Raw genomic sequence first — 72,089 nt, forward strand, 5'->3', positions numbered from 1 at the left:
CATGAAAAACATTCCTCTCTTAGGTCACCTCCAGCTACATTAAGGACCTCATTCTGGTTGATTCGGTCCTCTGATCATTCGCACGGAGGACCGATGTTTTGCATCTGCGCATGAACAGACGCATTTATGCATATGTGCAGACGCCCGGTGCGAAAGGGCACGGTGACCTGCAAGTTCGCAGTCCCATTTGCACCCAATAGTGCAGGTGGAGGGCGTGGGTCGACGGCAGTGGCGTAACTATAGCCCCGCAGCCCCCGCCATGGCGGGGAGGCGCTGTGTAACTGTGGGCGCCGGTCTCCGCTGCAGGGCTATGTTACGCTGTGTGTGGCTGGCCGGGACGTGTGGGCAGACAGCGCGGCCCCCTCCCCTTCCCCTCACCCTCCCATCCGCCCGCCCTCGTACAGTTAATAACCCCCCTTACCCCTCCTCGTGCCGCCGCCGCATTCCCGCAGCGCAGATCTCCTTCAGGCTCCTGACCGTCTCCTCCTGACTGACAGTGCTATTGAAAACTGCCCCTCAGAATATGGCTGCCCCCTAACAGCAGAAAGTTTTTGTAGGGATGCTAGAGGAGGCGGCAGCCTCCTCTAGCATCCTTAAAATCTGTCTGCTATTAGGGGGCAGCCATTTTGTGATGGTATTATTTCATTAGCACTGTACGTCAGGAGGAGACGTCCGGAGCCTGGAGGAGATCTGCGCTGCGGGAATGCGGCAACGGCGGCAGAGGGGTAAGGAGGGGGAATGGGGTGTTTAACTCTACGTGGGCGGTTGGAAGAACTAGGGGGGGGGGGCGGCGCCTCCTATAATGGCGGGGTGGGGGCGCAAAAATCCTAGCTACGCCGCTGGTCGACGGCAGATAGACGCGACCATGGGAATGCTGGGTGTTCCCATGGTAATGAGGCAGTGACGTAGCTGCTGGGAGTGGGCAGCTGACATCACCGGATGTGAGCTCCGCGCCCTGTCCTCACACTGAGTGCAGGCAAACCTAAGGCGTCTGAGAGTGTCTTAGATTTGCGTGATTGTTCCACAACATCCAATGGTCAGCAACCATCATTGATGTGGTCCCCCCCCCCAAAGGCCGCGAATGGATATTTATGCAAAACATCCTTTGGCAGCCGTGTGGGTATCGTGGCGTGTGAGGGGGGCACACATCCCTGCGGGCTGTGGGCGAGCTTAAAAAGACACACAGCGCTGCAAACTTCGCAGGGCAGCGTGTCAACCAGAGTAACAACCTTAAGTGTTTCACCTTGTGCCTAATTTATGGTCATAGCGAAGCCAACTGTTATCGGGAACTGGACTCATTTCAAATTAAATGGTAAATTTGAGGGAATCAGTGGGATTCTGGGTATTAAAACTTTCTCCAGTTCCACAGCCAGTAAGAATATTACCCTCAATAAGCCCAACCCCCCAACCCCCCCCCCCCCTCTCTCGGAATTCACTGCTGACCAGCACAGACACGTTTAATGATCAACTACAAGCTACCATTTCAGAAGGTGTACCTATACTATTATACTATAGCAATTATACTGTATGTCACACCAAATATATATGAATAAAATATATAAATACTACTACTACTCACCTTAGTATACAATTAATCAAATAAATAATGGGGTTTTAGTTCATGAATTGAACCTCATCTTTAAAAGCCATAAGGCACTTGGCAGGTGAGCTTTAAACCAGGAAAAAACACATGTCCACTTTAGCTATGATGTGTCAGCAGTTGGCAGGCTCTTGAGAGACAATTGTTAGTGTAGGACTTGCAGTGAAATGGGGTCCCTTGGCGATGGGCTGCAAGCTTAAATGCATTGATCAATTCATGAACTAAAACCCCATTATTTATTTGATTAATTGTATACTAAGGTGAGTTAGTTCATTATGGAGAGTGTTGAGTCCCTGTATTTGTATTTATTAGAGCATGTGGTCACAGGCCACTTCACCCCAACCTGGGAATAGAGAGTGCTGCTTGCACCCCATTCGCAGGGATGGCGAGTGTTGTGGTACTCTGTATGTGTGTATATATATATATATATATATATATATATATATATATATATATATATATATATATAGAACTTCCAATGCTCAATGCAGAACAATAACGGCACTCAGGAGACTGGTTTAAATGCAAAAGAAACGGTGTATTCAAGTGTACAGGGGAACGTTTCGGGGAGTGACCCCCTTCTTCAGCCCCAACCTACAGCACTGGATATCACATTACAAAAACAATTTATACTTACCTGGCTGCAGGACACCCCAGGACGCGCCGACAGCGTGTATCCAGCCGGCGGAAGTGAATCGCTGACAACTTCCGGTACGCGAAGCGCAGCCTCGGTTGCTAAGCAACACCTGGCTTGCGCTTCACAGAGCAGGAAGCACAGCGTTCCACCTTCACTGCCGAGTGGGACACGCTGCGAGCGCCTTCACTCAGGGCGCCTGCTGCCAGGGGTACAACAGAAATAAAGCAGGCAAGAAAAACGCATACCACTCTAGCTCCAGAGAGCCAACAGCGCGCGGCTGGAAAAGTGCAGACCTAAAACTGATATCATGATGGAATAGGTGTGTCTTACCGTGGAACTCCCACTCAGTAGACCCACCTCAGATACCAGGAATAGTCCACAAAAATACCTGCCGACACGATGACGGCCCCTGGGCATCTTGATTGATATTGCGTATAAGCCTGTAGCAAAATATAATATAAACTAGGTGATTCATCGCGCCCTACGGGCGCTCTTCACACCGTCGTAAGGGGCTGCGCCCCCTTAATTTGTGAACGTTTGTATATGAGAAATATGGTTAGAATTGTATGAAAGATGCCCTGTATTGCAACTTAGGTGTCCGCGAATCGCGGGAGGGGGGGTCGCGGAGGGTGCCGCGAATTGCAGGAGGGGGGGTTGCGGGGGGTGCCGCGAATTGCAGGAGGGGGGGTTGTGGGGGGGGTGGATGCTGCGAATCGCGGGAGGGGAGGGATTGCAGAGAATCGTGGGAGGGGGGTCGCGGGGTGGGTTGCCGAGAATCGCGGGGGGTGTGTGTGTGTGCCGTGAATCGCGGGAGTGGGGGTTGCGGGGGGGTGGCGGGGGTGTGACGCGAATCGCCACAAGAAAAAATCAACACAGAAAGGTCAACACATGTAAATGTTGACATAAGTGTGGCACTTCATTGGTGTCCATGTCGACACATGAGAATGAATATGAAAACATTCAAAAAAATGAAAAAAAAAACTTCAAAAACTCATGTCAACCTTTTTCATTGTCGACCATAGCCATGTCAGTGTTTTCCATGTGCAATTTAATTCTGGAGCTGCCGCGAATCGCGGGGGGGTGCCGCGAATTGCGGGAGGGGGGGTCGCGGGGGTGGGTGCCGCGAATCGCGGGAGGGGGGGGTTACGGGGCGGGGGTTGCGGCGAATCACGGGAGGGGGGTCACGGGGTGGGGTGCCGAGAATCGCGGGGGAGGTGTGTGTGTGTGTGCCGTGAATCGCGGGAGTGGGGGTTGTGGGGGGGGGGTGTGACGCAAATCGCCACAAGAAAAAATCAACACAGAAAGGTCAACACATGTAAATGTTGACATAAGTATGGCACTTCATTGGTGTCCATGTCGACACATGAGAATGAATATGAAAATATTCCAAAAATGAAAAAAAAAACTTCAAAAACTCATGTCAACCTTTTTCATTGTCGACCATAGCCATGTCAGTGTTTTCCATGTGCAATTTAATTCTGGAGCTGCCGCGAATCACGGGGGGTGCCGCGAATTGCTGGAGGGGGGGGTCGCGAAGTTGGGTGCCGCTAATCGCGGGAGGGCGGGGTTCACAGGGGTTCCGGTGGGGGGTTGCCGCGAATTGCGGGAGGTGGGGGGTCACGGGGGGTGCCGCGAATCGCGGGAGAGGGGGTTGCGGGGGGGTGTGAACCACAAGAAAAAATCAACACAGAAAGGTCAACACATGTAAATGTTGACATAAGTGTGCCACTTCATTGGTGTCCATGTTGACACATGACAATGAATATGAAAACATTCAAAAAATGAAATAAATCTTCAAAAACTCATGTCAACCTTTTTCATTGTCGACCATAGCCGTGCCAGTGTTTTGCATGTGCCATTTAATCCTGGGGCTGCCGCGAATCGCGGGGGGTGCTGCGATTTGCGGGAGGGGGGGGGGTTGCGGGGGGTGGGTGCCGCGAATTGCGGGAGGGGGGGGGGTCCCGGGGTGCCGCGAATCGCCGGAGGGGGGGTTGCGGGGGGTGTGACGCGAATCGCCACAAGAAAAAAATCAACACAGAAAGGTCAACACATGTAATTGTTGACATAAGTGTGGCACTTCATTGGTGTCCATGTCGACACATGAGAATGAATATGAAAATATTCAAAAAATGACAAAAAAACTTCAAAAACTCATGTCAACCTTTTTCATTGTCGACCATAGCCATCTCAGTGTTTTCCATGTGCAATTTAATTCTGGAGCTGCCGCGAATCACGGGGGGGTGCCGCGAATTGCGGGAGGGGGGGTCGCGGGGGTGGGTGCCGCGAATCGCGGGAGGGCGGGGTTCACAGGGGTTCCGGTGGGGGGTTGCCGCGAATTGCGGGAGGTGGGGGGTCACGGGGGGTGCCGCGAATCGCGGGAGAGGGGGTTGCGGGGGGGTGTGACGCGAATCGCCACAAGAAAAAATCAAACAGAAAGGTCAACACATGTAAATGTTGACATAAGTGTGCCACTTCATTGGTGTCCATGTCGCCACATGACAATGAATATGAAAAAATTAAAAATAAATCTTCAAAAACTCATGTCAACCTTTTTCATTGTCGACCATAGCCATGTCAGTGTTTTGCATATGCCATTTAATCCTGGGGCTGCTGCGAATTGCGGTGGGGGGGTGTGTGCCGCGAATCGCGGGAGGGGGGTCGCAGGGGGGGTGCCGCCAATCGTGCAAGGGGGGGTCGGGGGGGGGGTTCTTTTTGCCGCGAATCGCGGGGGGGTGTTTTTTCCGCGAATCGGGGGGGGGGTCACGGGGGAGGGTTTGCCGCGATTCGCGGGAGGGGGGGGTCGCGGGGTGGTGGTTATGCCGCGAATTGCGGGAGGGGTCGTGGGGGGGGTCTTTTTGCAGCGAATCGCGGGAGGGGGGGTCGTGGGGGTGTTTTTGCTGCGAATCGCGGTAGGGGGGGTCGCGGGGGAGCGGGTGTTTTTGCCGCGAATCGCGGGAGGGGGGGGCGCGCGGGGGGGGAGGTTTTGCCGCAAATCGCGGGAGGGGGGCGCTCACCTGGTGGCTGTGGAGTAGCAGTGCTGGGCAACATGGGAAGGCAGAGGGTGTCTGGCACTGTCTGTGGGCTCACTGGGCTGGTTCTCTGTCACATACCTCCCAACATGACCCTCTCCAGGAGGGACACAATGCTCTGTTTCTAGACTTCCCCTTAATGTATGATTGCCATCACCTGTTTTAAACAGGTTAATTTCTCAGAAAGGTGTTCAGCACAGATGAAGGCAATCACACATTAAGAGGAAAGTCCAGGAACAGAGCGTTATAGACACAGACACCCACTTTGAGTGACAGATGTAGCCAAATATATAGGAGATAAAAACATGTTAGCAAGGTGGAACATTGAAACATTACATGAACATAGCTTCAAAAATCAAAAATAAAATATATTAGTCACAGAAGAGATGATCAAGGACCAGAATAAAAAACAAAATTCAATACAAAGTGTTCCAATTAATCTTTTCGTTGAGACCATTGGGATGAATGGTACCCAACTTAAAGATCCATTCAGACTCTTTGATCAGGAGTTTTTTTGACCTATCACCTCCACGTGGTGTTTCAGCCACGTGGTCGATCATAAAGTACTTGAGGGAGGAGATAGTGGGAGACAGACTCTTGTTTCGCGCCACCAATTAGTTAAATGTTGTAACTAGGCTGCCGGACTCACAAGAACCCCTGTTGGATGGGGAAAAGAGGAATGTGGATAGCAGTTGTGAGTTGGCGCCCTTTCACAGACCTTTAGTGATTAGGTCTCTATTAGCCTTTAATAACCTTCAAATCAAATGATAGTAAAGTCCAAAAGAAAAGTCCAAAATTTCTCAATATTTATTTAAAAAGTCTCTGAGACCACACAGTAGTGGTAAATGTTCCAGACCATATAAAAGTTAATTTCAGATAAGCAAACAGACGTTCCCAACGCATTTCGTCCCCGCAAGGGACTTCATCAGGGGTTTGCGGACTGTATAATTTCCACGTTTCTTGTAGATGGGGTGATTCCCCAACCAGAAATGGATTTTTACAGGTTCTGGGATGCACTCTTAAAAACAACTTTCTCTCTGCAAGTAGAAGAATCTGTAACGCGGACTCTCGATTTTTTACGGACTATGCCGGTATGCATTTGGACAGATAGCTTTATGGGCTTAGAGGGTTTTGGGGAATTCCTCCCGTAAAATTTTCTCCAATACGGAATCAATAGCCCTTATAGAGGTGTTTTCATTGTGTGGCATCTATCTGCCTGGGTAGACATCAATACATACAAGTACAACGAGTACAGAATTGCAGTGTGTTCAACATGAGGTTCTCCCTGTCCTTTTGAAGGTGTATACCAGTGAAAGGCTCAGTGAGAATGTCACACCAAATATATATGAATAAAATATATAAATTAAGTTTAATTTCGATATATAATCCTCAGCTATCAAAAATCCTCTGAACTCTACTGGACTACATTCATTAAACTTGTGGGTTAGCTGGGAGGACTATCCCTGACATGCTTCGCATTCTTCCTCCAAGATTGTACAAGAAGTCCTAGCAGTTTGGCAGCATCCTCCGCTATGTGGTAGAGGGCCTTCCAATGAGCAGGCTCCAGAAATGTCAATGCAACGTAATCCAGTAGGAGGTATTAGATTGCTATATTGACAAATATATGCGTAAAAGCCTAACACTGTGTGTTCTGGGCAAGTATGCAGTGATTGGAATATCAACTGGAACTTTAACTCATGTGCTTTTAATGCAACAGTTCCAGCAGGTGTTTTCACATTGCCTACCAGTATATATATATTAATAGCATTGTAATTGGTTCCTTTGAGTTATGTGGAAAAATGCTTGCAAACAGGGGGGGAATCTAATGGATGGTGTGGCGATTGCGAATGGTTTTCCCCCTGTGTGTGCGGCTGCGAACGCATTTGCAGCTGTGCACATGGACGGGATTTCCCTAGAGTAGGGCAGCGTGGAGCTCCGAATACTCGCAGCCCAGCGAGCAGGTCTGAATTGGACACTAGGTGTTACCCAAGCACTAATAGCCGATCACAGAAAACAGCAAATCAATAACACCCATGTGGTGCTCCTGTGTATATACATCAGCCTGTTCCTGGCGGTTGGGTTATTAACTATTTCAGCAAATTGTCTCCATACACATGCATCTATGTAATCATAATCAGCTCCCACGGTATACTGATGCAAGGCAAGGTCTGGTAATTGTACAACTCCCAAGAAATTCCTCAGATTATTGTTGCCAGGCGTAAGAAGTAGAACAGATAAATACACAGTAATTCATACTGTGACTGTGTCAGATGACAGAGGCCGCGTGTAATTCTCCTCCGCAGGGCTCATGGAAAACCAAGCCCAATACCTCTTGTACAGTAGATAGGGGAAGGCATTATATAGGACGGTATATGGAAGAGGCCGGGGGAGCAGAAGGTACCTTCTAAAACAACGTTTGAGTTCTACCATTGGTGACATTAGGCTTGGACAGCATCGGGTGCATCCTGCTGGGATTTGTAGTTCTGTAAATCCTCAGGCCCTGGTTTTCCCAAACCTGAGCATGCCCGTCATCACCTTGCCCACTTTGCGCAGAGAAGGTGGGCTGGGGGGTAGCTGGCCAGTTCCGGGAGATTTGCCTTCTTTTTCTGGGTGAAAGGGAGTGCCACCCGGTCTTCGGGAGCCTCCCGGCCTTTCTGGGAGATTAGGGAAGTCTGTATTGCAGCGGCGATATGTCCATGTTTTTCTCTCATGACAATACCGGTGGCTTATTGTATCTCAGCAGCGATGTAATGGCTGCAAATATCGTCAATCCCCGCAATGAGAATAGTGGAACACATACACATACTTTGTATAAATGGATTATTCATTTGTTTACACACTTCTAGTTACCACTACTGCTGTACATCTGGGCAGCAGTGATAATCTGGGCGGTTGGGATGCCCACTGCCGGAATCCTGGCTTCTGACCAAAACACTAAATGGATCAGGGCTGACACCCTGGATCGACAGACATAAGTATGCCTGGGCGGATAGGGGTCAGGCTGGGGAGGGAGGTGGGGGGGGGGGGGTGGGTAGTTTTATGCACTGGGGGCTTAGGATTAGGCTGGAGAGAGGGGTTTAAGCACACACTGGGGGTTAGGGTTAATTGGGTAGGGGGAGAGGGTTAAGTCACTTATGAAGCCCCTGTTGGGATTCCCTGTACTGGGGGGGAGGGGGGGGGGGTAGTTTTATGCACTGGGGGGGCTTAGGTTTAGGCTAGGTTGAGGCGTTTAAGCACTTACAAGCAGGGGTTAGGGTAAATGGGGTAGGGGGAGAGGGTTAAGTCACTTATGAAGCCCCTATCGTGATTCTCCGTACTGGGATGCTGGGGTTGGTCTTTTGACTGTTTTTCATGTCAGACTTTTCTATGTCGACCTTTTGTTCATGTCAACCTAATGCATGTCTGCCTTTTTCATATGTTGACCTTCTGCCCGATCAACCTATTAATTGTCATCCTAGACACTGTCTACCAAATGATCCACACCCATCCCGTACATCTATGTACATGTGGCGTTACCAGAGGCATCAGCCGGCAGGATTCTCTGTAGTGCTTGGTGTGGTGCACAGGTGATCTAAGGCAGGGATCCAAGCTTCTGAGATGATACATTATCCCCCCGGCCACTTCATACCCTCATTATAGATGATCCGTTTGCAGTATGCTCATTACACAGTACAAATATGTCTCATCTTGTCCCGAGGAATTCAGTGTCATCAGTCTGTGGTGTGTGAGATGAATGGATGGAAGGGGCTTGGTACATGTCTGGTCAGCACATAAAGCTCAGCTATAATTATATGGTATTGGCCGGCTTTGTTAGTTCTTGTTTTGTGTGTGTGAGTATTTGTGGAACCGGTTAGCAGCCGCTGAGCCGCGCAGCACCTAGGCCCAGGAATGTGGTGGTGGTATCTCCCTTTGTTCACACAACTGTGGACTGCAAAGTGGGGGTAGTCCAGGTTTGACCGATGTTCCGGGTCTGCGCGTGCGTATCGCAGAAAATACACATGTGCAGACCTACTATGCTAATGTCTTTGGCAAGTATCACACCCGCCAAAACGTTCGCACGGGGGCGTGCCCACAAAGCGTTTGCATTTCCTGGACATGCCCACAATGCGAACGCGGGCTGGTGGAAGTCTGCACGGGGCGGGTGGCAGAGGTTGCATGTCCTTAGCATCCACCCTGAATTTGGACATCTCTGAGCCAAATAGAAGTTAGCCTAGACGGACCTTTATTTGCGAACAGGGAAAAAAAATTATTTGATGGTCGACGACCATTGAATGATTTTTTGCCCATACGCCGGCATGAGTCAGTGTACACATCCATTCGCATGTAGGCATGGACATTCTGTCTGTGGCGAGGGGTGGGCATTCCCTCCTCCGGTGGGCGACGTTTACTCGCTCATTAAGCAGTGAGAGAACGCTGCTTAGTAAGCTGGTCTGAATCAGGACCAATGACCACTGACTTCTCCTAGTACTGTACCTGCAGTGACATCACTCAGCTCAGATGACATCACCTGTCTGCAAGCTGGAGATCCTTAGGCCAGATGGTGGACTGAGGTCTTTCCTTCAACACCAATGCACAGAGCTGCAAAAATCACTGGTAAAATGGCTGTTGCTCCATGTTCCCGGAGACCTGCACATGTGCCGTAGACTATGCCAGAGCTGCGTCCACGGCATATACACTGAACGATAAACGATATCGTTCAGTGATGTCACCGGGAACTATGTAGCCAAATTGACCCGCATGTTCTGTCTACATCAATGACTGATAACATACCTCCCAACTTTGACACTTGAGCAGGCGGGAAGCTGCAGCTGCGCGCCGCAGGCGCATCAAATTTTACGGGGGCGTGGCCTAATTTGGGGCGTGGCCTATACTCGCGGCTCCCGTGAGGCCACGCCCCCATTTTGCCGCTATGGGGGCATGACCCAGAGGCTCTGTGAGCCTCTAGCCATGCCCCCAGCCCCCTGGCTGCGGGAATAGACGCTGTGCGCATGCGCACAGCGTTTATTCCCCGCTGCTTAGCAGCTGACAGGGGGGACTCCCAACAGCCCCCCCACACCGCGGGACACTGCCGCCCGCGGGTGGGACAGCGGGACAGGCCCTGACAATCGGGACTGTCCCGATAAAATCGGGACTGTTGGGAGGTATGCGATAACAATGTGCGGGAGCGAGCTTCGTTAGCGATATTGGGGCAGATGTATTAAGCCTTAACAAGGCTCCTCTGCGGTTTTCCTGGAGATGACTCTTACCAGCCCTGCCCACCTGCTTCTCCCCTCTGGGTTTTCCTGGAGATGACTCTTACCAGCCCCGCCCACCTGCTTCTCCCCTCCAGTTTTCTTGGGTAGTCAACAAGAATGCTCTACAATGAATGCATGGAATCCAGAATACTAAAATGTGGGCACAGCCAAGTAGTAGTTGGCTATACCCTGTGAGTCTGTGATATTAGTGCACATGACAAAGGTATTACTGAAATGACTATTACGTTAACATTTGACTGTCTGTAAATACCCAGTTTGTTGTAACACTGTCACCTATTGTAAACCGCAACGGAATATGCTGCGCTATATAAGACACTGTAACGGAATCTGCTGCGATATATAAGACACTGTAACTGAATCTGCTGTGCTATATAAGACACTGTAACGGAATCTGCTGCCCTATATAAGACACTGTAACAGAATCTGCTGCGATATATAAGACACTGTAACAAAATATGCTGCGCTATATAAGACGCTGTAACGGAATCTGCTGCACTATATAAGACACTGTAACGGAATCTGCTGCGCTATATAAGACGCTGTAACGGAATCTGCTGCGCTATATAAGACACTGTAACGGAATCTGCTGCGCTATATAAGACACTGTAACGGAACCTGCTGCGCTATATAACACACTGTAATGGAATCTACTGCGCTATATAAGACACTGTAACGGAATCTGCTGCCCTATATAAGAACCTGTAACGGAATCTGCTGCGATATATAAGACACTGTAACGGAATCTGCTGCGATATATAAGACACTGTAACTGAATCTGCTGTGCTATATAAGACACTGTAACGGAATCTGCTGCCCTATATAAGACACTGTAACAGAATCTGCTGCGATATATAAGACACTGTAACGGAATATGCTGCGCTATATAAGACGCTGTAACGGAATCTGCTGCACTATATAAGACACTGTAACGGAATCTGCTGCGCTATATAAGACGCTGTAACGGAATCTGCTGCGCTATATAAGACACTGTAACGGAATCTGCTGCGCTATATAAGACACTGTAACGGAACCTGCTGCGCTATATAACACACTGTAATGGAATCTACTGCGCTATATAAGACACTGTAACGGAATCTGCTGCCCTATATAAGAACCTGTAACGGAATCTGCTGCGATATATAAGACACTGTAACGGAATCTGCTGCGCTATATAAGACGCTGTAACGGAATCTGCTGCGCTATATAAGACACTATTGGAATCTGCTGCAGTATATAAGATACTGTAACGGAATCTGCTGCGCTATATAAGACACTGTAACGGAATCTGCTGCGCTATATAAGACACTATTGGAATCTGCTGCAGTATATAAGATACTGTAACGGAATCTGCTGCCCTATATAAGACACTGTAACAGAACCTGCTGCAGCTGCGCTATATAAGACACTGTAACGGAATCTACTGCGCTATATAAGACGCTGTAACGGAATCTGCTGCCCTATATAAGAACCTGTAATGGAATCTGCTGCGCTATATAAGACACTGTAACGGAATCTGCTGCGCTATATAAGACACTGTAACGGAATCTGCTGCGCTATATAAGACACTGTAAAGGAATCTGCTGCGCTATATAAGACACTGTAACGGAATCTGCTGCGCTATATAAGACGCTGTAACGGAATCTGCTGCGCTATATAAGACGCTGTAACGGAATCTGCTGTGCTATATAAGACGCTGTAACGGAATCTGCTGCGCTATATAAGACGCTGTAACGGAATCTGCTGCGCTATATAAGACGCTGTAACAGAATCTGCTGCGCTATATAAGACACTGTAACGTAATCTGCTGCGCTATATAAGACGCTGTAACGGAATCTGCTGCGCTATATAAGACGCTGTAACGGAATCTGCTGCGCTATATAAGACGCTGTAACGGAATCTGCTGCGCTATATAAGACGCTGTAACGGAATCTGCTGCGCTATATAAGACGCTGTAACGGAATCTGCTGCGCTATATAAGACACTGTAACGGAATCTGCTGTGCTATATAAGACGCTGTAACGGAATCTGCTGCGCTATATAAGACGCTGTAACGGAATCTGCTGCGCTATATAAGACACTGTAACGGAATCTGCTGCGCTATATAAGACACTGTAACGTAATCTGCTACGCTATATAAGACGCTGTAACGGAATCTGCTGCGCTATATAAGACGCTGTAACGGAATCTGCTGCGCTATATAAGACGCTGTAACGGAATCTGCTGCGCTATATAACACACTGTAACGGAATATGCTGCGCTATATAAGACACTGACGGAATCTGCTGCACTATATAAGACACTGTACCGGAATCTGCTGCGCTATATAAGACATTGTAACGGAATCTGCTGCGCTATATAAGACGCTGTAACGGAATCTGCTGCGCTATATAAGACACTGTACCGGAATCTGCTGCGCTATATAAGACACTGTAACGGAATCTGCTGCGCTATATAAGACACTGTAATGGAATCTGCTGCGCTATATAAGACGCTGTAACGGGATCTGCTGCGCTATATAAGACACTGTAATGGAATCTGCTGCGCTATATAAGACACTGTAACGGAATCTGCTGCGCTATATAAGACACTGTAACGGAATCTGCTGCGCTATATAAGACACTGTAACGAAATCTGCTGCGCTATATAAGACGCTGTAACGGAATCTGCTGCGCTATATAAGACACTGTAACGGAATCTGCTGCGCTATATAAGACACTGTAACGGAATCTGCTGCTCTATATAAGACGCTGTAACGGAATCTGCTGCGCTATATAAGACACTGTAACGGAATCTGCTGCGCTATATAAGACACTGTAACGGAATCTGCTGCGCTATATAAGACACTGTAACGAAATCTGCTGCGCTATATAAGACACTGTAACGGAATCTGCTGCGCTATATAAGAAACTGTTAATAAATAAATTTGAGCCCAGTTGTGATCAGAGAGCAGATGAGGCAGATCCTTCAGATACGAGTTTAGTGCATTCCTGCAAAACCAACTCCCATGAACCATCTGTGACTTCCCAGATGTCCTGAAGATCTCTGACATTTTTATACAAACATCCCCCAGTTCTGTGGATTCAGCTGCACCGACTTGTTTTGCAATAATCAATAATCAAAAGACAAAGCAATTCGGCCTCAGAGGTGGCGAAGTCGGACGCAGATGCTGATGTCAGACGCGGTGGACAATACAATAATTCACCCCATCAAATTGAATATATTTATTTTCATTCACTTAAGATCAGATCAGCTATTATTTCTGTTATAATAGTAATACCATACAGCAACATAGTATAAAATGTGTGTGTGCTTCCTACACACTAACAGTACAAAGATCTATAAATATAAGATTTAAATTATACACAAATATTATTCCTATAAAACGCGCGCAGATAGACGTCCTTATGTAACTGCTCCCGACGGAAGATAAGGCTCATTCTATGGCGAACGGCGCCACCAACGCTGCTGACGTCACCGAAAGGCACTAGCATCTAAATCAGGGGTCATCTCCCATCCATTCACTGAAAGGGGGAGCAGACATTTGCATGCAGAGCGTGTTATTAAAAGATAGATACTCACATTGTGGTTTGACAGTGGCCGGGTATGCCTTCCCAGCCCCTGCTTGCCATACGATGGATTTTATTTCCATCTTTTATTTGACTAACAGGACTGTGGGCCAATCAGCACCTGGGGGTGTGGCTTTACTGTGTCAGCGGTGGAGCTATGCTCCCTATCTCTTCCCCTTGGCTAAGAAAAAAGAAAACGTTTCGGTAATGCTTTGACATTGATGGAGTGAAACCATCTGTCTCTCCCAAAATCGATGGCAAAACTATTCTGCATCGGTCATAAACCATCAATGTTTTTGAATCATCGATGGTCACTGGCCATAAACTAGAGACTTATCCACCATTCCAGGGGGCTGGGAGGGGGACCCGATTTTCGGCATTAAAATGGGCTGGATTTCAGCTCTAGACGAAGTGCAATCTCCTTCTCGATACTAGTATTTTGTCAGTGGTTCTTTTCCTTGGGCTTATGGCTCGGTTCTGAATTGGAGGCGTCGCAATGCAGACGGATATGGCGGCACACTGCTCAATAGGCAGACGGAATACAGTGGGCAGTACAGGCTTTCCGCATAAAGATGGACGGATATTTGGCATAGCCGCGGACAGACGGAAAAGTGGGCGTATAAATAGAATGAGAGAAATTCAGAGGTGATGTTGTCCACATCAACCAATCAGATTATCTTTATAATTTCTCTATGGCATCCTAGAAAATGATAGACAGAATCTGATTGGTTGGTTGCTATGGGCAACCACATCTCTTTTCATTTTTAGAAGCTCAAGTAAATTTACCTCTTTGCTGTGGGGGGCACTCTTCATAAATGCTATTCAAATATAACTTTTATTAAGTATCTCAATTAGAAAACATCTCTGCGGTCAGGATGCCGGCATTAAGTAAACCACAGCGGTTCCGGAACTCATTGTATTGTGGAATACAGCATGGCCCCGATCAGTAAGTAGGCGGGGCGATCTAGCGGGTGCCTGGGAAGGAGGGGGGGGTGGTTAGTACTAGGTCTAGGGACCTACAATGAGACGGGCTAGGATTATGCAGCAGGGTGCAGGGGTTAGGCACTAATGTGGGGGGGGGGGGGATTTAGGGTTAGGCTGTTGGATGGCACAGTAAGGGGGAGGGGGGGTAGAGGAGAGGTTTAGTGCGCTTTCCGAGCCCCTTTCGGAATTTTCACTATCTGGATGCTGGGATCGATATTATTACTACCTGCATCCTAAAGGCAGGGATAGCGTATGTATCCCCTTATAACAAGTATTTGCTAATTCTGGGTATATATTTATTATACAGTCACATCCTGGGGTGTTTCCCACAGAAGTACTGAGCTGGGTACACACCAAACAATATATCTGCAGATCAATCCATCCTAGAAACATCTGGGCAACATCACCCCTTTTTATTTTTTGGAAGCCCTTGTAAATTTACCCCTCAGTCCTTATGACCTTATGATCTGTGACCTCTGCTGCTCATCTACAACAAAGTACTGTGCAAGGATGGCCATCAACCAGCGATGGTTTACAAACAATGGTCAATAGTTTGGCCATCATGGTGGAGACCTGATGATGTTTGTACACCATCCATGTCCGAGACAAGGGAATGGGTTTTGCTTCGTCTCCTAGTGGGGTGTGTGTGTGTGTGTGTGTGGGGGGGGGGGGGGGTGCTCTATTGTGCCACAGAGTCGCAGAGGGCACCATCAATGGTTCCCGGCCACAATTGGAAAATACCTATTGCGTTTTCCGTGGAGACCATTGACGGTGACCTCATTGATGGTGATCTCTTGGTGTAGGAAGAAAGGATTCAATGTATTGTGAAATGGCAATTGGCTCCTGATTGGACAGTATGTAGCCATCCAATCAAGAGCCACCTGCCATCACAATCTCAGGTGTTAGGCTCCTCCTCCTGTGCACATAGACCCTTCCTGCTAGCTAATCATAAAGGCGGTACTCAATAGGTACCATTATAGGAAAGAAGGACGGGATTAATACGGTAGACAAATATGGAAACCCCTTTTAAGGTGTATTGTTTATGTTATTACTGTTAGCAGCACTAATATATATATAAGGCAACACTTATATAAGGCTTTTGTTTGTATCAGCGGGCAGAAGTCAGGCTCCACAAAAGAGACCATCCCTAAAAAAGAGTTTTGTATATATGATAATTTGTGACCTGTAAAGAGCTTCTGGTGGTAGGTACACATAAAGTACCTTATGGTGGACCCACACAGGCTTTGTGATATCAGAGTCGAGATGCCTGGATTCTTGCACAAATGTGATTGGTTGTATCTGACGATAATGGGCCACTCGTCCGGTGGACAATGCAACCAGATCACATCTTGCCTGCTGCTAGGCACATGGCCTCATAGCTGTCATCTTCCAACATTTTCTTCCATAAATGATTACGACCTTACCAATTTCTATAGGATTGTTATCTGGAACTGCAGTCTTCTCTGGCTACCCATAACTGGAACATTTTCATTTACGGCAAATGTAATAAGAAAAACTCTATAACAATCAGTCTCAGACATATACTGATATTTTCAGTCTAGAGGTTATCATCACAGTCCATGTTATCATGTACCATATATGAGAACTGACCGGTAGCAGCACCTGCAATACTTGACCAATTGGCCATCAAAGAGTCGGCTTTCAGTTGTGTGTACAGTAAGTCCACGTGTACAACTTGAAAAGGCATCTAGTTGCATTGTGCATGCCTATCTTATACTTGTGTCCACTTGGTCTTGGAGAGGGGGTTATGGGAATTCCAGTCCAGTAGGTACCTAGATATGGAAGTCAGTCATGTCTCTTAGAGTTGTATCCGATTTTACACATCGATGTACACATATCCTGAAGATACACCTTTTAGAGGTCGTATTTGGGAGTACCATAGACTTGAAGCAAGTGTCCAAGGTGAGTATGTGATGATAATGATGATGATGATGATGATGATGATGATGATGATTAATTCACTTTTTTGATGAAGCACTACATTTTTAACATATTTTCAGCCCATAGCCACAGAAATAATATTCATATGTGAACGCAAACATCAGAATATTTCTGTAGGGTTGTGCGCCAGGCCCAGAGCGTCAGTCAGTGGATATAGTCTATTGATGAGTTTTCTACTCAACGTACCAGTATAACTTCTAGTTTTTTCAAGGTAATACAAGTAGGGAAGTCTTCTATGCTCACCACCGTCATTGTGATTACCAGTGCCTTCTCTACACTACAGCCATGTGCTATACTTTCTCTACGTCCTCCGAGATGTCGCTACAGTACATATCCACCTGAAAGGAGGCGGTGAAGGAAGTGATTAGCCAGCCTTTGTGATGATAAATTATTCAAAGTTGGCGTTTTTCCTAATAGACCACAGATTGACTTCAAAGTGGTCATATTTTCGTCTTGTGACTCAAGATTATGACATTTGCATAGGTCATCTGTGGTTCTCTCAGCCACCGATGGCCTTTGCAGGGGTCACAGCTAGGTCTGACACATTTTGCGACCCCGCTGGAAACTGATGTGCATCTAAAAGATCTTTGTACTGCAGCTCTGGAGTCACCATTTTCACACATCGTGACTGGACATTGGGTGGAAGATTTTTCCTTACCGCCCACCCTAGTATCTTCTCTTGTCCAAATTGGAAGGGCTTAATAGCTTCTTCTTTAATGTCTTCTGCTCCAACAGGCTCCAAGCCCTCAAGGCAAATTTCAGCCAACTGCTGTCTCCTTTCCCTTAACCTCCTGACCTCTTTGGTCATCTTTTCCCTCCCAAAATGTTCCACCTTCCCCCAGAACGTACGGTTGAAGTGGGAATAGAGGTACCAGTCTAGAGCGTTCCATGTCCTCAGTTGCTCCACTTCTCTTTGCTCAAGTGGCCTAGAGGCCCCTCGGATGTTGAGTTTAAAGGTCACCACATCATTGAGCTCCCAGCAGAGCTCCTCTTTCAAGAGGATCATGGATTCATCAAAGTATTCAGCTAGAAGGACCAAATTAAAAGTTCCCTCCACTGCCCGAGCTCCTGCTTTTGCCATAATTTCCGTAAACGGGGCATCGGGGTTAAACCCAAGATCAAACCACAATAGGTTTCGGGCATACTGGTTAGATCTCTCTCCCTGTTGATAGTAGTGTGATGGATGTGAAATAAAAGCTTTGAAATTAGGGGCCTTCTTGAAAGCGGTTGACACGGACCGATAATAGGAGAAGGAAGACTCGGCCATTGTGGCGGGATCCCGGAGAATTGTGAAGTAGAATGAGTCTGGAGGCATGACCTTCCGAACCTGGGGATGAAAAACATCTTTCTATTATACACATTCTGGTGTAATTATCTAATGGTATATACACACGAAAAGATTAGCATCAGGTAGATCAGTGGCATAACTATAAATTTTGCACCCCCATGCAAAATAAATTCTGGCTCCCCCCCTACCCCATAGTTCCTGCTCGTTGTCCACTTCTGCCCCTTCATACTAATGAAAATGTCCCTCCCAAAATGGCCACCTCATCCTATAACATCCTTAATAACTGTCTCCTCTGTGGCAACGGACATTTTGGGCGGGACATCTTTCCCATGTGCTACTCCTATGGACGGTGGCTCCTCTCTGCTGCACTGACAGCGCAATGGCGGTTTTCTTCATTTTGTGTTGGAAGCAAACTGTATACAGTGACAGTATAAGGTCGGTTTCCCCCAAATTTTTGGTCTCCAGCACTGCTGCCCGGAACCGCTGATTGGCGGCCAGCGATGATCGGCAATATTTTAACAAATTGGGGAAATTAAACTTTCTCATCTCCCCGAACGGACATGGGCATTAGTTCGATAACCAATTTGTTGTCATACACAATTGCCAACATGGTTAAAATGTCAACGTGTCTACATTAAACGTCAACACTATAATGTCAACATACTGTATCGATAATTTACTTGCCGACCGTATGTCCATGTCGACATTCTGTGGCAGATACAGCATATTTCCACGAGGATAATGTGGAAATCTAGAAAATTGGATCCAGTCCAGGTTTCCTGACTGATGTGATCAGGGTTCACCTGATTAACAGCACCTGTGGCTTTCTGATATAAGTGTTTCCAGGGCAGGAGGTGGTTGTTCCTGATGGTGGAATAGCTGCCCAGGTGATAGGCCGGGGGTGTGGGCTATGGTAGGGAGTTTGTCACACAGGGGGGGGGGGGGGTATTTTGGTTCACTCTTTCTGACAAATTCCTTCTTAGATGGACAAAACCATGTGCACTGCAGGTGGGGCAGATGTAACTTGTGCAGAGAGAGTTAGATTTGGGTGGGGTTTTCCTTCAAAGTGAGATCTATATTGCAGTGTAAAAATAAAGCAGTCCGTATTTTTCCTGCACAGAAACAAAATAACTCACCCAAATCTAACTCTCTCTGCACATGTTACATCTGCCCCACCTCCCTGCAGTGCACATGGTTCTGTCCATCTAAGAAGGAATTGCTCAGAAGGAGTGAACCAAAACAACCACCACAGTCTGTATACTGAAATCCTGATATTATGTAAGGGTTTTTCTGAGGAGGCGAGATCTTAGGTAGCGACTAAACATCCTGGCATTCCATAGAAGGGAACATTCTCAGGAGTAGTCTTTCTGCTGGGCATGAGAAGAGGTTATGAGAGAGGTTAATGTTTGAGGAATCGGATCACTGGGTATCGTTACAAATACAAATAGGAACTGTGGGATTTTTTTTACTGCTATTTAGGGTTACTTATGACTTGCTGAAATAATGTCATCTTGCTTATTTTACATGGGAGGGGGTGGTATTAACAACTGCAAATCATTACATGGCAACCGGCATCCACCTCATAGCATGGACAGACATATGAATCTATTGTAATACTATAGACTAAATACTGATTTGCACAGATATACAGCTCCTTACATGTCCTGGTTATACCTCTTTTACACCGCGGGTCATCGGCGGGTCAGACCCGTGTCAGCGGTGGTGTAAATGGGTCACGCCATGTCCCTTTACACTGGACTTCTACCCAGGTCCTGACCTGGGTAGAACACGGCTAGGACCTGGGTAGAGGGCTGTGTAAACGGGTACGCCGGGTCATTTACATGAATGGGGGACGTCCAACCTGCAGACCGGAGCGTCCGCAGGTTGGGCGGGGGGGGGGGGAGGGGGCACACAGCCTCCGCTGCTGTCTGATGTACTGTGCAGACAGCAGCAGAGGCAGCCAGGATGCCTGTGTGCTGCATCCATTCACCTCCTAGACAAGGGCTGTTGGGAGTGCACGGGGGCTGGGGGCACCCCATCAGATAACGTTAGTGCTCGGCTTACCCCCAGCGCAGCGGTCTTGGTCCCGGCGGCGGCAATCGGCGTGTGGAGATGACATCATCTCCAAGCGGCGGCTGGGGGATGCAGTGGTATAAAAGGTAGCAAATGCCGGGTTGCACCCGGCTTGAAGAGGGGATCAAACCCCCCCATCCCCCAATCCTGGTGCCCTAGGCTGCAGCCTAATCAGCTTGTTGCAGTAGTCAGGGAACAATGGTAAATTATCCTGGGGTTAAATGAGATTCCTGGCAGTAATGGATGGTCACGCTGGTGAGATACCCCCGGACATGCATATGAATCTATATTCATGCCTGGCTGTGTCTCGGCAGTGCAACCGTCCATTACCCCCAGGAATCTCATTTCATTGCATATAGAATCTATATGCATGACCGTCTGTGTTACAGTACTGTGGTGTACAAGGACCTGATGCAGTGCGGGCTGTGTGTGTTACAGTACTGTAGTGTACAAGGCCCTGATGCAGTGCAGTGTGGGCTGTGTGTGTTACAGTACTGCAGGGTCGCCAACCCTCCCGGAATGGCCGGGAGGATCCCGAAAATCGGGTACCCCTCCCGGTCCCCCGGAAAGGGGGGCAACCCTCCCGGATTCCAGCTGTCCCCTTCCCCCCTCATGTACCTTGTGGTGGCTGTAGCGTTAAATTGCCGCGATTCGCGGCATTTCGGCAGAAGGGGGTGGGGCTAAATATGCAAATTTGCATTGCTGGGGGCAGGGACTGATGATGTCTCCATCAGGCCCTGCCTCCAGAAGGGATGTAGACAGTCTCCTCTCCGGGGTTCTCCCGGAGAGGAGATTGTAAAAGTCGGCAACCCTGCAGTACTGTGGTGTACAAGGAAGCAGTGCAGTGCAGTGCGAGCTGTGTGTGTTACAGTACTGTAGTTTACAAGGCCCTGATGCAGTGCAGTGTGGGCTGTGTGTGTTACAGTACTGTGGTGTACAAGGATCTGGTGCAGTGCAGGCTGTATGTGTTACAGTACTGTAGTGTACAAGGCCCTGATGCAGTGCAGTGTGGGCTGTATGTGTTACAGTACTGTAGTGTACAAGGCCCTGATGCAGTGCAGTGCTGGCTGTGTGTTACAGTACTGTGTGTTACAGTACTGCAGTGCAGTGCGTCAGGCCCTTGTGTATAACACGCACCAGGCCCCCCCTCCAAGCCTGTCCTCTTCTTCAGAAGAGTTGACTAGTTGCGGGATGCGGTCATTTGGTCTACAGCATGATGGTAGACAGTCAGTAGGTCGACACCATTAGCTCGACATGGGAAAAGGTTGACATGGGTCTAGCTCGACATAGGAAAATGTCGACATGGTTCTAGGTCGACAGGTCATTAGTTCGACAGTGTCAAGGTCGACAGTCAAAAGGGCGACATTGGGTTTTTCACTGTTTTTTGAGCTGATATGTGCCGACAGGCGGTATTTCATGCCCTACCATCCACTAGGGCATGGTGGGAGAACAATATAGTGTGCCGAGCGTAGCGAGGCACCGTCCCCGACGCATAGCCAGCGCTGCGAGCATTGCGAGGGGATGCGGTGCACTTTAAACTGTGTCCATGTCGACTGTGTTGACATTCAGGTAATAAAACAGTGAAAAACCCTATGCCGACCTTTTCACTGTGGACCTAGACATTGTCGAACTTATGACCTGTCGAACTAATGACCTTTCGACCTAGAACCATGTCGAAATTTTCCCATGTCGACCTTTTCCCATGTCAACCTAATGGTGTCGACCTAATGACTGTCGACCATTATGCTGTACACCAAATGATCCCAAACCGTTGCTGCGCCAGGTACTTGTGTATTTTAGCGGCGCCCATCGCATCGCATACCAAAAGGCATGCGATTGTATGCGATGCGATATCGCGCGATGTTGTACAATGTCATACAATTTTAAAACTGTATGACATTGTATATGGCATACAATGCCATACAATGTAATGCGATGCGATTAAACATTGTATAAGCACCCTAATGGGTGCTTACAATGTTAAATGCACCCCCACGCCACCCCCCCCCCCCCACTATAAACGTGAACCCGAAGCGTGGCGAGCGCAGCGAGCCCGCGAGGGGCGGCGGTATGCGTCCTACGACCTTTTCATACCTCCACTATCCACGTCGGCGTGGAGTTGAGATCAGAAAGTGTGGCGAGCGCAGCGAGCCCGAAGCGTGGCGAGCGGACGCGGATACCTGTGAAGCCCGCGAGGGGACGCGGATACCTGTGAAGCCCGCGAGGGGACGCGGATACCTGTGAAGCCCGCGAGGGGACGCGGATACCTGTGAAGCCCGCGAGGGGACGCGGATACCTGTGAAGCCCGCGAGGGGACGCGGATACCTGTGAAGCCCGCGAGGGGACGCGGATACCTGTGAAGCCCGCGAGGGGACGCGGATACCTGTGAAGCCCGCGAGGGGACGCGGATACCTGTGAAGGTATCCGCGTCCCCTCGCGGGGCTCGCTGTGCTCACCACGCTTTCTATTCTCAACTCCACGCCGACGTGGATAGTGGGGGTATGAAAAGGCCGTAGGACGCGTACCGCCGACCCTCGCGGGCTCGCTGCGCTCGCCACGCTTTGGGTTCGCGTTTATAGTGGGGGGTTGGCATGGGGCTGCATTTAACATTGTAAGCACCCATTTGGATGCTTAAAAGCACCCTTTAGGGTGCTTATACAATTTTTAATCGTATAGGGGGCCAAAATCGCGTCGCATCGCATGCCATCGAGTACATGGCATGCGATGCAATGTGATTAAAACATTGCGCGACCAACATCGGGGGCGCCGCTAAAATACACAAGTACCCTGCGCCATCTTGGCAGCGCGCAGTCTGTTCTGCCGCTGCGGCGCAGAGTTTTTTTGCCTGATTATAGGCTCCTGTCAGTGTATACCCATCTCTAGTCTAGGGAAACATTGCACAGACTGTTACTATATCATCTTGTAATACTGACACTAATAGTTGCCTGGACGTCACATTATCAATGGCTACACCACACACAGCCTGGTAGCCATTGCTGCTGCTGATGATGATGATTACCATGTATGTACCACACACAGCCATAATCATCATCAATGGCTGCCAGGCTGTGTACCGCACTGGCAGGATATATCATCAATTTCTGGGGGTACACTGTGTATTATAATTATATGATTTCCTTCCTTTCAAATCATGGGGGTAACATCGGCGTATCTAAATATATGTTGGAGTAAAAGGTAAAAGTTCCCTGGCATATTGGTGAATCAGGCACTGATTACGTATGACATCTGCTTGTATACTTAGTCGTACATACCTGCCTATTTGGTTCCGGATTAAAGGGTTGACAGGGTCTAGCTAGACGGTGAATTGTTGACATGCATGTCGACATACACAAGATTGACATATTATAATAACTGTTTTATTATTTTTCGTATCCAATATACAGTATATGTATACAAGTTTTTAATTTAATGTGTAAGCCCCTTTTTATGGAACCTGGTTTAGGTGCGCCGTACCAACCAAATTATTTATGGTGACCCCTTAATACCTAGGTGCCCTTAGCTTGTGCTTATTTTGCCTAATGGTTAATCCAGCCCATTGTCAACATGGTGATGTCGACAAGGGTGGACTACTGACATGCAGCTCAATCTATCTGCAGTGTGTTTTACATACACTCAGCCTGATTCGTCAAAACTGACATCACAACTGTGCAGGCACTTACATTCTCCCAACCGCTCTATCTACACAAGTGTGTGTGGGGGGGGGTTTGGGGGATGGGGTTGCCGGGTATTCATTTGCCAGGGGAGGGGAGTATTTGTAACCCATTTCTTTCCACAGGTGTCACATTCATTATAATTATTTCTTTATTTAATGAATTCATTTATTTATTTGCATTTTGTAATAACCTTCAATCCATGCTCAATCCCAGTGTCTTCAATCCAAAAAATCCCATTTGTCCATTCATTTATTTTCTTTACCCCTAATACTCTTTTCAAGTCTGCACTTAATCATTCTTTTCTATACTTTATATCTTCTTTTATTCCCATTTCTAGTGCACTTATTTAAATCCACTACTAAACATATTGTAACAGAGCAGCTCCTAATGTATGGGGGCCTTTAGATCCCGTGTGCGTTCCCGTGGATCTTTTGTTAAATCTTCTGATCTTTCATGCAGCACGTAAGATCAGAAGATTTAGCAAAAGATCCGTGGGAGCACACATCGGACCGATATCGACCGATTTTCGACCGATTATCGAAAAACATCGGCCGATATATCGGCAGATTTATCAGAAATTGGATAATCGCCAAAAAAAATCGTTCTAGTGTGTAGGCACCTTAAGATTCGGGCCCATTACATTTAACATGCTTCACATGATGACAGAATTACAGCAGAACACAAGGCTGTGGCCTTACCTCCTGCAGGTTGAAGCGCATGTGGTGGCACAGGATGTCGTAGGTCGGCCTCGCTGGGGAGTTGAACCCCTTAACTCTGCGCGAGTGGAAGAGGTTGGGATAGTTGAATTGGTATTTGAAGGGCAAAGCGAAGATTAACCCCTTCCTGTCCCCATAGCGGTGCAGTAAGTTCAGAATGGTGCTCCCGGCTGTTTTGTGCGTCTTTAGAAACACGATGTGTCTTTTGGCCTGGCACGTCCGCGGGGAGGATGAAGGCTCGGCAAACACCAGGCGCAGCTCAGCTGTCTGCCGGTACCTGGCAATGGAGTACAGTCATTTACATCTCAGTATACAGCTCAACACATACATATATATATATATATATATATATATATATATATATATATATATATATATATATATATATATATATATATATTAAGGCAAAGAGAGGTGGAAATAGTACATTCTACTTGCTTTCCCAAAACAAGAGCTTCATAATGAAGATCAAGTGAACTCTCAAAATAAATAGATAACAAGGAGCTTGCAGGCAATAATGATTGAAAGTGACTTTCGGAAAATGGCCCCATAGGAAAACCTGTTTAAAAAAACTGTCTTTCGTATGTGGGCAGCCATTTTCCGAAAGTCACTTTTTTTTTATAAGCAGCAGGAGCCGGGATCCGCAACGCAGGAGGTACCGGCTACACGGGGGTTTCTTAAACACATTGGGGTGGGGGGGTGTTAGCCCTAGGTGAGGGGGGTGGTGTGGTGTGTTTAACCCTGGGGGGGGGGGGGGGGGGGGGCGCTGAAGACCGCACTAGCTTTGACCCTGTATTTGGAAAGTTTCCAAAATAAAGGGTCTGCCAGTGTAAAAAAAAACGGCACTTGAACTGTAATATACCGTTTATGAGATGCGGTGTGAAAGGGGTTTTACCTGGCAGACCCGTTTTTGGAAACGTTTTCAAATACAGGGTCAAAGCCAGTTATGCGGTCTGAAAGCAGTATTACTGTAACCCGGCTCCTGCTTCCCCATCTCCTCTTCCGTTGAGCTGCAGCCCGGAGGTCCCGGAGCGCAGGCTTTTATCACCTCAGGATGCCAGCAGTCAATTAAAATGCAGTACCGGCTGGTAAGCCAATCAGAGTTCGTGTACTGGTAGCCGCTCTGATTGGCTACCGGTACGCAAGCTCTGATTGGCTCAAAAGCCGGTGCAGCATTTTAATTGGCCACCGGCGTCCTGGGTTGAATAAGGCAGTCAGGGAGGTTGCGGTGGGCAAAATGAGCTTTCAGAGGCCAGGGCCCGGGACAGCTGTACCCACAGCACCCCCCTACTGACGGCCCTGGGCAATGGAAAAAAACAACAAAGAAGGGGATCAGCGCTATAAAACCAGTACAACTTGAGGTAAACTAGGAACAGTCTGCTTCCCGCATATTATTTCCGATATGGGGGTAGAATAGTTTCATTTTGTAATACATTTTGTGAGGATAATCCAATCTTTTTAATGGTTTTATAGCGCTGATCCCCTTCTTTGTTGTTTTTACTCTGCGCTGTCAAGGCCATGGGGCGAAGGAGACCGCTATGTCAGCGGTCCTCTCTCCCCACGCCAGGTAAACAGACCATAGGTTGGAACCTGAAATAGGTTGACATGACTAAGATGGGCAGGGTCGGATGGTCGACACAAGCATTAAGTTAGCAATGGGAAGGTCAACAGTCGACATGAGTTTTAGTGTGTTGAGCGCAGCGAGCCGTGCTAGGGGACGCGGTACACTTAGATGGTGTCCATGTCAACTGTGTCGACATTCAGGTAAAAAAAACATGAAAAACTTAAATCGACCTTTTGACTGTTGACCTTGCCATTGTCAACCTGATACTTGTGTCGACCTTCCGACCCTGTCAATCTTAGCCATGTCGACCTATTTTAGGTGTCGACATAAGGCCTGCCCAGGGGCGTAACTATAGCACCGCAGCCCCCGCCACCGCGGGGGGGGGGCGCTGTGTATGTGGGGGCGCCGGGGGCTGCGGTGCTATAGTTACCCCCCCCCCCCCAATCCCCCGCAGACTTACCTATCGTGCTGGTCCCGGCGGCTCCGTTCTTCTGCTGAGGACCACCACAAAATGGACGCCCCCATATAGCACCCAGTTCTCTGAAACTGTCTGCTGTATGGGGGCGGCCATTTTCTGGTGGTCCTCAGCAGAAGAACGGAGCCGCCGGGACCAGCGCGATAGGTAAGGCTGTGGGGGATTGAGGGGGGGTTTGCATGGGCGGCGGGGTAGGGGTGCTCGGCGGGGCGGCGACGGGGGGGGGGGGGGGGGCGCCCAAAACGTAGCTACGCCACTGGGCCTGCCAACCTTCAGTGGTCGACCCAATGCATGTCGACCTAAATTACCTATAACCCTGTGGAACTGTATAGTAGAAAGGTCCAATGACTTTCACTATTACCCTGAGAGCTTTCAGGAACCACATATACCAGGGATGGGAAACCTTCGGCCCTCCAGCTGTTGTTGAACTACACAACCCAGAATTCCCTGCTACATTTTTAGAATGGCTAAATAGCAAACCTGTAGCAGGGCATGCTGGGACGTGTAGTTCCACAACAGCTGGAGGGCCGAAGGTTCCTCATCCCTGTTTTAGTAGGTGCAAAATAAATAAGAAGTAGAACTCCCACCTTAGTAAATTCCCCCCTCAATGTTTGGTAATTATCGTTAGGCTGGGGTTAGTTAAGACCCCTTGTGGCAGGCATGTGCAAACTGTGGCCCTCCAGCTGTTGTCAAACTACACCTCCCAGCATGCCTTGCCATAGTTTTAGCATTCCCTAATAGCAAACCTGTGGCAAGGCATGATGGGACTTGTAGTTTCACAACAGCTGCAGGGCCATAGTTTGTACATGCCTGCCTTATGGGAAACTGCATGGTCAACATGAAGAATCTTGGCCTTCAATATAAATGACATTGTGTCAGTCACAACCTATGCATGTCGCCTTCCCGTCCATGTTGACATTGTGGTGTCGGCATTTTGCACAGGATGCAGGTATACCCAGTCACTGTACGCCTCTTACCCGCACTATACATCGCACAGCTATGGAAGATTTATTCATTGTGTGACATCATCCCATTATAGGAATTGGACTCGTCTCCTTCCTCGTGTCTCGCAGATGTTTGGGAAGGCTGCAGCAGCACATCTGCCGGGAACGCCCATAGATTAGGGAGATGCTCGCCCCAAGCACTATCACAATAGTGGAAATGGTTTGGGAATGTATTCAGTCTCATTAAGGGAAATGGCCAGAATTGGGCCCTTGTGTATGACTCGCAGGCCTCTACATTCGGGCCCTTGGGTTGCACAGCGGCCTTGCACTGATGATGTAACATTGATGGAACACAGACGTTTAGTTACTCACTCACCTCTTTGGAAGATGGATACCCAGCAGCTGTATAGCAAATCCAATGGTCAGAACAATAATGAGGCCAAATCCCATTATCCGTACCCTGTAGAACTGGCAAAGCTTCATTCTCCTGTGACAGGGAGAAGCAAATGTTACAGCATCACATATATAGATCGCATCAAATGTGGCCGCGCTAATGATATCCTGTCATCGGTAGGTGTTCACTAAGTCGGCATTCGCAATGCCCAATGTTATGATGTTGACTTCTAACATGTCGACATCTGGTAAATATCGTCGTAGATAAAATGTCAACATATAACAGGTTCAAATATAACATTAAGTTTGACTTTGTCAACATAGTGAGCATGCCGACATGTACTCTGTCGGCATTATGTAGACATGAGTTTGAAGAAACTCAGGAGCCTGAGGTGTGTTCCCTCCCTACTGTGCCTAAACACGTGCAAAGGGGGCCATGCGATCGAGTGGGCTTATCTCCCGAAGGAGACGGGCCCCGTTTTTCCCCTAACCCCTCTCAACCATAAGGCCGAAGAGGGGAAAATAGGGAACGGTGGGTCCTCTTCGCCGCAGCTTAGAGAGACCCTCATTCCAAAACCCCTGGAAGGGTTAGGACGGTGGGTCTTCCGCACCTGAAGGTTTGGAGAGACCCTCAGTGGACTTCCCTCCGCCTTGCGGCTTGGGGTCGTCCTCGGGGGGACCGCAGCTCTCCCCAAAAGGCGAGAGCTTTGGCACATTGGGGAAATGGAAGGCCCGAAAAACGTGACAAACTACAAAAAAACAGAAAACGTGAAAGTGACGAACGTGAGAGGGGGAAGAAATAAATAATAAAGAAGACCCTAGCCAGAAGGCCGGGGTGGGGGCGTGAAAAATTATCCTACCCCATCCAAAAGGACGAGGTAAGGACGTGAAGCGCATACCTAGAGGGAAAGTGCGCAGTGCTAGTGCTTACTAGTGCATGGTGATTTGGGGATCACCCGTGCATGTTCGGCACCCCCGAGTTTCCCCGGGGGCACAGTGCAGCCTCGGACTCCAGGCAGCCAGCCAGTCAGCGTCCGACCAAGTGTTTCTCCGCCTCACCAGCAGGCCCTTTCCGGACCCCCTGGCATGGGAATGGATACTCCACCGGGCTTTTCGATGAGTCTCCCCCGCAGTGGCCCAAATAGACCAACTGAGGAAGAAGAAACCACCTACTCAGTCCCGACGTTTCACCTCTCCCAGGGATTGAGTACTGGGCTGGGCTTTTCGCTGTCTCTCTGGCCGGGGTCCCTTGTAACCCCCGGACCAGAGAGCAATCTGCTCGGTCCCAGCTTTTCCCTTCTTCCTGGGAGTGGATACTAAAACGGGCTTTTCGAGTGATCCTCCCACAGAGGCAAAGACCCCTGAACAAGAGCCCCATCTCAAAGCCCGATGCTTCTCCCCTCCCTACCAGTGAAGAGAATGGTATTCCCTCCTCCAACAGGGCATCGATACTCAGCCTTCCCTAGCACTCGCCCAGAACATGAGGTGGGTTATCACCCCATGCTCAGTAGCAAGATACTACGGTCCAGCTTTTCTCTATTCTCTGCCAGGGGAGCGGTCCAGACCCAACTGATAAGAACAGATACTACACTTGATCTTAGCCAAAAGGCAGAGAAGCATATTGTATGTCAACATTCTAGTTAAGTGCTAGTTAAGATTAAGGTGGTGCAGGTGACTGCATTGGACGATGGGCAGGGTTAATACTGGGTCTGGGAGACTTTCCTACTCTGTGCACTCGGGCGTGCCACCCGATTTTCGTGAGTATTACAGCTGTTCAGGGGGTAGTAGGCAGGTATGACTACTGGCGATCTCTGTCACTTGGGGTAATTGCACTAATTTATGGATGAAGGTCCTGATTCAGAGATGTACGGAGTACGGACATGCTGTGGGTAATTGTGATTTATTCCACCACAGCTGTGCGAAAATCTGCGAATGTCACAGTGGGCAGGATTTATACTGAGACACCTATTGGAGGCATCTCCTATCAGCTGCTTGTATGCGAAGATGCAACCATCAGACGAATATTGTTTGATTATCGGCCTTCTGAGACATGCGCAAGTGTTCCACAGCACAGAATGGAGTTCTGCTCATAGGTTTGTGTGGAACTAAGTAAAAACCGGACCCGGACAAGACCCGGGAAAACTGGACCGGACATCAAACTCTGCATTCTGGAGCTTGTAGTGTCTGGTCCGGGGGCGTGCCTGTGATAGCTTTCACCAGGGACATGGGGAAGGGGAGATTACAGCCTCCCCGTGTGGTCCGGAGCGTTCCGGATTTGCTACATGTCCGGACCCTACAGGGAGGATTTATTCTCCCACTCCTCCTCTTCCTGGTGACAGGCAGCCCCCCAGGCCAGACCACCCCGGACAGGACACTCCCCAGACTGGACACTGCAAGCACTGGAATGCAAAGTTTGATGTCTGGTCCGGAATTCCGGGGTCTTGTCCGGGTCCGATTTTTACCCATATCCGGTTTATGATGCTGATCTGGAGAGTTGAGGGTTAAATTCACGCTGTCACCGATGTGTGATCCTGGGTATTTTCCTGAGGGATTACGTCCCAGCTGCTTCTTCCCATCGATAGAAGGATCCCCCCCCTGTCCCCTCTCCACCCTGGCATTACTGCTTTATAAATCCCTCATCACACTCGCCTGGCGCCCTCTCATCCTTCCTTTCACCTTTCCTCTCTACTGCTCCCCTCCACTCACTCCTCATCCTCCCACTCCTCGTCCCTGCCCCATCTCTCCAGCTGTATTTGTGTAGCGCAATAAAGTCACTTGGGAAAACACAGCTGTAAGTTCTGACTTATTAATTCTCTTCCCACAATGACATCACTAAAGCCGTGTGGATGGGACGGAACGTTGTCCCATGGCCCGCAGCAAAACACACATGTAGGAAATAGTCCTGGAAGGTGTTTAAATCTACGGTACAGATTCCCGAACAGTCGGTGACATGGTATAAGCGAGGGGGGGGGGGTCTGTGAGTGGCGAGTAGAGGGTTAAGGGAGGGCCACTTATGAGGTGACTAAGGAGGGAGCCGGTTACTCATTGACAAGTTTAATTACAGTGACATACAGTGTGCACTGTTATGTTTTATATTGAACGTCCCTTTCTAGGACATGGATCTCGCTAAAGACCGGCCTCTTATCCTGCTCTCGTGTCCGGCTCAAGTGCTCTCTTCATAGACAGCTATTGTGATATGAAGCTATATTTCCATACGAGGATAGCTCTTATAAGGCCGGTCTCCTTGGAAACCAGGCTGCTTTGTGAAACCGTATTCCCTGAGGATTAATCCCATTGGTTAACGTACTGGTGTAAGGCTTCTCTGAACCTTTTCGGCAAAACTTCAACCTAGTGCCCCCCTTCCCAACACTGCCACCAGTACCCACTTTCCAGCCCCTAAGTGCGGAATTGGCATCTTAGAAGGTCCACAGCAGCCCTCTGCATTAAGTATAACAAGGATGTCTTCATCTGTCATTCCCTCCATCATTCTACACCCCAACCCTGGCTCTCCAAACTGACCCGGGTTCTGTCAAAATACTCACGCACTGCTGAGCGCCTCCTCCTTCCGCCTGCCTCCTCCCTCAGTGTCACTGAATATGCCTCATTCTTTTCCTTCAAAATGGGAGGCCACCTGCTATTAAATATCCTCCCGCCTTCCCTTAGTAATTCTGACACCCACACCACCCTCTCCCTCCAGCCATCCCACCTTGTGCTACTTCAGTTCCACCTCACCACAGACAAGGAAGTCCACTGCCTCTCCCCCTTCCACCTGACCCCTCGCTTTTTTCCCCTCTCACCTCCTTTGCATCTTCTCCCCCACTGCATACTCTCACCTTGCTCACCACTTCCCCCTATCACTCTCTCTGTTACCTTTCCCTCACCATTTAAACATGCTCTTGTCTCACCTATTCTTAAAAACGCAACACTGACCCTTCCTCTAGCTACTGCCCAATCTCTCTTCTCCAGTTCGCCCTTGAGCATCACAGCCCTGTTTTCCCTTCCTTCAGTAAGCTTTCTCCTTCTGAGCGACTGCCTGTACCCGCGTCTCTTCTCACTCATAATCATTCATCTCTTTCGGTGACAACCAACTCCTTTGCTTCCCTACAGCCAAGCGGTATTGTGTACTGAAAACTGTGCTGCTAATTGCTACCTGTGCGCTCTTTTAGTTTTTTAGATATTGTTATGTCTAGTTCTGTGTACCCTGCTTTAATGTGTGCCATATGTACGGCGCTGCCCACCACTTGTGGCACCTTATAAATAAAATGTAATCTATATCTATATATCTATATATATATATATATATATATATATATATATATATATATATATAGATATAGATATATATATAAAAGACTAACTGCTACTCACCTCTATGAGGTGAAGTACCGCCAGTGACCACTAGAGGCAATTGAGTGCTTAAAGATCTCATAACAGAAAGTGAAAGCAATCTTTGCAGGGACACTGGTCTGTTTTAATCTTGCTGGATATGGGGAGAGGGATCTGTGAAGACAGAGATTGGAGGTAGGGGCAGATTTGCACTGGGGGTGGAAAGTTTTTGGGGCTAAAAATGAAAGTAAAAACGGTCACAGCTCAAAGTGAAAGTACATTGCAGAAGTAGGTATTGGGTTATGCGCTGCAGACTGCAGAGTCGGAGAAATGGTGAGTGAGTTGCATATGGATTTGCAGCTGACTGCCGATCAGGGTGATTTTATCAGGCCATTCGTAGCCTATCAGCGGGATTTCCCTCTAGCGGGACAGCAGATATCTGATTGCAGTGATCAGATCTGCATAACCCCTGGAATAGCACACTAGCGCGATCTGAGCCCTTTTCATCCGATGCATCAGGCCGAGAAAAGGGATAAAAGTGTCAAATCGCATGTGTTTCACCTCCAAGGGGCTGCATTATAGATTTATCGTATCCGCCAGCCTCCGCCAACTAGGACTGCATACAATACATCAGGCCGAGAAAAAGGATAAAAGTGTCAAATCGCATGTGTTTCACCTCCAATTCCTATCTGATGCACGGTCCCATGAGCATCGGATTGGACCCGTAGATCAAGGGGCTGCATTATAGATTTATCGTATCCGCCAGCCTCCGCCAACTAGGACTGCATACGATACATCATATGCAATAAGACGGTATACGGTGTATCGTATGCGCTCCTACTTGGAGAAGTCACATAAGTGTATGGGGGCCTTACGTTCTTGTAAGCAGGGCCCTCCCTCCTCGTGTTATCCTTCCCCCCTAATTCATATAACTATGTTACATATAGAGTAAATGTGCGTGCATGTACATGTGGTAGGGAATATAGATTGTAAGTTCCACTGGTGCAGGGACTGCATATCAAATATTCTTGGTAAAAGCATTGCGGAATATGTGTGCGCTATATAACTGGTAATTCATGCAAGTAAAAATAATTCATAGTATAGAACATGGATAGATAGATAGATAGATAGATAGATATGAGGTATACAATAATATAATAGCTAAATAGATATGAGATATACATAGATATAAGATAAATAGATATATTTTAGATATATAGATAAATAGATATGTGATAGATATATAGATACATTTATATACATGAGATCGATTGATAGATAGATAGGTATAAAGATACATAAATATGAGATAGATAGGTAGATAGATGATAGAAAAATAGATATGAGATAGATATATATGAGCTAGATAAATAAATTGATAGATGTATAGATATGAGATAGATAGATAGATAGATAGATAGATATGAGATAGATAGATAGATAGATAGATATGAGATAGATAGATAGATAGATACATAGATAGATATGAGATAGATAGATAAATAGATAGATAGATAGAGATATAAGATAGATACATAGATAGATAAAAGATAGATAGATAGATAGATAGATAGATAGATATGAGATAGATAAATAAATGGATACAGTAGATAGATAGCTATAAGATAGATAGATAGATAGATAGATAGATAGATAGATATGAGATAGATATTTGATACTGTAGATATAAGATATATAGATTACATACATAGATATAAGATAGATAGATAGATAGATAGATATAAGATAGATAGATATAAGATAGATAGATAGATATGAGATAGATAGATAAATAAATAAATAGATACAGTAGATAGATAGATATAAGATAGATAGATATGATATAGATAGATAGCTATGAGATAGATAAATAGATATGAGATAGATAGATAGATAGATAGATACATAGATAGATAGATAGATACATACATACATACATACATACATAGATAGATATAAGATAGATAGATAGATAGATAGATACATACATACATACATACAAACATAGATAGATAGATATAAGATAGATAGATAGATAGGTACTTGTTTGCATCGGGGTGGTCGTGTCGGAAAAATTGCGTCGTTCGCATCGCATGCGACCAAATCGCATGCGATGCGACCGACGCGATCGACCCGATTTTTACATTGAATCAAATGTGAATGGATCCCTGGGACCCTATTTTACATTGGATTCAATGTAAAATATTCCCCATACCCCCAGTTTTACCCTCTCAACGCCACCCCACGATTGACGCCAACCCGAAGCGTGGCGAGCGCAGCGAGCCCGCAAGGGGCGGCGGTGCACGTCCTCCGACCTTTTCATACCCCTACTATCCACGTCGGCGTGGAGTTGAGAATATAAAGTGTGGCGAGCGCAGCGAGCCACCGAGCCAGAGGCGTGGCGAGCGCAGCGAGCCCCGCGAGGGGACGCGTATAACTTCACAGGTATACGCGTCCCCTCGCGGGGCACGCTGCGCTCGCCACGCTTCGGGCTCGGTGGCTCGCTGCGCTCGCCACACTTTATATTCTCAACTCCACGCCGACGTGGATAGTAGGGGTATGAAAATGTCGGAGGACGCGCACCGCCGCCCCTCGCGGGCTCGCTGCGCTCGCCACGCTTCGGGTTGGCGTCAATCGTGGGGTGACGTTCACAATGGGGGGGGGGCATATTGGCCCATTTCACATTGTTTCCTATGTGAGATGGACTTAATCAAGTCCATCTCATCTTTTGCCATTATAATGGCACAAGACCAACGCGATGCTCCCGATTTCAATGTTAAAAATATTTTAACATTGAAGCCTATGGCAAAATCGCGGGCATCGCGTCGGTCGCCATGTTAATGCACGCGACCGACGCAATGCCCCCGATTTTGCCTTTGCCAGCAAAATGGACCTGATTTCAAAGGAAATCGGGTCCATCGCGGGCATCGTGTACCTTAACTTCAAGGTACACGATGCCCGCGATTGTGGCCGTTCTAGGAAACAAGTACCGATAGGTACATAGATAGATATAAGATAGATAGATACATAGATAGATAGGTATAAGATAGATAGATACATAGATAGATATAAGATAGATAGATAGATAGATACATAGATAGATATTAGATGGATAGATAGATACATAGATAGATAGATAGATAGATAGATAGATAGATAGATAGATGCATAGATAGATATAAGATAGATAGATACATAGATAGATAGATAGATAGATAGATAGATATAAGATAGATAGATACATAGATAGATAGATAGATAGAAGATAGATAGATAGATATAAGATAGATAGATAGATAGATATAAGATAGATAGATACATAGATATATAGATATAAGATAGATAGATAGATATAAGATAGATAGATAGATATAAGATAGATAGATAGATATAAGATAGATAGATAAATAGATAGATACATAGATAGATAGATAGATAGATATAAGATAGATAGATATAAGATAGATAGATAAATAGATAGATAGATAGATACATAGATAGATATAAGATAGATAGATAGATACATAGATAGATATAAGATAGATAGATAGATAGATATAAGATAGATAGATAGATACATAGATAGATATAAGATAGATAGATAGATAGATAGATACATAGATAGATATAAGATAGATAGATAGATAAATAGATAGATACATAGATAGATAGATAGATAGACCGGCAGATATGAGACAGCACAGATACGTGACAGATGTTACCTGAGCTGCACTCACCTGTCTGGAATAAGTGCTGCGGGTGTCTGGAGATGTCTCTCAGGTTATCCGTCTCTCGCTGTCACGTTCCCTCCTTCCCAGCTTGTACAAGTCACAACAGCTCTCATCCTGATGTCTCGCCCCTGACAGTGGATCAGGCCTGTCCCCTACTTCTACATTCCCTGTGTACTGCCGGTCCCCCCAGTGCTCACATCCACCTCACTGTGTAGCCCCATCAGTTTCAGAACTTTCCCTGGCTGCTGTGCTAGACGCCTGTCTCTCTTCCTCTCATCTGTCTCTCATTTCCCCTGGTGCTCTCTCTCTCCCCCTCTCTTCCCCTGCCTGCTGTCTCGGACCCTTCTCTCTTTCTCTCCTTCCCTGATTCCTTCCCTCGCTCCTTATTGCCCTTCCTGCCCCTGCTGTGTTGCCTGCCCCACTGTAAGCCCCCCTTGTGCCTCTGTCTGCCTCCTGTTACCCCAGACTCGCCCTCTCCCCCTTCTCGTCTCCCCCCTCCCTTCTCTCTTTGCCCCCTCCTTTCTCTCCTCTTTCTTCCTTCTCTTCTTACTTATCCATCTGTCCTCTGAATTCTTTCCTAACAAAAGTGCTATTTAGTGATCTGCTGCTGTTCTGGAGGAGCCAGGGGGAGGGAGCCAGGGTAGAGGAGAGGGGAATTCGGAGTCTGTATGGGGGGGGGGCGGGGGGGGGGATGTTCCAGGCTCCTGATACCACCTGAGGCTAAGGTCTGATTCATGGTGGGGGGGGGGGGGGGGAGCGATACAGCGTAGTTGGGGAGAGATAGAGTCTTCTCCCACTTCCATGTGAAGGCTTCACCCTTACCCAGCCCCTACTGCTGCTATTGCGCTATTAACTCTTCGTCTTACAGAAAGTTGGGTCTTGCCCTATCACGTCCTCTGTGGGAAACCTGTATCTCATATCTTTCTATGTATCTCATCCAGATTCTTGACCGTACCCAGGGCTGGTGCAAGGCACCGGAGCGCCCCAGGCGAGTCGGGATGGGGGCGCCCCGGTGCCGGGGGGGTGTACCTGTCCTGTGGCTGTGTATTTAAAGCTTGCGGCGGCGGCAGCGGGGGGTCCCTGCAGTCAAGAAATAACGAGCGCTATCCGCCTGGCTACGCGGAAGCGCTTCTGCTGTGAAAACACTGGCCGCACGGCGCACGCTGATTGGCTGAATCTCAGCCAATCAGCGTGCGCCCAGTGTTTCCACAACAGAAGCGCTTCCGCGTAGCCAGGCGGATAGCGCTCGTTATTTCTTGACTGCAGGGACCCCCTGCTGCCGCCGCAAGCTTTATATACACAGCTGCAGGACAGGTACCCCCGCGGCACGGGGGGGGGGGCCCGAAATGCCGCCCTCCGGTAGATTTGCCTAGTGGTGGCGCAGGCCCTGCCCGTACCCCTTTGCCAGCTAGAGACCTACAGTACAGTATATAGACAGTCGTACCTTTCACCCAACATTTCCCTGAAGCTCCTCGCTGTAAATCCTCATCCTGTAGATAATACATAGATTATAGATAATTTCTACCTACTCTTCCAGGAACTGATGCGCTATTGGCCGGGGTTAGAAACGGACATAGGGGAGTATTGAATCTGGGATTCAGACCATCGGAACGTCGCGACAGTCAGAATCCCAAACCTTTTTAGATGGCTTCCAACGGTAATTGGACTGTTGGTATTCAAAATAGTTGAGTTGGAAAGTCCTGAAATCGGCGAAAATGGGCCACACACCGCTACCGAAATTGGGAAGGGCGTCGGCCTCATTTTCTGGTAGTGGCCTCGGCTATGGAGCTGAGAGGGAGTAGGCTTTGGTTTACTCAGGCGGCCGGTGCCACGACCGGAGGTCGCAATGGTGATCCGATGTTGCATCTTTGTACGCTGCACTCGGACCTATGATGTCGGCAGTGGCCGCCTTGTGTCCACAGATGCCTCCTGCCGGTATTCAGATGATAGGTCAACAGAATCTAGGTCGACAGTCAACCATGACTTGTTGGCAGGACAAAAGCTTGACAAAAGGTCAACACAAGAAAAAGATTGACATGGCAATGGTCGACACATGGGAAGGCGACCGTTTTTCACAATTTTTTTCCTTTCTTTGGAATTTTCCATGTTTTACGATCCACATGGACAAAAATAAGGAACGGTGGAGTTTGCAGAGGTTAGTGTTAGTAGGTGAGGGTCCGCACAACAGTAATTGGGGGTCCTTGTAAAAAAAACTGAAATACTCATGTCGATATTTTCACGTGTCCAACTTTTCCATGTGAATCTATGGCTTGTGTTGACCTTTTGTCTATGTCGATCTGTTACATGTCGACTAATTTTCATGTCGCCCTAGTGCTTCTTGACCATACAAGACTACCTATTGACTGTTGACATAGACACGGTTGACGTTATGATCCACCCCTCTCCTGCCGACATTAGTATATTCTTGCTTTGCTACTGCGTTGCTACCCCCAGCAAGTGGCGCCCTCTGGTGGAAAATTCGCTGCTGCCTGATTTTTAGTGAGCACATGTCCAGAAATGGAGGGTTTCCGCAGTTATCAGCGGGCTGCAAGAACAAACCGCTGACTGTACTTGCGTTGTACCCATCCCAGGCACATCTCACTTGGCATTGGGGTGTTGGCATGTAGGATAAGTGCTCCGTGGGCATGTCATGGGCGCAGATGCGGCTATTCAGAGATTAGTGATTACACACTCATGACTTGCGTCATGAATAGGGCAGGCAACGATTGTGGTTATGTGTACAACAAGGGCAGATATCTGCTTTATTCCATACCCTCCAACTCTACCGATTTAGCCGGTACAGTTCCGTTTTTTAATGGTTTGTACCGGCTAAGAACCACTGTGTTTGATAGGTGGTTCCTCCAACTCTGGGAATTGTAGTTCAACTTCCCTACATCACCAGCTGCTCTTCTGGGAGCATGATGGGGGAGTGGCCAATACTACATCTCCTGGGGGGCCCGCCTCCACCTGCTCAGGGATTCCTCCCCGGAACACCTGCACCTCGTCTCCTTTCCCAGGGGAAGGCAAAGCAAGCGCACATCGCAGAGCACAGGCACTACAGGATTTGCGTTGATAGGTGGCTGAAGAGTCCCGGGTGGCGCAGGAAGCGGTTGGGTGATGCCACTAACTGGATACTCGGTCACCTGGGTATATGATATGAACTGACACCCCTGCTGGTGCCATTATTGAAACCCTTAACCCACCTCTTTTATGATGTGTAATATACACATTCAGAACGGTGTGTGACCACGCCTCTTTACCCTTGGTCATGCCCCTTTACCCTTGACCATGCCCCCTTACTGAATGTGTACCGATTTCTGCTTTTCAGATGTTGGAGGGTATGATATTCCCGATCGTTCTCAGCGTCTCCGAAGCAATACTTTTACGCTCTATTAGAGCGTCAGCTGTGTGGTACACCAGGTCTTACCGGAGGAACCATGTCGGCTGTGCCGGTATTTACTGAGGGAGCAGAAGTCCCCCAGAGGGGCCCAAATACCCATAAGATTGTGTCACATTACATGCATCGGGCTCTCGCCTCTGCAGTGCGCCATTCTCCCGGCAGAGCTGCTATTTTTGGCCCATATTTACAAAACATTTGTGGTTTAACTAATTTGTTGTACAGAGTCACAGTAAACAAACCATGGATGCCAAGGAGGAAAATAGGAACATTCCCTCATTGGCTTTTTTTTATGTTCCTCTGGCCAGAGCGACTGCAGCAGCAAATACTGGTAACTAACGCCACGCCCCCATTAACTCTGGACTCTGATGCGGACCTTCCAAAGAGGGGAGGTGGCCTCAGCAAAAGGTGTCATAATCCACATGCCACGCCTCCCATTTTCCATTAGCCTATGAAGGAGCTCGTACTGCAGACAGAGAGTTTTCAGGGGCAGCCCAGCATCTCAAGGACCCCCGGAGTGACAAAAAAGGGGTTCACACCCCGTACCCACAAAGTCACTTCCGTTCCCATGAAACCATGCCCATTTTTTAGCGAAGAGATCAGTCCGCACGATGAATAACTAATACCAGGTTGTGTTTTATTAACTAGCTAGAAGGATGTGCAGTAGAAATCTATCGATGGTATCTAACTATGCTATTGAAGTCATCTCCCTGTCTCCTTACCCCCACCCCTTCCGCCACTAATACGTATACAACATTTCTGTCAGAGCTCCCAGCTCATTGTTATTCAGTCACACTGTCCTTTATTACATTTTTAAGATGCTGACATAATCGTGATTCTAACCCACGGCCTGTGGTATTGCAGACAGCCACTCTATTTATGACCTACAGTTATCTACTCAGCATTGCAGCTGAGCAGATCTATGTGGGATTTGGATGTGTGGCTGCGCACTTCATAGATCAGCTTAATTACTGTACAAAGTAGCTTCATATAGTTAGAAATCTCTAACTATAGGAGTTTTTTTGTAACTATGTAGGATCAAATAGCTCTAGGGGTAGGGTGGTTAACTGGAATGCAACAGGTTATGGGTTTAAAACCTGAGCATGTGGCTTATGTCCACAGTGGAAAAATAAAGGGGGGGGGGGATTCTCTTTCTGGCACAGGGCACCAAAAAGTGTAGTTGTGGCTCTGCCAGCCACCAAAGAGGGACTTGTTCAGTTATTAGAGAAGACATGGTTCGTATGCAAAGAACAGACTGACGTGTGTCAGGACGGTACTTGTGAATTATCCAGGCGCCCGATTTTTGATGGGGTCCAAAAAATCGCGTTGCGTCGCATCGCGTGTAAACCAAATGGCATGCGATGTGACGCGACGAGAGCAGGACCCGATTTTAGTAGTGGACCCGATTTTAACATTGCAATCAATGTAAAATGGTCCCTGAGACCCGATTTTACAAAAAATGCCCAAAACCCCCAAAAAGTGACAAAAGTGAAATCCCACCCCCATTGTTAACGCCACCCCACTAATTACGCCAACCCGAAGCGTGGCGAGCGCAGCGAGCCCGCGAGGGGCGGCGGAACGCGTCCTCCGACCTTTTCATACCCCCACTATCCACGTCGGCGTGGAGTTGAGAATAGAATAGTGTGGCGAGCGCAGCGAGCCACCGAGCCCGAAGCATGGCGAGCGGACGCCGACACCTTCACAGCTATCCGCGTCCCCTCGAGGGCTTCACAGGTGTCCGCGTCCGCTCGCCACGCTTCGGGCTCGGTGGCTCGCTGCGCTCGCCACACTATTCTATTCTCAACTCCACGCCAACGTGGATAGTGGGGGTATGAAAAGGTCGGAGGACGCGTACCGCCGCCCCTCGCGGGCTTGCTGTGGTCGCCACGCTTCGGGTTCACGTTGATAGTGGCCTGGTTGTGAACATCCAATATCATTCAAAATCGCGTCGCATTGCATACCATACAATAGCATACAATGCGACGCGATTTTGTCTTCAAGGAAATTTCAAGGGAAATCGCGTCGCATCGCGTCGCATCGTATTCTTAATGTACTGTCATATAATTTCAACATCGGGCGCCCGGATAATTCACAAGTACCGTCAGGACCGCCCACTTTAATTAGTAAGAGGGCTGCTATTGGTGTAGTTTCCATAGTAATAAATCCATGGTCCAGCTCCACCAAGTTATGGTTCATTCAGAACTGGTCACAGTACAAATTTGTTTGGAAAATGGGCAAAACCATGTGCACTGCAGGTGGGGCAGATGTAACATGTGCAGAGAGAGTTAGATTTGTGAGAGTTATTTTGTTTCTGTGCAGGGTAAATACAGGCTGCATTATTTTACACTGCAATTTAGATTTCAGTTTCATCACACCCGACCCAAATTTAACTCTCTCTGCACATGGGGCCCACCAGGAGTTTTCCCTGTGTGCCAATGGGCCAGTCTGATCGTGCAAGCATTGGTGACAAGGTAGAGTGTGCAGGGTCTCTACTGTAGTGTCAGCAGTCTTTCTGACACCCAGTGGCGTAACTATAAATTTTGCTCCCCCCTGCCAAAAAGTTTGTGCCCCCCCCCCAGGCTCCAGTGTGTTTTCCCAGCGTGTGACGTGATGACGTCACACTCATAACGGAGAAGCTGAAGCAGGAGGGAGGAAGAGAGACCAGCAGACATTGCTGCTTCCCTTGGCTCCGATGCATCCCAGGCCGCCCTAGCACGCCCATCCGCCCGCCCATCCTGTACACAGTAGCCAATAGCCGCCTCTGTGTACAGTCAATTGAAGCAGTGGGGGGGATTTGTCGTCTCTGCCATGGCCGCACCCGTGCTGTGGCTTACTCGCCTCCGGTGCTCAGTCAGTTGGCAGCGGCAGGCAGCAGCATGTCAGTGCGTCGAGCAGGTGCCGGCGCCCACACAGACCCCGTTGCTGCTTGCTCCCCCAAGAGGCTGCTGGGGCTGCCTTACAGTAGTTATGGCACTGCTGACACCTACAAGTGCAGAGCATCGCTCCTTATCTTTACCGCGTCACCTCCCTGCCTCACCTCTGTATTAATAAGAGCCTTTGCTGAAGAGCAGATTAGAAGCCTCACCGGGGCCATCTGTGCGGGTGGTGATGTCACTGTGATGGGCTTAGATGACCTGCCAAGTAGCAGGCTAATACTGATGCTGAGCGCGACTTTCTCATCTCTGCTGCAGTGATTGCTGCTCGGCAGGTGCATTACCAGGTGCACGTCTTATAGGGGGAGAATGTAAATCTCATTAGGATGACAGGGCTGGATCACACTAATCTACTTTTGGGGATAACCCCGCTGGCCTGGTTGTACAGTAGTGAGTCCCACTTAACCCTTCCCCTGCCTGCTGTTGTACTGACCACACATCCGCAGCCCTGGGTATCACACCAGAAGTCCCGGGGAGCCACATTACGTGTCAGGCAGAATGTGAAATTGACCATAGGGCCCCTGACACAGTATGCCCTTAATGGCATCCAATCAGATGAGATCCAATTTATTATCTTATCCTATCTTTTTAATGGGCTAAGTCAGAGAATACATTAAAAAGATAGGATAAGATAAAAAAATCGTATGGCATACAATGAGATGGGATCCAATTTTTTTTATCTTATCCTATCTTTTTAACGGTGAAAGCGCCTAAATACATGTGAAAGATAGGATGCCCCCCACTATCCACGCCACCCCGTAGCGTGGCGAGCACGGTTGACGCCACCCCGCCATCAACGTGAACCCGAAGCGTGGCGAGCGCAGCGAGCCGGCGAGGGGCGGCGGTACGCGTCCTCCGACCTTTTCATGCCCTACTATCCACTAGGGCGTGGAGTGAGAATAGAATAGTGTGGCGAGCGCAGCGAGCCACCGAGCCCGAAGCGTGGCGAGCGCAGCGAGCCCCGCGAGGGGACGCGGATACCTTCACAGGTAAACGCGTCCCTTCGCGGGCTTCCCAGGTGTCCGCGTCGCCATGGACACCTGGGAAGCCCGCGAGGGGACGCGTATAACTGTGAAGGTATCCGCGTCCCCTCGCGGGGCTCGCTGCGCTCGCCACGCTTCGGGCTCGGTGGCTCGCTGCGCTCGCCACACTATTCTATTCTCACTCCACGCCCTAGTGGATAGTAGGGCATGAAAAGGTCGGAGGACGCGTACCGCCGCCCCTCGCGGGCTCGCTGCGCTCGCCACGCTTCGGGTTTACGTTGATGGCGGGGTGCCGTCAACCGTGCTCGCCACGCTACGGGGTGGCGTGGATAGTGGGGGGCATCCTATCTTTCACATGTATTTAGGCGCTTTCACCATTAAAAAGATAGGATAAGATAAAAAAAATTGGATCCCGTCTCATTGTATGCCATACGATTTTTTTATCTTATCCTATCTTTTTAATGTACTCTCTGACTTAGCCCATTAAAAAGATAGGATAAGATAATAAATTGGATCTCATATGATTGGATGCCATTAAGGGCATACGATGCGATGCGATCCGATTTCTATCTTTTTAATGTATTCTCTGACTTAGCCCATTAAAAAGATAGGATAAGATAATAAATTGGATCTCATCTGATTGGATGCCATTAAGGGCATACGATGCAATGCGATCCGATTTCACTACGGTGCCGTACGTAGAAAATCTGGGCGCCCTGCTAGGAAACAAGTACATAAATCTCAGATCTTATGCTTCTGGCGGGAGGTTGGGGCTCGTTTAGACTGTCCACACTGAGCCGTATTGTCAGAACGTTGGGTAAGTGATTTGTGTACATTTAGTAATGTTACATTGATGTGTTTCATATATTCTGTGGAAAAGCTAATAGCCACCCTAGGCTTAATAAGTGAAGCTCATTAGTGGAGGGGAAAGATTAACTATTCTGTAGCCGGATTAACTATACCATACAGCAGCCCCTCTGGAGAAAAATATGTTCCTGATCGAGATGTAAATACCATATTATATTACACAATACACTGGGAGCCAGAGATCAAAACATTCGGCTTATAAAGGTAATTACTGTCTGAGATGAGAATAACAGTAATGTAGGATCTGACCTGACCCTTTACCGGGAGGACGGAAATAAACAGCCAATCAGGGCCTCGCAGACAGCCGGTACGTTGTCATTTCTGTGACTTCAAAGACTTTTATTTATATAATTAGACCTTTGTTCCTAGATAAAATGGAGGCCTATATAATAGCACGGGGCAATCATATATTATCTGTCATTGCTAGACTGACAAACTAATAACTTATTGGCTTTTATGTGCTGAAGTGCCGGGACAACGACGTATTACATAAACCTCTCAATGCCCATTTACACTTAGTTACTGGCAGACTGCTGCGGTCGGAGCGAGGCCGAGGGAGCGAATAAACGATAACTGCTTACATGACCTGGACAGTGTAATCGTAAGGTCAGGGGCCCTGATTCACAACTGATCGCACAGCTGAGAATTTACATGGCGGCTGATTGGCGAGCCTTTTACGACGGGTTATTGAACCTATTCGCACGGCTGCAAATGGATGTGTAGCCAAACACATTGATTTGCACAGCATGCACACTGATCCGGGGGGTTTGTGTATGCGCTAGAGTGGCTATGCGCAAACATTCAAGGATGGGTCGTCTGAATGCGGACCTGTGCGAACTGGTCTGAATAGGCCCCACACACTGTCTTTTATACCATACTCTCTACCACTGCACCTAACTCTCATTTTTGAGAGAGGCTATGACCAACTGGCAGTGTTGGATTGGGCTTGGAGGACCCACCAGAGAGTGCAGGTTATGGGCTTGGAGGACCCACCAGAGAGTGCAGGTTATGGGCTTGGTCATTCCTCAGGGGAGTTGTTCAGCATAATGTAACATATGTGTAATGTATAATTAAAGTGAACAGCCTGGAAGCTGATCCCTAGAGGACAGGGTTGCCTGCCCTCCTGGATTGGCCGGGAGGGTCCTGGGAATCGCGTCCCCCTCCTGGCCCCCTGGAAAGGTGGGCAATCCTCCCAGGTTTCGTGCCCGAAGCGTGGCGAGCGAAGCGTTACACTGATACGGTGCCCATGTCGACTTATGTCGACAAAAACATTTTAAAAAATGACCATGAAAATAGCGGGCACGCTATTTTCTGACTCTCTCCCCCCCCCCCCCCCCCCTACCCACACACAGATCAGCGCCTGGACTGTCTGTCTGGGTGCTCCCCCCAGTGATTGACATTTTGGAACCCTGTAGATAAGATTGAAATTTGTCAGGCTTTTGGGGTCAATCTCATTAGAAGACTTTACTGTACTGTACATTCATTTCCAGCTGTCCCCCCGGCCAAATAGTACTGCTTCTTATACTATACTCTGTACTACTGTACAATGTAAATTTCCTCTTTTTATTTTAAATTGTATCTTTGCAAACCTACTTAGTTTTTTACCCTGCATGAAATGTAACAGGAGCGTTCCCTTCCTGCTGTGAGTAACACGTTCGCTTTTTATGAATGACCAGACGGATTGCTTAGGCCTTGTTAGCTATGGAATGCAAGTCTGCAAAATGTAACCGTTTCAGTGCTAGTGCAGGAATTGTTAACCCGTCCCATGAACTAAAAGTGGGCATTGGTGAGAAGGTTCTCCCTAAAGCTTGGAACCCTTCTAATTTTTGATCAAGAATAAAAATCTTGGTAATCAGAGTCAATGCTTTCTCCAATTGACTTTTATAGAATGACACCCATTTGTGTGCGCAGGAAATAAGTAAGGGGCGCGTGTAGACACCCCCCTACAAACAAGGGGCTGTCATCTCTGGAAACTGGACACCAAAGCTTCTAGCCATGGTTTATGACCGATGTTGAATAGTTTTGCCATCGATGTGGGAGAACCAGATGGTTTTCCTCCATCGATGTAAAAGCATAACCAAATCGTTTTTTTTTTTGTAGCCAAGGGGCCAGAACATGGAACAAAGTGTCTACCCCTGACACCTGTAAAGCCACGCCCCCATGTTCTGATTGGCCCACAGGGCCAATCATTAAAATAAAAGGAATGGACATACATAGTATGCTACCATCGATGGTCATTTGCGCTATCAACATCAATGGCAACCATCGATGGCAATAGCGTTGATGCCCATCCCTAGTGCAGACTCCGTCTAGGCCCCCTGCTCTCTAACCATCAGCTCTGCAGTCTCTGAGCACTAGGGTCAATAGGGGGCCTCCAGCACTGTCCTAGAGTCTACTGCCCATGCGCAGGTCTCTGGTAAAATGGCATGGCGGACATTTTCCCAATGATTTTGTTACAGTGAAATGCCTAGGAGATCACTAATGGCCATCAAGCCATTTTCTTAGTGATTTCTGCAGTGCTCCTGGAGGAAGCCGCCCTGCCCAATGCTTTACTGTCCACAGCCACCATAATTAATATTTGTACTAGTACAAGCCGAATGCTGGGTGAGCAATAGATCTGTCAGACACCGGCTTTCCTTCCCCGTGACTCCAAAACCTTCCCACAATGCATCTCGCTCCCATGGATACAGCCCAGTTGCCACCATGTTGAGGCTGTCTCATGCAAAAAGAAATCTGGCTAAGAGTTGCCTTAGTCCAAAATTGGCCAAATTCCCAGCTGCACATCCGCAGTATGCTAAAACTGGTTCTTAGCTCCCGGGCAGCACGGATGGTGTAGTGGTTAGCATTACTGCCTCACAGCTCTGACGTCAATTCGATTCCCTATGTTAACTGTGTGGAGTTTGAATAAATTATCCCAGATTTTGCATGGGTTTCCTCCGGGTACTCCGGTTTCCTTCCACAATCCAAAAATATGTCATATATACAATGTAAAATAACGTACTGTATAAAATCCGGAAAAATACTGAGAACATTTTTTTTTTTCTTTACGAGTTTTATTTTATTTATATACAGTAATACAATGAATGCTTTAAATTTAATAGTCAAACGGTCACAAACTACAGTACATCAAGACTACAAAAAATACGAATGGCTTAAGGTTATTTAAAAAAAAAATGATACAAACTTTTTTATTTAGTAAAAACCAAACTGTTTAGTCCCAACCAGACACATAAATCATCTCTATGTAGAGAGAGAGCAAAATAAAATAAAAATGTAAAATTTGAAATAAACAAAATAAAATAAAAACAAAAAAATGAAATAAACAAAATAAATTAAAACTAAAAAATGAAATAAAAAGAATAAAATATATTTTGTAAGGTATACATTTTAAAAGACAACCATCATTAAATCAGTAACTTAGTGAAAAAGAACTAAAAATAATAATAGTATAATAATAATTAATAAATTATATTTTTAGACATTTTAAGATGCAGCCATCGACAAATCAGCATAATAAAGAAAACACTAATAATAATATATATATATTTTTTTTCATTTCAAATCAGCAACATAAATAAAGAAAAACTGAAAATGTTCGGAATCGGCCCCATAGTATAAACAGCCCATATCATGCAGGGCCACCGACAGGGGGGGTCCTGTGGGTACAGCTGTCCCAGGCCCCGGCCTCTGGAAGGGCCCGGGCAGCTCATTTTGCCCACCACAAACTTCTGCTGTTCTGCCTGCGCTTCGCTCGGACCTCAGGACTCAGCAGGTCCTGAAGCACAGGCTTCTTCAATGCAGGACAACGGCGGCCAATTAAAATTCTGCACCAGATTTTGAGCCAATCAGAGCTCGTGTAGTTCAGAGTGGCTGCCGGTACACAAGCTCTGATTTGCACACCAGCTGGTGCTGCATTTTAATTGGCTGCCGGTGTCTTCATTGAAGAAGCATGTGCTTCGTAGGCAACTCCACAGTGCCCGTCATGGCTGCTTCTGTCCCGGGAAGGTCAGACTACTGCGCAAGCACAAAAAAAAGGGGGGCCCAGACTGGAAATCAGTCCTGGGCCCCAACATTCCTAGTGACAGCCCTGATATCATGATATAGAAACAGTGTATCTATACTCAGATAGCAACCAAGAGTAAAGGACTGTTTGATTCAGGCAGGAAATCTGTAGGAGATCTCCCGTTATTAGTACATCTGGTCCCAGGTGAAATGGATTTTGTAGGTTTCTCCATCTTTTATTGCGGTTCCATCAGAAGAGCATTTTATTGTCAATTCCATGGACGTTCATGTGAGTTATAATGAACCAGATTTAATTTACGTCGGCCCCCCCTATGGATCCATTCAGTCTCCATGTGGAACCGTTTAGAACTTAATTAAAAACACGATGGCTAGAATGGTAAAAAAGAAATACTTCTCGGGACTGAAACAATTAACCAGTTAAGTGAGAAATGTTTTCCCAAGACAACTTTTTAGTTTTTTTTTTATTTATTAAAGTTTAAAATGAATTTCTTACAAAAAATATACTTAGGGGTAAATTTACCAAGATGGGAGTTCTATTAGAAATAAGAAGTTCCCCATAGCAACCAATTAAAATTCCACTCGTAAGTATGCAAGGAAGGGTCACAGTTCAGGTGAAAAGTGATAACGATAAACATCCTCAGATGGCCCTTGTTCCGTATCACAGAGAGGTGGATGCTAATGGATACAGTTCTAGCTGCGTATGAACATTCATTTATTTATTTTTTTACTATTTTAACCACATGGAAAGAGTACAGCGGCTTTACTAGAAAATATTTCCACCGGGGGATAATGATTACCTCAAATGTTTCCATCCTCCTAACATACATTTATCTCACCCCCTAACCAGAGGCATTTACAGACACGTTTCCTTGGTTTTTAGTATGGCGTCATTAACTCTACTACAGACTTCTGAATACAAATGATACTGTAGGTTGGTTTCGTTAGATCCATCGGCATTTGTCTCTGCAGACTTTCCCCTACAGGTTGGCCAGAGATTCACATTGCTGTATTGTGGGTACATGGACGCAGAAAGGAGATGGCTATGCTGAAATACTCTGTACTGCTGACTGTTAACCGTCTAATGACCCTATTGGGTACAGGCTGTCTCAGCCGGTGTGGATCAGTTGGTCACCAGTCATTAGGTCGACAGTTGGGCTATATTAGTGGCGATTAGGGTCAGACACTAGGGAAAGGTTACACTATGGAAAGACCAATAGAAATGTCTTGTCAACTTGCTAATCATGACGGCATTTCATCGGTGTCGGCGTGTTGAATGTCAGTGTGGGCAATGTTGATATGCCAAGCGTGATGACAATAATTACAGCTGGGATAAGGAATCACATACACTGGATAAGATGAAGTCTTGGGGGGAGATTCTCTAAGAATCTCCGCCCCCCTTCGCCGCCCATCGCATTTATAATTATCGCATATGTTCTAACATATGCGATAATTAAGGCAAAGGACAGCTCTTGCGTTAAGAGCTGTCCTTTGCGGTGAGAGTCGCCGGGTCCCAGCAGGTCCCGGCGGCTCCCCCCTCCCTCACACACCCGGCACTGCTGCTGCTGCGCCGGGCTCTCCTCCTTCCTGCACCCGGAAGAGGATCAGTGCAGGTAGGAGGTCACAGGTCCGGGCAGCACAGCTCTGTGCTGCCCGGACACAGGTGCGGGGGGAGGGGCCGATGCGGGGCGGCGGGGGGTCGGTGCAGGGCGGCGGAGGGTTGCGGTAGAAGCCCATTGGCTTCTATGGGGCATCGTCAGATAACGGGGTTTTTACCGCATTTTTCGCTTAGAGAATCTCCCCCATGGTCTTTATTTTTTAGCAGGTAAATAGCTTACAAGGTAAACAGCATAGGCAAGGATGGTTCCAGCATTGCAGCATACAGGTGTCACAGCATAGTACAAAGTCCTCAGTAGGTTCCAGTGGTCCCTACCGTAGCCCACACACCCGGCCTATCACCTGGGCAGCTGTTCCACCATCAGGAACAATGACCTACTGCCCTGGAAACACTTATACCACAAAGCCACAGGTGCTGCCAATCAGCTCAACCCTGCTCACATCAGTTTTTCTGCGGCTCTAAACCCTGGACCGGATCATCCACATTACCTTCATGTGGGAGTTTGCTGTCCCCAGTACTATTTTTCTAGAAAAATAGGTCCAGGAACTCCGGGCCTGGGAGAGGGTCGCTGAAATAAAAATATAAATAGAGCCCTGGATTTAAAAACAAAACAATAATAAACTGTATTTAAAACTTACATTGAAATGTTGTATTTTGAATACACTTATCCATTGCATCGTGACTACAAGGCTCTTTGGAAACAGAGCTTTTGTTATAGACAACGGCTGCAGTTCAAGGGGTTCCGATTCAGACCTGGTCGCTGCTGAGTGAATTCGCACCGCGCACGATTATTGACAAACGACATATGCGTATGGGCGGCGTCTACCTGATCGCTGGACGCTATTAATTCGCTCAGTAGCGATCACGTCTGAATTGGTCCCAAGGTCTCTGTGCTCCCATAACTCCATGCCTATAGAATATAATGGAGAACGCACTACTTACTTCCATATGTTTCTGTGTGTTTCCAGGAAACCCCCAGGAGTTCCCTCTGCGGTACTGCGTCCTGCGTCGCCCGTCGTTGTCTCATTGCATCAACTCCATTTATGGAAATACTGCAAATACAGTAATACATATCCGTTGTGTGGCTCCAGAAGCTCCTATTGCTCCCTTGCGTCTTATTCTTTGGGCTTCGAAGCGAGCGCCCTCTGCTTTACATCATGCTGAATTCCTATATGCTTCATCTGCGTCTTCCTGCTTTTAAAAAAACAATTCACAGTTGGTTAAATTCAGGTATCGGCTGTCTGAACTGAACTCTAAATCTCAGTGTAAAATCAAAGCTGTCTAACATTTGTGAGTTACATGCAAAAGCAGCCGGTATCTACCCTGCACAGAAAACATATACATGTACTTGCTTCCCTTGCATGGCACCGTGGTTTGTTTCAAGTACATTTACTTAGATGGGAGTTCTATTGGAGAAGGGATGTTCCTACAGGGAACCAATCAGATTCTATTATCTTCTAGAAGGTGCTAATGGGCAACAGGGCCATATGTACAGAGGGTACCTGGCTTTGCAATGGGCACACAATCTTCTTTTTAACACAAAGCAGGTTTTCTGGTCTCATCCCTACACTCAGTAACTATGGGGGTAGCTATAAAGCCACGGCATATCCAGTGCAAGGTAGGCATGACCATCAACCATCGATAATTGATAATTATTTATAAGTTTATGGCCAATGTAGAACAGAATTGCCATCATTGGGGGAGAAGCAGATGGTGTGCCTCCATCGCTGGCACATCATAACCAGCATTTTTCATTTTCCTGCTGTCGTCTGGATACTGAGTACAGCTCCGCCCCCCGACACCCATGAAGACCCACACCAGGTTCTGATTGGCCCACAGGCCAGTCAGTCAAAGAAATTAGGTGACCATCGATAGCGAAATCCATGGATGGTCATCTATTGCTTATTCTGCTGCCATTGACCATTTGTACTATTGCTATCAATGGTGATTACAATAATGGGCATCCCTAGTGCAGAGAGGGAGCATGGCGGCACGATAATGGGGGTTGAGGTGCTAGGCCACTCCCACCCGCCCAGTAGCTCTGCCCTCTATTTGGACCGGCCCCACATTCGGCGCGGCAGGTCCTGCTTTTACAGAAAGTCCGGAGGCATTTATAACTAGGTGCGACAAATGAAACCATAAAGGAAGTTACTGTAAATTCCAGGACATAGAACAGAAGTGGTGTTCCATTCACATGGCACAAATCAGGATCTGAAGGTTACGGGTGGCTTGGTTTCTGGTTGGCAGCCAAGACTGGCGCTGGCAGAGTCCAGGCACATATTGTAATGGACCCGCTGGTATTCCCCGGGTCACCATGCAGAGAGGTTTGAGTTTCAGGACAGGACACAGATCCGTGCGGCCAGCTGGGAGCTGATGAGCGCGCGGTACTGAACAGCAATCCGGAGAAGTTTATCATATGTCATATGGCACAGAGTGGTCTGTACTGAACCTCAGAGAAAGAGGAAGTGAACGGAGATAAAGTACCAGCCAGTCGGCACGTAACTGCCATGTTTCCCAAATGGCAGTTATGGGCTAGAGCTGTATCTCTGTATACTTTATCTCTTTCCAAGGCTTCTATGTACTAAGAGTCTAGAACACTGAGACATATCGTCCCTGTGGTCGCAGCAGGGAACAACTCAGAATCAGGCAGGCTGTGAGGTACCGAATGCCAGGTAAGTGACAATCAGACATGGGGTTTGGGCTTGTGCCAGTATACACTCTCCCATTGGCGTATCTGGATCTCTGTAGGCCCCATAGCAAAAGTTTGTATAGCACATGTTACTTTGATAGGGAAGGTGGCCCCTCTTAGCTCTGGGCCCCATAGCAGCTGCACCCCTGTATATAACACATGTAACTGTGACAGAGAAGGTGGCCCCTCTCAGCTCTGGCCCCATAGCAGCTGCTCTCCCTGCACCTATGGTAGCTACACCCCTGTATATAACATGTAACTGTGACAGGGAAGGTGGCCCCTCTCAGCTCTGGGCCCCATAGCAGCTGCACTCCCTGCACCTATGGTATCTACACTCTGTATATAACACATGTAACTGTGACAGAGAAGGTGGCCCCTCTCAGCTCTGGCCCCATAGCAGCTGCTCTCCCTGCACCTATGGTAGCTACACCCCTGTATATAACATGTAACTGTGACAGGGAAGGTGGCCCCTCTCAGCTCTGGGCCCCATAGCAGCTGCACTCTCTGCACCTATGGTATCTACACTCTGTATATAACACATGTAACTGTGACAGGGAAGGTGGCCCCTCTCAGCTCTGGTCCCCTTAGCAGCTGCACTCCCTGCACCTATGGTAGCTACACCCCTGTATATAACATGTAACTGTGACAGGACAGGTGGCCCCTCTCAGCTCTGGGCCCCGTAGCAGCTGCACCCCTGTATATAACACATGTAACTGTGACAGGGAAGGTGGCCCCTCTCAGCTCTGGTCCCCTTAGCAGCTGCACTCCCTGCACCTATGGTAGCTACACCCCTGTATATAACATGTAACTGTGACAGGACAGGTGGCCCCTCTCAGCTCTGGGCCCCGTAGCAGCTGCACCCCCTGCACCTATGGTAGCTACACCCCTGTATATAACACATGTAACTGTGACAGGGAAGGTGGCCCCTCTCATCTCTGGGCCCCATAGCAGCTGCACGCCCTGCATGGGTCCGTATCCTCGGACACAAATGTCCTGTCCTCGACTGAGCTATTTTGGCGATCATACTGAGAAGCTTCGGTTTACTCAGGTGGCTGACGCTGCCATCATCGCAACTGATGGTGATCCGATGCTGAGTCTTCAGTCGCAGCTCTTGGGTCACAGATGCTGATAGGAGGTGTCCTGCGTGTAACTGAGTTCTCTGCATCACTAACCTCTTGTCCAACATTTACTGCCACACGATTAGTGTTGCCACCTCTCCCGTTTTTCCGGGAATCTCCCGGATCCGGTAGCAACCCTTAAGGAGGCTTTTTCAGTTTCCCGGATTCCGGGATTCTCCCGGAATTCAGGTGTTTGAAAAAGCCTCCATGCTCTTCTCTGCCGCCCGCCGCGTAGAGACAGTTGCTCGTAAGATGATGATGTCATCATCATCTCGCGAGCCTGTCTGCAGGCCCGCCGCCCGCCGCAATCCGCCCTCCGCTCACCGCTGGTGTCGCCTGCGGCTGCCAGCCCAGCCAGCCAGCCAACCCACAAGCCAGCCCAGCCAGCCTGCCAACCCACAAGCCAGCCCAGCCAGCCAGCCAACCCACAAGCCAGCCCAGCCAGCCAACCCGCAAGCCCAGCCAGCATGCCAGCCAGCCTTAGGTAAATTAATTAACAGCCAGCACATTTAATATATATATATATATATGTATGTATATATATATATATATACACATATGTGTATATATATATGTGTGTGTATATGTGTGTTTGTATATATATATATTTGTGTATATATATATATATATACATATGTATGTATATATATATATATATACATATGTATGTATATATATATATATATATATATACATATGTATATATATATATATATATATATATATATATGTATATATGTAGAGCAGAGTAGGATATGGTTAATCCAATAAGGGCACTCACCAAAGTCTCATCATGAAAGATTTATTCTTGGTACATTACCAGTCAAAAAAGTGTAGGGCTACGTTTCGGCCACCAGGTGGCCTTTCTCAAGACAGGTCAGCAGTAGACGTCTTCACAGCACAAGAGTCAGGATATATTTATATGTATGTATATGTATATATATATATATATATATATATATATATAGATATAGATATAATGGGCAAAAATCGGTTGTTTTTAGCTATTACAGGGGCCACTCCCACTGCATTGAATAGACCACGCCCCTTTTATTAGACCACGCCCCCAAATGAGGGTGAGGGAAAAGTCTCCAGGGATCCAAGATTAGTGAGGTGCCAACCCTACACACGATACACAGGACAAATTGTTCTACCTTGTTCCACGAAGAAACAGGAAGCTCTTCAGGCTGTAACTGGATAGATAACAAGGGAAGAGAAGAAAGACTGTTATGTACGTGACGCACTGTTAGGACAAGAAAAATTAATAAAATGTAACCTTTAATTGTTTATTTTAAGATTTGCGACATATAAAAACAATTGCCAAGGAGGCAAAGAGGAAGAAACAAAGTGTTTTTAAAAAAGGGGATATAGATCCTCTCAAATTGAACACCAATGTCCTGTTCCCAGTGTAATTGCTAGATTAGGTGCGTGTTGCTGTATATCTTACAGTGTGTACCCACTCATGAAATGAACAAATCTGTTACAATTTTCACTTAATTAAGTTACTTTTGTTTAATATTAGTTTATAACACAGATTGCTCCCAAGGACTGTGCAGATAAATTAGGACAGCAAAGTAAATGTCTGTTTGGTCCTTTTAAACATCAAAAAAAGGTGGTTGCCGCCTAGTATCTGCACAGATATTGCGCAGTGTGTAGCACAGTCTTAAATAATAACAGACTACGGTGCCGGCTGGTAGTACACGTGCCGTATTTCACATCTAAAGTGTACCCGTTAGATCTGATATTGGGAACACAAATCGGCTGTTAGTGTTCTCCGCCGTTTGTTTGGTTCCTCTCCGCAGGGAAAGTGGCTTGTACGTATGCCACTGTTCCCGGCTGTGCTGGTAGTGCGTCGGTGTCTGTGGGGAGATCACAGTCAGTGGTAAGGCTGTGATTCTCCAACTCGCAGACCCGCGTCGCGCTCCGTCACTTGACACTGCGCCTAACAGAGGGACGCACCGGCCGGGTGCTGGATCTGCACTGGCGTGCTGTAATCACATCTGAGTCTTGGGAGACCGTGGTTCCAATTTGTATGGTGAAAGTTCTCTTCACCTTCTTGAACTAATCAGCACGGCACAGGGTCTAAATAACACCAATTTAGACCATAAACAAAATATTTAACCAGGAGACCCGATTAAGTCCCTAACTGTCCGAAAGATTGCACAAATACAGTATGTCAATGTTCAATACATCAGTGCCGACACAAGCGCTCTTTACTACATCAGCACCGGCACCACAACCTTTCAGTTTGAGTCAGGAACTGAACCGCAGGCAAACGAATTTGAAAAAATGCATTGAGACCATGCTGGAAAGGGACATAACCCAGATAGATACGACTCAAGATGATTGGGTGAATGACATGTATGCTCTCAAAACAGCCCTGGCTAAACAAACTAAGACCTTTTGGAACAAGGCAACTTTTGAGAGCTTCATTAGACAACAGATAACCCCGAGAGGTCTCAGACCGAGGGTGTTTCCATCCTACGAGCTGGCAAATGAGACTCTAAAGAATGAATGGGAGAAGATACTGACCACCTGCTCCCATAGTTTAATAAATGTCCTCGTTAAACATGATGAAATCATGTTAGAGAGATATGCCCAGGAGATCACTATTTTGGGTGACAAACTGAAAAGTTTTGAAAACCTGGAAAAATTTCAAAAGACATACCAAAAAATTAAATCAGAACTTGAGGGCATAGAAAAAGAGCTCATTAGCCGCAAAAAAAAGTAAACTACAAAGGGACCTAAACGATTTCAAAACAAATAAAGTTTACAGGTGGAATTTTACCACCAATAGGAGGAGACCAACAAATGGGTCTACGGGATACACAACATCAGACGTAGATTCCTCAGAAGGAGAACAAACTGACACGTCCCAAAGCACAAGGGTTAGACGTGATTTTTTAGGGGTCAGCCCCAGGGATGCCAGAGGGATCCTAGAACGAGATGGTGGAGAACTAGGAGGGGGAAGAAGAGGAAAAAGAGGGCCAAGGGATTGGAGGGAGGACCGCAAAGAGACCAGGCGGTACAGGAGATAATTCCGACTGACTCCCTAAGGATAGTTAATCTCACTAACCATACCCTGACAGAATCCCAGACCTCCGTCCTTAATAAAGGCCTATCCTTTTCACCCACCAAATCCCTAAATAGATTTGAATTTCAGAAGGACCTACAATTATACGTAAGGAAGCTATTGCTGAAAAAGTTCTTTGTAAAACGCTCTGAACAGAATCTTGACAGACGTACAACCAGAAACAACCAACAATGACTCATCTCAATTACGAATTGACCAGTTGTGGGATAGCGATGACATACAAATGCTACAAATGTTACAAGAGCTATCTGACCTGGAAGAGACACCGGAGGTCCCCCTCACTACAACTGTAGGGACACATGGTGCACCTCTAAAGAAAAAATCTACCTTTTCACCCGATCCCTCAATCTGCCCGCAGGTTAAGGTATTTCTCGAGCTTGTAAGCAGAGAATTTGACCAAATCATGTCACACAAGGGGACACTTAACCCACATGACAATCTCACCAGAAGCGAAAGGAGTGCTCTAAAGGAGATTAAGGAGTGGAAGGACACTATTGTCAAACCCTCTGATAAAGGGGGGAACATAGTCCTGTGGTCCTTGGAGAAATACCAAAAGGAACTGAGGCGGCAACTAAGTGACACATCGTGTTATAAGAGGTTAATTTTTAACCCCACCAATGACTTCATGGCCATTTACCAGAGAATGATAGAACAGGCAGTTATAGACGGGGTCATCACAAAAACCCAGTTTGAATTTTTGACAGTGAAAAATGTAAGGATACCCACCCTGTACTTGTTACCTAAAATCCATAAGTGTGAGGACAATCCACCCGGCAGACCCATTGTGTCCGGCATAGGAGGACTCACAGAGAAGGCTAGCAAATTCGTAGATTACCACCTAAGGCGATTTGTTATCACACTACCCTCCTATGTCCGGGACACAATGGATGTTCTTAACAAGTTACAGGGCATTACCATCAATCAAAACTCGTGGCTCATCACTTGTGATGTGCAGAGCCTCTACACGAGTATCATACATGACTGTGGTATCCAGGCAACCAGGTACTTTTTAAGTATGGACCGACACACACCCCTAAATGACTTCATAGTCAGACTACTGCATTTTGTTCTATCCAAGAACTATTTCGTCTGTGAGGACCGTTTCTACCTCCAGGTGCAGGGGACTGCAATGGGGAGCACTTGTGCCCCAACGTACGCTAACCTGTACCTGGGGTGGTGGGAAAGGGAACAGGTCTTCACGGATGACAATGAAACCTATACGACACATGTGTTACTATGGTTACGCTACATTGATGACCTGCTCATTGTATGGGAGGGTGAGAAAGATCTGTTTGTGGAATTCATGGATAAATTGAATCTGAATGACCTGAATCTCAAACTGACCTACCATATGAGTCAGCGAGAAGTAGAGTACCTAGACCTGCGAATCAATGTGGAGGCAGATGGAACGGTGTCCACTGACATCTTCTGCAAAAGTACGGCCACCAACTCACTGTTACATAGTGAAAGCGCACACTTTCCACCGGTGATAAAGGGGTTGCCAAAAGGTGAATTCTTGAGGACAAAACGTAATTGTTCTAAACAGCAAGTATACAATGAAAGGGCGGATCAGCTCGATATGAGACTGAAAAATCGAGGCTACAGCAATAGAGCGATACGTAAGGCAAGGAAAGAAACTGATGCCTATGACAGAGAGTCACTCCTGATACCTAAGACCAAAGTAACAGCACAACAGGACAAAATCAGATTCATAGGTACCTTCTGTAAAGAGTGGCGCGAGATCCAGCAAGCTCTCAATAAACATGTCAATGTTTTAAAAACTGACAAGGACCTTAAAGAGTTCATAGGGGACCGGGTGGACATAAGCTGGAGGCGGAGTAGTAATATCAAAGACCTCCTAGTCCACAGTCACTTAGACAAAAATGTGAAACCCACCATCCACAAAAAAGGATCATTTAAATGCGGCACATGCAAAATCTGCACATACATGAGCCCATGCAAATCCTACACGGATAGATACAAGAAAAAATGGGAAATACAGAACTATATCACATGTGACACCGCAGGGGTTATCTATAATCTAGAGTGCCCCTGCGGCAAGCAGTACATAGGGAAGACACGGAGACCCCTGAAAACAAGACTATCTGAGCATCTCCTCAGCATAAAAAATGCCAGCAGAGATCAGGCGAATTTTAAAACCCTAACCCCTGTAGCCAAGCATTTCATGAGATGCCACCAAGGAAATGCCAAAGGCTTGAAAGTATTTGGGATGCTAAAGGTGGAGATGGGGATACGGAAGGGAGACTGGGATAAGGAATTACTCAAACAGGAGACACGTTTGATTTTCCTAATGAACACTATGTCCCCAAACGGCATAAATGAGGAAAACAACTATACGGTTTTTCTCTGAGTGATCTCCATAAACAATACAACTGGTCTACCAGACTGGCCCCCACACTTTGAAGAGAGACACATCTCATGATAATGAACATCATGGGAAGTAGAACCTAGTCCCACAGGTCAACAACTGGTCACTAATATCACTGGGATAATCACCCTCCTTCATCACTATTGAAAGGAAATCAGAAAGACACCTTCAATCCCTTCCTCAATGCACATCCCCAATTATTTACGTTTTTCACACCATGAGTGGTTTTTCACGTTTTTTTTTTTTTAAACACTAATCCCCCCACTTAGCCTGAGTACAATGAGACCACGACTACACACAACAAAATAAGGATCCCCGTCACCCTTACATTTCTATGCACTATAATTTAGACAGGATGTGATGTCAACACCCGACTATTCTATAATATAAAAATTCTTCTTCTTTTTGAATGACTCATCTCACCACCAGTGGTGCAATTGAGGCGGTACGGGGTGGTACGGCGTACCGCTATATCATAAAGCGCCGGTACCCCGTACCGCCATAGGAAATCCACGGGCAGCGATGACTGCGCATGCGCCGGAATGCGCATTGACGTCATTGCGCCGGCGCGTCCTTCGTGCCACGTCGGTGCTGCGGCTTAACATATTCGGAGGACGTCGCCGCGGCCAGAGTCGACGCCGGCGGGAATCTCACTGCTGTGACGCAGCAAACGGGATGGGTGCCGCGCGTAGTATAGTATGGTTGCATTCCCCCGGCGGGAGAGAGAGCAGCCTGTGATGAGCTGTGGAAGTTGCACGATGAGCCCCGGGGCAGCGGGCACCAGCTGGGATCGGGACCGTCCTGCTCCTCACCCTGCTCTGCTGCACACACCTGCGGGTGAGTGGGTAACCAGGGCAGTGTGGGAGGGGGGGCGACTTCACTTTGGGGGGCAGAATAACTCCACACTCCGGGTACCCTCACCCCCCCCCCCCCCCCACCGACCTGTACCCCGGGTGTACCACCCTGTACTATCACACCCTGTGCCATGTGCCCTCTGACAGACCCCCATTCCTACTGCTGGGCACGCTAAGTATATACTGTGTATAATGATACCCCCTGGCAGTGATTCTATAGGAGGGACCTGTTACATGTCAGCCAGGCAGAGTGCCTCCTGGGTCCTGTGCCCGGTGGCAGACCCCAATCCGAACACTAGTCACCCCTCTGGGCACACTTAGTATATTCTGTATATAATAAAGCAGGTATTATATAGGAGGTCAGCCTGGCAGTATGGCTTATGTGCCCACTGGCAGACCACATTCCTACTGCTGGTCACCCTCCTGTGGGCATGTTAAGTATAAACTGTGTATAATGATACCCCCTGGCAGGCATTATATAGGAGGGAGCTGTTGCATGTCAGATTGGCAGAGTGCTCCATTGTTCCTGTGCCCCATTCCTACTGCTGGTCACCCATCTCTGGGCATACTACGTATATATTGCATCTATTGATTTGTGCTGGCATTGCCCTCTACACCATCCTGATCCTTCTGACTTCCACAGGTGTGAATGTTTGTTCCAGCCACAGTGCCACCCTCTCTTCGTGCCAGGACTGCCTACTCATCCACCCACAGTGTGCCTGGTGCTCCCAGGACGTAAGTCCCCCTACATCTTCCAGGGAGGCGCATCTGTGCTAGGGCTTACACACCCTTCTCCCCTAAATGCAGAGCTAACCATTCCATCTCTTCAGTACTTACAGTGCCCTAACACTAATCTGGGATTGGTAAATATAATTAGGGCCAGATATACTAAGCTTGAAAAGTGATAAACCACCAACCAATCAGCTGCTAACTCATGTCACAAGCTGTGTTTAAAAAATAACAGGTAGGAGCTGATTGGTGGTTTATAACTCTCCATTTTATCACTTTTCAAGCTTAGTACATCTCGCCCAGAGACATAACGCATCTTTCCATCTGGTAACTGGTTTCATACACGGTGAGTGCAGAACAAATGCTATAGGCAGTAACCGGGAACGGATGTATATCAATATGGCAATAACCCCTGATAGCGGGAAAAGGCATCCTGGTCACCCATTGGGTTATTATATAGCTGTAAAATACACACAGTGCTGGGATTTACACTAAATCAGGGAGAGCCACAAAGCTGTGTTTAACCCATACTATCCGTGGTATAATCTCATAGATCATGGGAAAGCAGAGCAGATTGCTGCTAGGGACAAGGGTAAATGCCTGGTGTATACTACTGTCACAGACTGGGTATAGGAGTGGTGTATTAATGCCTGGTGTATGCTACTGTCACTGACTGGCGTATAGGAGTGGTGTATAACATCAGGGTAATGCCTGGTGAATACTACTGTCACAGACTGGGTATAGGATGGTGTATTAACCCCTTGAGTGGTATGCCCGGAAATTTTCCGGGCATTCCACTAATCTACAATAGGTGAGCGCCAGTGGTGTCCAGGTGTGCACCACTGGCGCAGCACCTCTAGAGCCCACCCCCGTTAACAACCATGGAGTCCCCTTCCAACCACTGTTTTAGTCGTATGCAAAGTCGTGTTTCGGAGGGGAAATTACAAAGCAGTCAGATACGACTGCTTTGTAATCCTCCGATGGTGTAACAATTCGTATTAGCGGCCGTATATACGGCTGCTAATACGAATTATTTCTAGCAGTCTGCAAGGATCAGTCAGATCCGTGCAGGCTGCAGAGTGTAAAAAAAAATAGAAAAATAAATAAATTTAAAAAAAAAAACGGCGTGGGGTCCCCCCCACAGCTGTAACCAGCACCAGGCTGAAGGAGCCGGGGCCGGTAATTAAAAATCAGGGAACCCGACAAATAGGGGTTCCCCGATTTTTAACAACCAGCCCCAGGCTCCAGGTCCGGGGCTGGTTCCCAAAATACGGGGGACAAAATGACTAGGGGTCCCCCGTATTTCAAGAACCAGTCCCAGGCACAACCAGGCAGCAGGGTAATGTCACAGCCGGGGGACACTTATGATATAAGGTCCCGCGGCCAAAACATTAACCCTACCGACCAGTCAGCCTGGCCAGGGGCCCTGGGGGTGTGGGGACCCCCCCCAATGAAGGGGTCCCCCCCCTCCAGGACTTACCTGACCAGGCTGAAGCCTGGTACTGTCCCCGATGCCCCTGGGCGGTGGGCATCGAGCTGATTATGGTGTAAAAAAATAGATTAAACTATTGTTTTTTACTGTGGCACTACAAGTGCCAGCAAGCTGGGACTTGGAGAACCACAAGTCCCAGCCTGCTGGGCATTAAAGGGCCCGCTGGCACTTGTAGTTCCACAGTTAAAAAAATAGTACACAAAACACACTGACACACTTTTAAAATAAAACTTTAATACATACAAAGCCCACACATACTAATACTTACCTATCTTCTTTCCGTAGGTAGCCCTGATGTCCTGGTCCTGTGTCGTCGTCTTCTGGTCCTGTGTCGTCTTCTGGCTCCATGTCGACCGTCGCTGTCGCCGTTGCCGTCCGGATCCGACGAAATCCATTTGGGAAGCTGTGGAAGGAAACCATACTCACCTGTCCCAGCGCGACGTAGTCCAGGTAAGTGTTTTGGCAAAAAAACAAACCGAACACCCGAAACCAGCCGGACAGGGAGACGCACGGTACTCTATGTACATCGTGCGGCTCCGCCTCCCGAATGCCGCTATTGGCCGCCTTGCGGCCTAGCGGCTCCTGATTGGCCGCTAGGCCGCAAGGCGGCCAATAGCGGCATTCGGGAGGCGGAGCCGCACGATGTACACAGAGTACCGTGCGTCTCCCTGTCCGGCTGGTTTCGGGTGTTCGGTTTGTTTTTTTGCCAAGACACTTACCCGGACTACGTCGCGCTGGGACAGGTGAGTATGGTTTCCTTCCACAGCTTCCCAAATGGATTTCGTCGGATCCGGACGGCAACGGCGACAGCGACGGTCGACATGGAGCCAGAAGACGACACAGGACCAGAAGACGACGACACAGGACCAGGACATCAGGGCTACCTACGGAAAGAAGATAGGTAAGTATTAGTATGTGTGGGCTTTGTATGTATTAAAGTTTTATTTTAAAAGTGTGTCAGTGTGTTTTGTGTACTATTTTTTTAACTGTGGAACTACAAGTGCCAGCGGGCCCTTTAATGCCCAGCAGGCTGGGACTTGTGGTTCTCCAAGTCCCAGCTTGCTGGGGAGTCTTGCTGGCACTTGTAGTGCCACAGTAAAAAACAATAGTTTAATCTATTTTTTTACACCATAATCAGCCCGATGCCCACCGCCCAGGGGCATCGGGGACAGTACCAGGCTTCAGCCTGGTCAGGTAAGTCCTGGAGGGGGGGGACCCCTTCATTGGGGGGGTCCCCACTCCCCCAGGGCCCCTGGCCAGGCTGACTGGTCGGTAGGGTTAATGTTTTGGCCGCGGGACCTTATATCATAAGTGTCCCCCGGCTGTGACATTACCCTGCTGGCTGGTTGTGCCTGGGACTGGTTCTTGAAATACGGGGGACCCCTAGTCATTTTGTCCCCCGTATTTTGGGAACCAGCCCCGGACCTGGAGCCTGGGGCTGGTTGTTAAAAATCGGGGAACCCCTATTTGTCGGGTTCCCTGATTTCTAAATACCGGCCCCGGCTCCTTCAGCCTGGTGCTGGTTACGGCTGTGGGGGGGACCCCACGCCGTTTTTTTTTTAAATATTTATTTTTTTTTCTATTTTTTTACACCGCAGCCTGCACGGATCTGACTGATCCGTGCAGGCTAAAACGCAAATAGAACAGGAAAATGGTGTTCTATTTTCCTGTCGTATTTGCGTGGGTGTTTTACACCAAGTAGCAGCCGTATTGTCAGTACGGCTGCTAAGTACATCAGGAACCACCATTCTTTTGAATGGTGATTTCTGTCGTATCCTATCGATGGTGTAGGGCATTCGTATTTGTAAATACAAATACGAATGTTCCATCTTTAGGACTACGAATTGTTGTATTACTGGGATTGTAAATCCCGAAAATACAAATTCGTAAAAAAAAGGTGTATTTCTCCCTACGAATACACCTTTTTTCTACGAATCCATTTTGGTAAATGTCCCCCAAAATATCCTAGCTAGATATCATTAAATGGTCTGTTTTTCGAGCAAACATCAAACATCAAAGACCATTACCCCACGGCCTGACCCGTCAACATAAGATGGTCTAATGAAAAACATAGAAAGAATGTACCATAAATAAAAGGAAAACCCCTTTTTCTTTCTTCTCTCTCCCCAATTCTTTAATTTTTTTATATGTTCTCAATATCTTTCTATGTAGCTCTTTTTAGAAACACAAATTTCTTGTGATACACATTCATATTCAATGATTGCTTTTTTCCGTTTAGGGTCAAATTATTTATGCAGTTAAGATATACCAGTTAATGATATTGACACAGGCAGTAATGCAGGAGATCAATTAAAGACCAATTAAGGGCTGCAGCAATGCTGGCAGCAAGGCAAGAGACCAATTAAAGACCAATTAAGGGCTGCAAAACTGAGGACACACCCGCCCCTGACTCATTAGTATACAGGAAGGGGTAGGTATATAAGGGACTTCCGGGCACTCACCTGGTTGGTCCTGATGAAGCTGGTGGCAACACGCGCGTTGACCAGACACACTTAGGGCCTTATTCTGGTTGGTGCGGCCGGGCCGTACGCGTACGTTCCGGGGTTTTTCATGATCTGCACATGCGTACATTCGCTAATGCGCAGGCGCGAACACTCCACAACGCTTACGGACGGGTCTCTCCGTGCGAAAAAACCTGTACGCGAGAGTACGGGCATTGGGGGCGGCATAGGGGCGTGTTGAGGGGAGCGGCCGAAATAATGAGGGAAAATGGGCGTAAACATGGGCGTACACGGGGGTGTGCACCAAAAATGAGCGGTGCTACTACCGCACGATCGACTAAAGCACCGTTCATTTCGGACACAAAACAGGCGGCCGCCAACCGCCACCTCAGACCACCCCTACAGATACCGCATGCCAGCGTGCGCCTGGGTTTGCTAATTTACGCTGATTACTACTCAAACACATACACCTGAATGTAATAAGCAATGCTGCAGTCTATTAAGTCCAAACCATGATTTCACTACCTGCAAGCCACACACAGCACTCAAACACATTGGAAGCTTATCTTTCTATACTTCTCTACATTTAAAGGTTTGTTTAATTTAAGCTAATAATCTTTTTAAGACCTGCTTATATATGCTAAGGTAGCTATTTGTTAAACAGTTATACACATTCACTACGTGCTTTCATAGACTTTACACAGTAGCACACTCAATCTACACAAGTCGACATGTGTCAACGTGTTCACTCTAATACAAACATAGGTTTTGTATTTAGGATACAATAACATAAACCACATCTAACACCTACAAAGGATGTTTCAGCAATGTTTTAAGCCCATGCCCACTATTTTGCACATTAATTAATTCAATCAATTAATAAATTTTCATAATTATAGTTGAAAGGCAAGATTTGCAGGTCCATATATGTGAAGGGTATGTCAGCGTACACGGACGTACGCTCACTCTCACGAGCGGTGACATAAGCTGAGTTTTCTATTGAAAACAATAGGGACCCGTCCGTGCAAGCTGGCGTACGCTCAGATAGCCGCAAGAAGTCGGTGGGAAGACGGACGAGAGACGTCCGTAAACGGTGGCGTACGCTCAATTGTACGCCAGTTGTCGGAGTGTAAGGGCTGGCCCGTCCGTGTACGTTGGCGTACGCTCAATTGTACGCCACTCCCCTTTGACGTTGTTTCTGGCCGTACGTATGCGGCTGAGTTGTGGGTGGACTTAACCCCAACGGCCGCGTACAGATAGCGTACGTTAATAGCTAACGTACGCACGTTTGGCCGCTACGATCAGAATAACCTCCGAAATGTATTTTGATTGATGTATAGGGCGTTACAGTATCCACTCACAGAGGGCGCATCTGATAGGAGCTGTGGGGTCAGAACCTGACCACGGTCTCCCAAGACTCAGATGTGATTACAGCACGCCAGTGCAGATACAGCACCCGGCCGGTGCGTCCCTCTGTTAGGCGCAGTGTCAAGTGACGGAGCGCGACGCGGGTCTGCGAGTTGGAGAATCACAGCCTTACCACTGACTGTGATCTCCCCACAGACACCGACGCACTACCAGCACAGCCGGGAACAGTGGCATACGTACAAGTCACTTTCCCTGCGGAGAGGAACTACACAAACGGCGGAGAACACTAACAGCCGATTTGTGTTCCCAATATCAGATCTAACGGGTACACTTTAGATGGGAAATACTGCACGTGTACTACCAGCCAAACCGTAGTCTGTTATTATTTAAGACTGTGCTACACACTGCGCAATATCTGTGCAGATACTAGGCGGCAACCACCTTTTTTTGATGTTTAAAAGGACCAAACAGACATATTTACTTTGCTGTCCTAATTTATCTGCCCAGTCCTTGGGAGCAATCTGTGTTATAAACTAATATTAAACAAAAGTAACTTAATTAAGTGAAAATTGTAACAGATTTGTTCATTTCATGAGTGGGTACACACTGTAAGATATACAGCAACACGCACCTAATCTAGCAATTACACTGGGAACAGGACATTGGGGTTCAATTTGAGAGGATCTATATCCCCTTTTTTAAAAACACTTTGTTTCTTCCTCTTTGCCTCCTTGGCAATTGTTTTTATATGTCGCAAATCTTAAAATAAACAATTAAAGGTTACATTTTATTAATTTTTCGGTACTTATGTAGTAACTGGGCTGCCGATTTTGAAATCGGGTCCATCGCATCGCATCGCACCCGACCATATCGCATACGATGCGATGCGATGCGATGCGATGACCCGATTTTTCCATAGGATTCAATGTTAAAATGGACTGAGTCCATTTTAACATGGAATTCAATGGGAAAAAGGGGTCCTTTTCATACCCCTACTATCCAAGTGGGCATGGAGTTGGATATAAACCTGTGGCGAGCGTAGCGAGCCACCGAGCCCGAAGCGTGGCGAGCGTAGCGAGCCCCGCGAGGGGACACAGAATACCGTCCCCTAGCGGGGCTCGCTTCGCTCGCCACGCTTCGCTCGCCACGCTTCGGGCTCGGTGGCTCGCTACGCTCGCCACAGGTTTATATCCAACTCCATGCCCACTTGGATAGTAGGGGTATGAAAAGGACCCCTTTTTCCCATTGAATTCCATGTTAAAATGGACTCAGTCCATTTTAACATTGAATCCTATGGAAAAATCGGGTCATCGCATCGCATCGCATCGTATGCGATGCGATATCGCATCGCATCGCATCTGATTGTATGCCTTAACTTAAGGCATACAATCAAAAAATCGGCAGCCCAGATACTACATAAGTACCAATTTTTCTTGTCCTAACAGTGCGTCACGTACATAACAGTCTTTCTTCTCTTCCCTTGTTATTGCTCAAATTACTGTTGAAGTGACAGCACACCCCACATAATAAAGTCTATGAATATTGATTGAAACAAGGGGTTACCTTATAAACACTGCCAGTGCGATTGTTCACCCCCCCTCTTTTTGTAACTGGAGAGATCCATAGACAGATTCCAGGCTGTGTATAATGGGCCAGGCATTGTGCCCAGGGCCGGCAACAGAAATCTTGTGGCCCGGTACACTGATATCTCTGGGGCCCCCCTAACCACGTCCCCTTGATTAGAATATTTTTAGTATACTGCATATTGAATGTGTTTTTTATTATTACAAAAGACCCTTACAGGAACCCAGGCGGGTGCCTTTAAAAACCATTTCTAGGCACTGCACTGCCACAGCTATGCTTACAGCCGTCAGAACTTAGGGGCCCCTCACAAGCTTGGGGCCCTGTACAGGTGTCCCCTTTGACCCCCCCCCTATCGCCTGCCCTGATTGTGCATCATGCAGTCAATGAATTAGTCTCACATAAACTTTGCATCTGCACCATTGACTCCTTAGTCGCCATCCTCTGTGTCTTTATACTGTACAGCAGGCATGTCCAAACTGTGGCACTCCAGCTGTTGTGCAACCATACATCCCAGCATGCTTTGCCATAGTTTTACATTCCCTAATAGCAAAACTGTGGCAAGGCATGATGGGACTTGTAGTTTCACAGCAGCTGGAGGACCATGGTTTGGACATGCCTGCTGTTCAGGATGGAAAACTATTGTACGTTTACTAGCTGAAGCGCTTCAGGATACGTCAGTCCTGACTGCTGTCAGAACATCGGCACCGGCATATCAGAATGCCGACACCAGAATACCGACAGCCAACAATCCAAATGGAAGTACGGTATGCCGGAGTAGGTTAAGGCAGGGCCGGCAACAGAAATCTTGGGGCCCTGTACAATGATATTTCCCGCCACCTAATCCGAAATCCACACAACGCTCTTCTGCATGAGCCTCATTTAACCTTTCGCTGCTCCAGATCCTGTTTTCAGGTGCGGACTTCTCTCGTTCTCAGTCCTGCTGGCCTGGCTCCTGGCTGCTGCTTCCTGCTGGCTCCGGCTGCTGCTGGCCTGTCAATTTTACAAAAGAATGCTGAGCACTACGAGCAGGCAGGGCAGGTCGTTCGCAGAGTGTGGAACAGACGACCCGCACATGCACAGTAAAAGTACAGGAGCAAGAGACTGAGGCCACTGCACCAGTGGCGTGGAACAGCTGTGCGCCTGCGGCCCCAGACCATACGCACACACAGAGTAGATGGCTCTGCACTCCAAGTGGCAGGTGCACACACAGTAAACAGCAGTGGCACACAGTGAGTCAGTCAAACTCAGCCAAAAACAGATGGTGCACAGTAGACGGCCGGGCCGCAAGGGTCACTGACAAGCCAGCTAGTACAGGCATTGGCCGTGCCGGGGCATGGAAGCTCTGGGGCCGTTCAGATCTCTGGGGCCCGTCACACTTGTCCCCCTTGACCCCCCCTGTCGCCTGCCCTGGGTTAAGGTCACGCTGGGGAAGGGGGTGGGGGTTAGTTTTAGGCACTAGTGTGAGGTTATGGGTTAGGCTGCAGGGGAGGGAAGGTTGATAGAACGAGGGCTGCTTAGGCACAAGTGTATTTAAGAGCCTGTGAATTTGGTGATTGTTTAATAAAGTTATTGAAGAACAGATTACCCAAGAGCTTATGTGGTTGTGTGACAGGTGTTTCAGCCAATTAGGTAGCTAATGGGCGTTAGTTTAGAGAGGGGTATATTAGGAGGAGTCTGATGACGCTGCTTCCTCTTGGAGTCTGGAACCCAACCCTCCCTCTTCCCTTGTTCTCTCACGTGCTACCTGGCCATTCGGCTGTCACCTAACTCGGTTTAATATAAATTTAATTCAAATCAGCGAGAAGGTTCTCTAGACCAGTGGTCATGTGAGATGTCAGGTGGTCACTGTGCGGTATTGCCACCCTTTGCCAGGATGGCTGGTGAATCCTGCCTCCACGGGGAGACGTTGGCCACTACATGAAGTGTCCTCGCCATGCCATAGAAGGAGGGGTGAGTCCATCACAGCAGGGGCTGTACCTTACAATAGGGGGCGTTATGGATTGGGGCATTTCAGTTGCCGCCACAATTTGCACCCTTGACCGGAGCTGGTCTCCAAGCACTTTCTTAGCCAACCCTTTTACAAATAGGGTCATACCATTTAATAAATATACATGACCTTTTATCTTATGCAGTTGTTGTCTGTGTCCTTATATTTAGTGATAAGAGGTTTCCGTGTGAGTTATTTCTCGGTGTAATATAGTTGTTAAGGGTTAAAGGTCAATAATTATAATTCAAAAGGCGCCTTATAGCTGCTGATTGGATAGACACCGATCGTGGTGTAGAATCGCCACGCTGCGATATCGCCCCTCAATGCGTTTCTACCCTGTATATTATCCTAGGATTTAGACCATGTACTAATAGTAACACTGACAATCAGTGTGAGCGTCACATGATTATACCATTACATATATGGTGGCCTTTCAGTTAAATGTATTTATTATCAGTTTCTTATATAGCACACACATATTCCACAGCGCTGTACAGAGAATATATGAAATTTTGTTGGGAGCCAAATAGCCTACCAGTATATATTATTTTTTGGATTGTGGGAGGAAACCGGAGTACCCGGAGGAAACCCACGCAAGTACGGGGAGAATATACAAACTCCGCACAGTTAGGGCCATGGTGGGGATTGAACCCATGACCTCAGTGCTGTGAGGCTGTAATGCTAACCATTACACAGTCCGTACTGCCCATTTCAAGTGAAATCCCACCTTGCAAATGAATGTGTCCGCTATGCGAATAAATATGTCCAAATCCTGTCACAAGATGCTCGCTGTCGTATGATTTTGATGGGCAGAACTCATCACAGGGCCAATGTAGCTCTGGCCTGATGTTGATGTCACACACCCTCATCTAAAACGCTTAGCCACGTGTAGTGTTTTTCTTGGCACTCCCATGATAAGGCCGATTACCACCCCCAGACGCCTACTTCCTGTCAGTAGCAGGAGTTCAACGGCCAGCGTCGCCCATGCACATTTTGGCCATGCAAGCAGGTCTGAATTGGCACAGCACGTGTTTTGTTGCATGTATAACGTAAGCATTCTCCCATATATGCACAAGGGTGTATAATCCTGGAGAATGGGGCTTTCCAGCTTCATTTATACCCACATTTATTTGTACGGACCCCCGCCCCTCCTGCTGTGCTGCCCGGAACAGTGGCCTCCTCCTCCCTAGCCCTGTACATCCCCTTCTGGGTGCAGGGAGGAGGAGGCGGAGCCCAGCAGCAGCAGCCGGGCAGGTGGAGGGGGAAAGCCACTGCCCTTTGCGATACTAATAGCATATGTTAGAGGTTATGCAATTACTATGATTGCGGTAGCCGGCGGAGACAGCGGGAAGGGACAGCAGTTGTTATTGCATCCCCTTTATGACTAATCATTTATTTATTTCTGCATTTGTTTCCGTGTACATTACCATCTTGCGAGGAAACGAGAACTCTGTATAAGCTTACAAGAGGATCTTATTGGAGACATCTTTAATGGACTTTTACTATGGAGATAATTGAGGCCCGTTCGTAGCGGTCCCCGATGGTCGGGGTTTGCGGATGCGCAAATATTTGCATACGAAAACCCCAGGAGCGAACCGCTTTGGCAAGTTTCCCAGGAGGGGGTGGGAAGGGGGCGGGAACAGGGGAACGCCAAGTGATTTATGGGCGTGCCCATAAAAAACGGTGGGCATACCCCAGCAGACACAGGCGTCACACGCCAACAGCGCCAGCCCCGAATTGGTGATCTGTGGCCATAATGAAAGCAATTCTAGACCGACTGTTATTAGTAAACAGGTGAAAAATACATTTGATGGGGAGAGGGGATTCTATCGGCGGATAGGGGGGACTAGCATGCGGCGGGGTGGTGGTTGGTGTTTATTTGTTCGCTAGTCTGTGAACATATGCAGCCTAGTGTACAGGTCTGAATCAGGCCCTATGTCAGACAACAATTAACCGATTTCCTATTTTACAGATGGAATGGTGATATAATCGCCATCCGCAGGTGTTCACCAGCCGCCAGAAGGGAGTGTGCGTGCCCGTTCTGCTGGAGCCTGCTGCTCCTCTCCGCCACCTCTCCACCGCTCCCCCACTGCTGCCCGCACCCCCTCCTAATCCTGCCCATCTCCCTGAAGCGGAGACTGGCAGGGATTCCACCATCCGCCGCTGACTGAAGGGGACACGCGTGTGAGACGCTCGCACGTCCCCATGCAGCGCCTCTCCTCTAGCGTTCCCCAGCTCAGGGAACCTGGCAATTCCCTGATCTGGCTGAGAGGCGCGCTCCATCTGTA

The 72,089-nt window shown here is 47.6% G+C and overlaps 1 protein-coding gene and 1 pseudogene across 1 annotated transcript; both read right to left on the reverse strand.

Annotated features, from left to right (window-relative positions):
- Window positions 1-15,746: 15,746 nt before the first annotated feature.
- GAL3ST4 (galactose-3-O-sulfotransferase 4) lies at window positions 15,747-36,677 on the reverse strand. Its single transcript, XM_083185481.1, has 4 exons — window positions 36,224-36,677; window positions 28,144-28,254; window positions 24,767-25,061; window positions 15,747-18,360 (listed from the first exon to the last, which is right to left on the reverse strand). Exons 2-4 carry the CDS (start codon window positions 28,248-28,250, stop codon window positions 17,533-17,535), a joined length of 1,230 nt encoding a protein of 409 aa, XP_083041607.1. The 5' UTR covers window positions 28,251-28,254; window positions 36,224-36,677; the 3' UTR covers window positions 15,747-17,532.
- On the reverse strand, window positions 29,641-29,781 carry LOC146076325 (U2 spliceosomal RNA; annotated as a pseudogene).
- Window positions 36,678-72,089: the final 35,412 nt, after the last annotated feature.

This window comes from Crinia signifera, chromosome 4, assembly GCF_055691185.1.
Source record: "Crinia signifera chromosome 4, ASM5569118v1, whole genome shotgun sequence".
Taxonomy (NCBI): domain Eukaryota; kingdom Metazoa; phylum Chordata; class Amphibia; order Anura; family Myobatrachidae; genus Crinia; species Crinia signifera.

Bases quoted from the DNA above. Each gene is read 5' to 3' on its own strand.
- GAL3ST4 (XM_083185481.1), bottom strand. From the start codon at position 28,250: ATGAAGCTTTGCCAGTTCTACAGGGTACGGATAATGGGATTTGGCCTC. The intron at 25,062-28,143 runs GTGAGTGAGTAA...CTCCATTGCCAG, and splicing joins GGTATCCATCTTCCAAAGAG to GTACCGGCAGACAGCTGAGC. The intron at 18,361-24,766 runs GTAAGGCCACAG...TTTCATCCCCAG, and splicing joins TGCGCTTCAACCTGCAGGAG to GTTCGGAAGGTCATGCCTCC.